General features: G+C 38.1%; 1 protein-coding gene across 2 annotated transcripts; it reads left to right on the top strand.

The window, feature by feature from the left end:
- Positions 1 to 30,938: 30,938 nt before the first annotated feature.
- LOC117703588 (fatty acid desaturase 2-like protein FADS2B) lies at positions 30,939 to 69,061 on the top strand. 2 transcript variants are annotated; one of them, XR_013108681.1, is made up of 13 exons: positions 30,939 to 31,550; positions 41,977 to 42,087; positions 48,530 to 48,727; positions 49,831 to 49,932; positions 55,991 to 56,116; positions 59,016 to 59,076; positions 61,615 to 61,691; positions 61,866 to 61,963; positions 63,409 to 63,505; positions 65,046 to 65,125; positions 66,299 to 66,424; positions 67,643 to 68,751; positions 68,790 to 69,060. XR_013108681.1 is itself a non-coding variant. In XM_034495320.2 (12 exons), the coding sequence occupies exons 1-12, from the start codon at positions 31,212 to 31,214 to the stop codon at positions 67,689 to 67,691; spliced, it is 1,464 nt and encodes a 487-aa protein (XP_034351211.1). In that variant the 5' UTR covers positions 30,939 to 31,211; the 3' UTR covers positions 67,692 to 69,061. The 2 variants fall into 2 exon arrangements, 1 of the variants encoding a protein (XP_034351211.1); XM_034495320.2 differs by having other exon boundaries at positions 67,643 to 69,061.
- Positions 69,062 to 72,089: the final 3,028 nt, after the last annotated feature.

The raw sequence follows: 72,089 nt of genomic DNA, 5'->3' as shown, positions 1-72,089 counted from the left end.
GGAAGCTGTCAGGAGCAGACAGGTCTCTAATCAAAATGAACATTGATTAGAAATGTTTGTAATGTCAATTCTATGGACTTCTGACGTTTTGAATACCAACTATCCATGTGAGGTAACCTGGACTGTTGTCTGTTAACTCCTCTCAGCTATTTCTAAATAAAATATGGGAAACACCCTAACAATAAACTCAAAGCCATGAATTTGCTATAGTCCCTTAACTCATAGGCTAACCGTCCCAAATCAGTTAAAAAAGTTAAAGAAGGACTGGGTCTAGGCCTTGTATTCCTAAATATGTTATACAGGCACAATGCCCATGAGAGTATCAATATTCATCTCACTTTTATATCAGTAAGAAGCTCATACCAATGAAAACCTTAAATTTGAAATCAAAGTAAATTTTGTACCATTTAAAAAATTATGCCTTCATCTTGATATTAATTATACAGATTTCTACCAATAGGTTATGGCTATGCAATAAGTCCTAGCTAATCCTCCCTGTTCCAACAAAACCACTACTTTTCCCTAGAAAGACAGACCAATATTAACCACCTTAGTCCCCAAGCCTAGGGAATAGGGGCGCTGACTCTTCTTTAACTTCTTCAAGCTGATTAAGGGTGTTGAGATATTAGAAAAGGGGTGGGAAGAAGAGTAAATTGATAAGCCTCTGACGCTGTGTCTTCACTGCATTCAGATGGAATTCCAGGACATCGAAGGTTTGGGCAGGTCTGCTCAGTATGCTTGATGAGTAGATACACCAAGGCTGTGTATTCTGCAATATACAATTCTCAGAACAAGTTTTAGTAACAAAAAAAATTTTTTTTCTTTGAGGGTTGACATTTTTTTAAAGATGTTGGTTCTAGCAACTTTTCTTTTTTTTTTCCCCTTTTTAAAAATTGGTTGTAATATTTACATTTCAAATTTTATCTCCTTATCCCATTCCCCCCACCACCCAGGAACCCCTTATCCCATCCCCCCTCCTTGTGCTTCTATGAGGGTGTGATTTTCCAGCTTCTATGATGCTGTTTCCATTAACATAAATTGCCTCCTAAATTTCTAAATCCTTCCCTTTATGTTATTAAATCTCCTATTTTTTTATTTTTTTCTTCTTTTTCTCCTTTTCCCCTTTTTTCCATCTTTTTTTAAAATTGGGTGTTATATTTACCTTTCAGATTTTATCCCCTTTCCCCACTTCCTCCCACCACCCAGAAACCTCCTTTCCCATCCCCCCTCCTCATGCTTCTATGAGGCAGTACCCGCACCTACCCCCCCCCACTACCCCCTCCTCACCCTCAGATTCCCCCACACACACTCTGTGTTCATTTTTTATGGGACCAAGAAACTCCTCTCCCACCTATGTCTGACAAGGCCATCCTCCCCTACATATACTGCTGGAGTCATGGGTCCTTCCCTATGTGCTCCCAGGCTGGTGGTTTAGACCCTGGTGGGCTCTGGTTGTTTTGTATTGTTGCTTTCCTCCTGGGGTCACAAACCCTTTCTGTTCTTTCAGTCTTCTCTCTAACTTCTCCACTGGGAAACCCTTGATCATATCAGTGGTTAACTGTGAGCATTGTCCTCTGAATGTGTTAGTCTTTGGCAGACCTCTAAGTAGACAGCTATATCATATTCTTGACAGCATGCACTTCCAGCCATCCACATCAGTGTCTAGCTTAGGTGACTGTACATGGGATGAATACCCAGGTGGAATGGTCTCCTGATGGCCCCTCCTTCAGTTTCTGTCCCATGTTTTGTTTCTATATTTGCTCCCTTGAGTACTTTTGTTATTCATTCTAAGTAGAACTGAGGCATGCCCTCTTGGTCTTCCTTCTTCATGAGCTTCATGTGGTCTGGGGGTTGAGTCTTCACTATTCCAAGCTTTTGGGCTAACATCTGCTTAACAGTGAATAAATACAATGTGTGTTCTTTTATGATTGGGTTAACTCGCTCAGGATGATAATTTCTAGATCCATCCATTTTATATTCTTACCCGCCTTTGTATCCAAATCTAACAAGCAATGTAAAAATTTTCTTGTTTCATTGAAAAATATGTACTAGAGATCTTTACATGGGAAAGACCTGCACAGCATCTCATTCTGCCATTGGCCACACCTCCATAGTAGTGAACTGGAATTCACGTATTCAACCCTCTATTTAAGAAAATGAAGTTGTATCTTGGGTATTGTGAGCTTCTGGGCTAATATCTAATGATTGGTGAGTGAATACCATGCATGTTCTTTTGTGATTGGGTTACCTCACTCAGAATGATATTTTCTAGTTCCATCCATTTGCCTAAGAATTTCTCGAATTCATTGTTTTTAATAGCTGTGTAATACTTCATTGTGTAAATGTACCACATTTTTTGTATCCATATCTCTGTTGAAGGACATCTGGGTTCTTTCCAGTTTCTGGCTATTATAAATAAGGTTGCTATGAACATAGTGGAGCATATGTCCTTGGGACAGCCAGACTGATTTCCAGAGTGGTTGCACAAGCTTGCAATCCCACCATCAATGGAGGAGTGTTCCTCTTTCTCCACATCCTCACCAGCATCTACTATCACCTGAGTTTTTGATCTTAGCCATTCTAACTAATGTGAGGCAGAATCTCAGGGTTGTTTTGATTTGCATTTCCCTGATGACTAATGATGCTAAACATTTCTTTAGGTGTTTCTCAGATATTCAAGTTTCCTCAGTTGAGAATTCTTTGTTTAGCTCTGTACCCCATTTCTTAATAGGGTTATTTGGTTGTCTGGAGTATAATTTCTTGAATTCTTTGTATATATTGGATATTAGCCCTCTATCAGATATGGGATTGGTAAAGATCTTTTCCCAATCTGTCAGTTGCTGTTTTGTCCTATTGACAGTGTCCTTTGCCTTACAGAAGCTTTGCAATTTTATGAGGATCCATTTGTCAATTCTTGATCTTATTGCATAACCCATTAGTGTTCTGTTTGAGAACTTTTTCCCTGTGCCCAAGGTTCTTCCCCACCTTCTCTTCTATTAGTTTCAGTGTACCTGGTTTTATGTGGAGGTCCTTTATCCACTTGGACTTGAGCTTTGTACAAGGAGGTAAGAATGGACCAATTTGCATTCTTCTACATGTTGTCCTCCAGTTGAACCAGCACCATTTGTTGAAAATGCTGTCCTTTTTCCACTGGACAGTTTTATCTCCTTTGTCTGGAAGACCAAGTGTGGGTGCTTTGTTCCTTCTTAGAAGGAGGAACAAAATACTCATGGGAGCAAATATGGAAACAATGTGTGAGACAGAAACTGAATGAGGGGCCGTCTGGAGACTAATCCACCTGGGTATCTGTTGCGGTAAATCTTTTGCCCATAGGGAGTCCATAGAATAAAGACACAAGTCAATAAATATCAAATGAATGCTGCATGCCTAGATTGGGCAGATTTACCATTAAACTACACTATTTCCCCGGCTATGAGAGCTCTTAACAACTTGCGGTTTCCTTGGTCAAGGCCTTCTTCGTCTTCTCTCTCTCCACCAACTGCCCTCTGGCTTCGACCAACTGCCAACTCCGCGCTCTCTCCTCTGGCTCTCCTCGTCTTCTCCTTTTTCCTGCCTCTGGCTCCTCCCACTCCTCTTCTACTGCCCAATCACTGGCTGTAGCCTTTATTTAACAAATTTGATTGGACAGAAGGTTTACAAGATTCACTCCTCCTTTGCAGCCCCTCCCAGGAGTGGAGTTACCATGACAACAAGAGGCTAGGGCTATCCACCACAGGTATCCATCCCATGTGCAGTCAGCAAAGGTAGATGCTGTTGTGGATGTCAGGAAGTGCATGCTGACAGGAGCCTGATATAGCTGTCTCCTTAGAAGTCTTCCAGAGTTTGACATATTCAGAGGTGGATGCTTACAGTTAACCATTGAACTGATCATGGGGTTGCCAATGGAGGAGTTAGAGAGAAGGAGCTGAAGGAGCTGAAAGGGTTTGCAGCCACATGACAAGAGCAACAACCAACCAGAGCTCCCAGGGTCTAAATCACCAGCCTGGGAGCACATAGGGAGGGACCCATGGCTCCAGCTGTATATGTAGGAGAGACTGGCCTTGTTGGGCATAGGTGGGAGAGGAGATCCTTGGTCCCATGAAGGGTGGATGCTGAGTGTGGGGGAATTCAAGGGTAGAGAGGTGGGAGTTGGGGGAGTGGGGGCACATCCTCATAGAAGCAGAAGGAGAGGGGATGGGATAGGGGGTTTCTGGGCAGGGGGGAAGTGGGGTAAGGGGATATCTGAAATGTAAAGAAAATATCCAATAAAAATAAATTTAATTTAATTTAATTTAATTTAATTTAATTTAAAAAAATGAAGTTGTTTCCATGTCTTTGCTAATCCATGGGCATCCTCGTTAATAACTGAAGTGTGATATCTCTAGATGGATCTTAAGTTCTGGCAGCTGTCTTTACATTTAAGGAAATCAGTCTTTTGTCTAGGACAGGAGTTGCAACATTTTCCCCACTTTGACTTTAGTCATGGCATATGTGAGTTTTAAGCTGCTTTGCTTAGTTTTACCATCTAGAAGATCTTATTTTGAATGGCTTGAGCTCTTGGTCTTTAGGAAGAATGAATATACCAACCCTTTCTTTCTGGTGTATGTATGCATATGTAACTGTTACAAAGCCTGGAATCATTCAAAATTATGAAAACCTTCACTCATGCATACAGACAATATTTTGGTTTTATATTTTATAAATTCTTTATTCTACCTTCTGGAGTTTATCATTTTGTATCATAATGACATATGGAATTAGCTTCTAAAAACTGGGATATGAATACACATCCGCTTATGTATTCTGGTGGTGCCCCAAAGTCATGCAGTAACCTCAAAATAAAATTTATCAGAATTCCAAAATACATACCTAACCATTTTAACATCATTTTGGTTTCCCTGTTATAGAGTTGTTGGAAGGCTGTTTGGGTAAAGGCTCAGTGTTCTGTGCACTAGCTTAAGTAATAGAAGTCTATATGTTGGGTTTTGTAAAAAATCAGTAAAAAGAAAATAAATGGAGGAGGAGGAGGAAGAAGACGAAGACGAAGACGAAGACGAAGACGAAGACGAAGACGAAGACGAAGAAGAAGAAGAAGAAGAAGAAGAAGAAGAAGAAGAAGAAGAAACTGAACAAGCACATCACAGAGATGCCTACACATCCTTATTTGCTGCAGGACTTTCCACAGTCAATATCTTATATATTCAGTCTAGGTGTACATTAACAGATGAATGGGTAAAGAAAATATGCTTCTTTATTTAGGTATTAAAAATAACAAAAATATGCCATTTCAGGAAAATGGGTACAATTAGAGACCATGTTGTTAATTTAAAAAAGAAAGAAAGAAAAGAAAAAGAAAGGAAAGAAAAAATATTGTATGTTGTCACTCAAAAGTGGAATCTGACATATTTTAAAGATGTGCACACATAGGAAAAAACATCTGGGGCTCAAAAAAGAGCAGGGGAAGGGTGAATGAGGAGCAGAAGGCTGAGTAATATTGAAATACACAAGAAAGTTTTAATGAAATCCATCCTGTTTACAATGAATGTATCCTAATGAAAGGAGTGGTAGAAAGTAAGGGTTTGGTTGCTCCCAGGAACTTTCTTCTCTGTGAAGCACTGACAAACAACAGAGTACTTCAGAGGCACATTTTCTACAGAAGACCTAGAATTCAGTTCTAGCCTGAATCCTTCATAGTTGGGAAATGTGGACAAGCAACTAAATTGGCCTGGGTCTTAGTTATGTCAATTTCAGAGGAAGAATATGAGGTCTTCCTTGTTTTCATGATCTTTGGGTTAGTTATGTTACTTACAATCTTCAATAGTCCAACCATATGTGAATCTAATCTAATGATCTATTGTTTTGATTTCTCAAACTAGTGGAAAAGAAAAGAAAATAGTAAGAATTTACTGTGCATGATACAATATGAAGGCATACCTCTCACAACACAACACTGAGAGGTAGATGGGATTTTTTTTTCTCATTTTTGTGGATGAAGAATGTCAGACACAAAGCTTCCAAAGACCACACAAAAGAAACATGACAAAGCAAGAAGTGAGAGAAATTAATCACCATGAGTTATAACTGAAGTGACTTACAAATTTTACAAAAGCACAGAGTGATATGAGTATATTGCTGGAGTCCCTCCCAGGTCCTTGAAAGAGAAAATTACAAAGGAATGGCTTTTAAGTAAGTCTTTTCTGAAGGAAGGACTCTTGAGATGTGTTTTTGTTTGAAGACGTTGATAATGAGAAAATAGTAAATCTTGGAAAATTGGGAAAGAGGAACATTTAGAAAAGTGAAGAATACATGAGAGGCTCAAAGCAAGAACAAATCTGAGTTGCTTGATTCATTGAAAGACAGCTCATAAGATATGAAGCTTCTCTGTTTTACTGCCAATGGTGTTAAGGAAACTGACTTCTGTTTGAAGACACGATAATTATAAAGACTTTAAAAGAACATCTGATATAATCTCACAGCTCACAATGTTCTCTGAATGTCCCATTAATACTCTAAAGACAGCACAGAGGCTGGACAAGACCCAAATTCTGTGTCAGCCACATCACTCCATTTCCTATGTACTGGTTTACATCACAGATTTTCTTAATAATCAACACAAACCGAAATCCTGACATTGAGAAATGTTGAAAAGTACTGAACCTACATTGCACCATTTGATATTAAAGGACATTGAAGATTTGGGGGAATAAATGGCTTTCTCAGAGCCATGGTTGGATGTAAACAGAATCACTGTAAGAACGTATGAGATGCTGTCATGTTCTGTGACTCTCTTTCGTGTATTTACCATTCTTTTAAAAATTTGCTCATTAAAAATGGTTAACTAAAGTAAAAACAAAAAAACTAAATTTTAGGATTTAATCACATGAACTTGGCATTTAAAGCCCTTTGCAATCCATTGCTCACATTATAATTTTCATTTTATCACCAAATGTTAGAATTCACACTGTGATCCAGAAAAAATGTATTTGCTTCTCATTCCTGCTAGAAGCTCTGTCTTCTCACTAATGGATACCTTTGCTCACTCTTAAAACGCTCATTTAAAATGGTCAAAAGACTATTATCATCCATGTATATTTTCTTCTAACCTCAAGGGAGGAAGACAGATGCCCATAAGTCTTGTTCCACATTAAAAAGAAAATAAATGTGCCTCTACAGAAGCTGGATCAGGGAAAGTGTGTGATTCCCATCTGTATTTCTAACCATTTCAGCTTCTGCAGGAAATTCTATTTCTTGGTATCTGAAGAAAAGGATTATAGAATAATATCTGTGCTTGGGATGCAAAGGCTAGGAAGTATCCTGACCTTTCCTCTCCATTCTCACCACCTCCTACATTCTTCAAGTCATATTGCCTCTCACCTTTAACCATTGCACAAGCCTCCTGATTGTTCTCTGATACATCTAGAGTCTTGTGCAATGTATCAGCTTTTATCCCTTATAGAAATACTCTTCTTCAAACACCCTAAGGCTTGCCTATCAAATAAAATTATAGCAATAGAAAACAATCTCAAAGAATGTTAAGATTTAATCACTTAAACTTGGCATTCAAAGCCTTTGGTGATCCGTTGCTCACATTAGAATTCTCTTTTCATCAATAAATGTCATAATTCATACCATGTTCCAGAAAACTGCATTTGCTTATCATTCCTACTGGAAGCTCTACCCTCTTACTGATGTGTGCCTTTGCTTATCTTTTCCTTCTTCTGCTCATGTGTTTTCTCTTGACCGTTCCTATTGGGAAGTTCTCTGCCCTTGATGATCCAACTTAGTGTCTTCTTTATATAGCTCTTCCTTCATTCTGTCAAGCAAGTGCGAAGGCTTCCAAATTTAAATCCACACTGGGTTAATTAAACTCTTTGGTATATTCTGTTTTTTAATTGGATATTTTATTTACATTTCAGATTTTATCCCCTTACCCCATCCCCCCACCCAGAAACCCCCTATCCCATCACCCCTCCTCCTGCTTCTATAAGGATGTGGCCCCACCTACCCTCCCACTCCCACCTCCCCACCCTCTAATTTCCCCCCACTCAGTGTCCAGCCTTCATGGGACCAAGGATCTCCTCTCCTACCTATGCCAAACAAGGCCATCCTCCCCTACATATATAGCTAGAGCCATGGGTCCCTCCCCATGTGCTCCCAAGCTACTGGTTTACACCCTGGGAGCTCTGGTTGGTTGGTATTGTTGCTCTCCTCATGGGGCCACAAACCCTTTCAGCTCCTTCAGTCTTCTCTCTAACCCCATGATCAGTTCAATGGTTAGCTGTGAGCATCTGCCTCTGTATGTGTCAGGCTCTGGCAGACCTCTTCATAGCAGCCTTATTTATACATTTTTTTTTTTAAAAAAATGTTAATCATAGGCTTTATAAGTTTGGTATTGTTCAATCAGAGGTGTAACCCACTACCCAACCTAGATATAACAACTATCTTTGACTGGTGGAGATATATGAACATCTGCCTCCCTGTTTCCCCCCTTTCTCTCTTTCATCACCTAGCTTCTCCTCTCCTTCTTCTTCTCCTCTTCTTACTCCTTTTCTTCCTCTCAGTACTCCTCCCACCTTAGCTCCTTCTACACATCACCATTCCTGTTAAAATGAAACTTTTCTCTCAAAATACAATTAGAGCATAATTATGCCATCTACTTCTTAATGACTATTTTATTCCCCCCTTCTAAGTGAGATTCAAGCATCCTTGCTTGTGCCTTCCTCCATACATAACTTCTTTGGGTCTGTGGTATGTATCATGGGTACCCTGTAGTTTGTGACTAATATCCACTTATAAGTTAAGTACATACCATGGATGTCCTTTGGGAACATAGCTACCTTACTCAGGATGATATTCCCAAGCTCCAGCTATTTGCCTGCCAAATTCATGATGTCTTTGTTTTTAATAGCTGAATAGTATCCCATTGTATAGATGTACCATATTTGGTTTTATGTCTCCATACACATAGCAGATGTGCACCTTGGTCTTCATGTTGGTCCAGAACAACTGTGTTGAGGACTAGCCCAAAAGCTGCTGCCTATCTGTGGAGTATGTTTGTCTAGTGAGGCTGCCATGTCTGGCCTCAGTGGGAGAAGATATGCCTAGCCCCACAGAGACTTGATATACCAGGGTTGGGGGATATCTGGAGCCCCTGCCCTCTCAGAGCAGAAGAGGAAGGAGGATTGGGGGAGGATTGTGAAAGGGGATGACTGAGAGGGGGGACAGTGAGTGAGATATAAAGTGAAAAAAAAAAGATTGAGTGATATGCTAAAATTCTTTAATAAAGGTGGAAGAGTTTTTTGTTTTGTTTTTTGTTTTTTGTTTTTAAACAAGTATTTCTGTCTTCTCCACAGCCCCGCAGAGACTTGATGAGCCAGGGTGAGGGGTGACCAGGAGGGTGTGCAGTGAGAGAGATGTAAAGTGAATAAAAAGTGAATAAATAACAATAAAATTAAAAAGAAATACTATACCATAAAAAAAAAAAAAAAAAAACAGAAAGAGCAGCAGTCATAAAGCCAACCAGATTAAGGTTCCAATTGTTCTGAGTCATTCCTGTGAAACAAGATTACAGACCCTTTGTAGAGTTTACAAGGTTTCTGCTGAAACTTGGGACACTGTAGTTATGCAGTAAACTGTAAGGGAACAAGACAGGAGTGTTGGTACACATCTATTATCCCGGCACCAAGGAGGCAAAGGTGGGTGAATCTCTAGATTTGAGGCTCCCCTGGTCTACAGACCCAGCGGGCTCTAGGACAGTGGAGACTACACAGAAAAAAAGTGTAACAAACAAACAAAGAAAAAGTAAACAATTATACAAATAAAAAGCTAACTTTAGAGCCTACTATGTATTGCTGAATACCTTGCAAAGACAGAAAACTCATAGCCAACGCCTCTCAAAAAACAGAATTTGAGGAGCTGGGGAGAGAACTCTATTTGTAAATTGCTTGCTGCACAAGCATGACAATCTAAGTTCAGATCCCCAGAACCTACATAAAAAAGCTAGACACAGAAAGGCATACTTGCAACCTTAGTCTTGGAAGGCAGAGACAGGAGATGCCTAGGAGGCCTAGCACCAAGCCCATCTAGCCGTATTGATAAGCTTCAAGTTCAGGGAAAGACCCTGTCTCAAAAAATAAAATGGAGAACAACTGAGGAAAACACCTTGATGTTAACATCTGGCCTCCACAAATGCCTACATAAACTCACAGAAATGTACACACACACACACACACACACACACACACACACACCATCCCCACACATGCATGAGCACACAATTGTATTTGAGTCTTTATCTAGTCACTTGAAGGATTTATTAAACATTTTCCCCTCTGTTAGAATTCATTTTTTGTAGACTCTGCAATTATTACCAGATCTAAAGATCTCATATAAAGGGCAAGAACGTGTAAATATCCTTTCGAGAAGAGGGGGAGACAAGCACATTTGGAATGACAGACTTAAGGAGAGTGCTAATTAAGAAATAAACTGAATAATAAAAGAGGAGTCTGGAAGGAGAAGTGGCATTACTCTGGAGAGAAAGATGAGAGGGAGCCTGAGGGTTTGTAATAGTTTTGCACTCTTTCACCCAGGACCTTTGTCAGAGGAAGAAGAGTAGTTGAGATCTTAATCAGCCTCTAACTTACATCCCACTGTAATCAAGTCCTAAGAGTTACTTAATATCAGTTTGAGAAATGCAGAAGCAAAGAAGGCATGGCCCTTGCCCTCTCACAACTTATATTCTAATTCTAATATGCAACAAAAATACAAATGAAGGGGGTGCATAATCTCACCATGCCCAGGAGCAGTAAGAACAGAAAAGTGTTCTAGTCTTATCAGGAAGGCTCAAGAATGACCTCACCTGTATCTCCTTGACCTTACCTGTATCTCCTTGACCTCATCTGTATCTCATTGACCTCACCTGTATCTCATTGACCTCACCTGTATCTCATTGACCTCACCTGTATCTCATTGACCTCATCCATAACTGCAATCTGCAAGTTGAATTCATAGAAGTCGGAAGTAGATGGTGGCTACTGGAGGCTGGACATAGAAGGTAAGAAGGGAGGATGCATCATACTGATCACTGGGGTATAAGCTGAAAACAAGAGTACATTCTAATCAATAACTGCACAGTGCAGTAGTTTGAGGTAACAAAAATAGTGTATGTTTTTACATTGCAAGAATTTTGAATGTTCTACTATGTTTGAGGACACAGAAATATTTAAACTGACTTAAACATTATATAATGTATACAAATATCAAATATCAGGTGGCTGTAAAGATGGCTCCTGCTCTTCCAGAAGACCTGAGTTCTGTTCCCAAAACCCATTTGAGAAAGCTCATAACTGCCTTGAAACTCTACCTTCAGATCTCATGCCTTCTGGCTTCACAGTCATACATACTTCACAGAGACACACAGAGACATATACACAGACACACAGAGACATACACACAGACATATACACACAGAGAGACATACACACACATGCAAAATAATAAAAATAAAAATGCATTTGTAAAAATTTAAAAACACTACATAATGCCTCATTAGAACATACAATTTGAGTTTTTTAATGAATGAATAAAACAATTTTATTTAAAATTTTAAATATGAGTGGCAAAATTCAAGACAATTCAAAATAATGTTCATTCAAAAATTAAAGCATTGCTTAAACTGAATTTGGAATATCGTACTGAGCAACTGAGCAAGGAGTTTCCTAGGAAGACTGATAAGATGGAGAGGAACACTTCAGGTGGACATGTCCACTGAAGAAAGACATGGTGAGCTCTCTGTTCACTGAAAGACAGACACCATACTATCTCCTTCTCATTTTCTCCCAGTATCTTCCAAGAATTCCTAGTCCATGCATTTAGCATATAACACTTTTCAAGAGATAACTGTACTTTATCTAATCCTGTATAATTTGTAGACTTCTCTTACAGGAAAAATTCAGAAGTAGACTTTGTCTACAGCTAAAACTAGAGGACAGATTTGCATGTCCCCAAAGTTTTAGTATATATTAAGAATTTCCTTTTTAATTAATTATTTTATTTACTTCCATTCCAGGTGTTGCCCCTCTCAGTCCCCACATCCACAGTTTTTCTCATTTCCCCTCCACTTTGCCTCTGAGAGGGTGCTCCCCCTCTTCCTGCTTCTAAGCATCCACAGGATTAGGCCCATCCTCTCCAAATGAGGCCATACAAGGCAGTCCTCTACTACATATGTATGTACCTGGGGTCTTGGACCAGCCCATGTATGCTCTTTGGTTGGTGGCTTAGTCTCAGGGATCCTGGTTAGTTGAGACTGTTGGTCTTCCTCTGGAGTTGCCAATCCCCTTCAGCTCCATCAAATCCTTCCCATAACCCTTCCCTAGGGGTCCCTAACCTCAGTCTAATGGTTTGCTGTATGTATATGCATCTGTCTCAGTCAGCTGCTGGTAGAGCTTCTCAGAGGAGAGTCATGCTAGGCTCCTGTCTATAAGCATAACATAGCATCTGTAATAGTGTCAGGCTTTGATGCCCACCCATGAGATGGATCCTAAGTTGGGCCAGTAACTGGTCAGACTTTCTTTCAGTCTTTCCTCCATTTTTGTCCCTGCATTTATTTTAGACAGGAATTCTGGGTCAGAAATTTTGACCATTGGTTGGTAACCCCATTCTTCCATTTGGGTCCCTGTTTATCTATTGGAGGTGGTCTCTTCAGGTTCCCTCTCCCCACTGTTGGGGCATTTTGGCTAAGGTCATCCCCTCACTGAATCCTGGGAGTCTCTCACATCCCAGGTGTCTGGGACTTTCTAGAGGGTTCCCCCCACCATACTCCCACCCTCACCCCCAGTAGCTACATATTTCCTTTCATTCTCCTGGTTCTCTGGGCTTCCCTCCCATTTTTCTCCCATATTTAATTCTGTTCCCCTTTTCCCTCCCCCTCCCCTCTCTCAGCCAGTTCTCTCCCTTCCTCTGCCTCCCATGATTATTTTGTTCCAATAAAGTATTTCTTAGCACAATATCCTCAACTATTCTATAAAAATTATTTTTATTAGAATTATAGAAACAGTATACATATTAGGGTATCCACCTAATTATCATCACTCACTGTGGAATCTGAATAATTTTAACACTCAGTTTTTGTCTCTGTGGTTTTGCAAGTCTTGACACCAAATGACAGACTAAATTGACTGGTTTGGGCTTCTAATCCCATAGTCTATGAGCTCTCTACAACAGGGGGAAAAAAGTTATAAAGATCCAGGAAGCAACTGTGTTCATGTGCTCAGAAATGTGAACAAGAACACAAGCTTCTCACATCAATGCCTCATGCACCACAGTTCAACGGCCGCTATTCTGAATAGGGAACTATCCAGTCTCCAGTCTTTAAACACAGACCCAAACTTGGAGTTCATCTAGCACCTGACAATGGTGCAATTAGCTTTGTGGTCAGAGTTTCAGTTTCTGGTTTATCTTGGATTAGTTTTGTTCCCCACCCATTAGAGAACAGGCAGAACAAGTCAGAATAGTATACTATAATTTAGGGTAATAAAAATAGACTTCTTTTTCTGCCACACTCATGGCATGGACCTTGTGATTCCATACTTACAGAAGAGACTTTTAGTTATGCTGTAAAGAGATGGGAGCTAAAACTTCTCACCTTAAACAAAATAACACTTTTTCTAATTAACTGGAAGGAGATAGGAAATCTTAAGAGCAGAACAAACCGGTACTCTGGGCTGTGCTATACATACATGTGTCAGTAAGTATTCATTGAATGACAAACACCTTGATTTTGCCAGAATATAAAGTTAATGCAACAAACTATTTAGAGACACAAGAGGAGTGAAATATGGGGTGTGGAGATTGATGAAACCCTTCAAGCCCGACAGCAGAATTACCTAAGAACCTTCTGGAAAGTGCAAGACTCTTAAACCCCAACACAACTAATTGAATCAGAATTCCCAGAAGCTTCAGCACTGAGTGTAACACGTACAAACATTCTCAGTTAACAGTGATGCTGATATAGTCCATCCAAATAAACTCAGTTGGTCCTCAAAGCAAAAACTTATTAGTTAATGTAATAAGCTCGAACATGACAGTCACTTATGATCCTATATGAAATTTAAAACGTTCAAAAGTCAAGTCAATTGGCAACTTTCCTTCAGGCAACTCCATGCTCAAGAAACTACAACTGCATTCACTGGATAAAACAATTATTAAGTGTGTTATGTAACAGGAAACACTATGTAAATGGCCTTTTTCTAATGAACTCTGTAGATCTCCATCACCTCCATACTAAAGAGCTCCATCTATGAAAATTTCCAGAATTTGTAAACTTTTGTCCCCTGACATCCTCTCACTTTTTACACTTGCAATAAAAAGTGTCCTTGGCTTGTGGATCAAAACCACAGATAGCAACTACTACCAACAATTCTTGGATTCACATAATTTCCAATCAAAATATTGATCACTTCCAAAATAAACTTCATTTGCAGTGAAGAGGGATTATTCTGGAGTAATCCCTGTCACCACTAAGAAAGAGCTAGCATTGCAAGGTCATAACTTCTCCAATGGGACCATAGCCTTGAAGAGAAGTTGCAGCAATACCATTAGAAAATGATGATAGAGAGACAATTTGATACATTTAACCTGTGATTCTCTGAAGTGCTTCAGAGCATGGTGCTTCATCACCCATTCCAACTGCTCAGAAATTTTTTTCTGCTGTCTGATTTCATTCTATTCAGACAACTCAATCTCACTATTTATGTACATTTATTGGGCATTGAACTGGGCCATAAAGAAACAGAATTTATTGAGAAAGTCTACCATATGAGGATAGATTGATAATTTAATATGATAGTTATGCGATAACTACCAAGGAAAGATAAGAAGATTGTAAAAACTTACAGAATTCTCTACTGGATCTAAATGGATTTTTAAAAGTTTTATATTTGATACAGTGAAGAAAATGTCATATAATATGTATTACAAAATAAAAGTCAAGAGGATAGACAGATGGCTCAGTGACTATTAAGAGCATTTGGCTACTTTTCCAAAAGACCCAGGTTCAATTCCCAGCACTCACCTAGGAATTCACAACTGTCTCTAACTTCAGTTCCAGGGGATTCAATTCCCTCATATGGCCTGCATAGGAACTGTACACACATGGCACATGTGTTTAAAACAGGCAAAAACATTTTTACACATAAAATAAAAAATAAATAAACCTACAAAAAAGTAAACTCAAGTAATGCAAAGCATAAAGGAGTTTCATTGTCAAGAGGTAAAGAAATGACTGGATAGAGAAGAAAGGGGAGTAGTTTTTCTAGTCCTACCACTCTCGGCTGTGTAAACATAGGCAAGTCCCTAAAATATTCTCTCCTCAGCTCATGGAATTATTGTAACGATTAACATTCCTGATGCATTTGAAGTATTTAGAGTCATTCTGGCACATCTGAAGCACTAGAAAATGATATGTTTATGCTACTTTGTTCAGTATCATTATCATCACTATTTCAAATACATGTACAGTACCTAAATGTATTTAGACAATCTTACTTTTGAAAGGACAGCCTGTTCTTTTTCCTGTTATGCTAAGGTGACCATGATTTGGATTTAGCCCAGAGTACATAGTGTGTGTTTAGAGATCACATGCTCCAGGTGACTGATGAGATTATGGTGGATCTCACAGGATTAATAAAGAAAATTACTTTATGATATCACTTCCTATGAAGCTGCATCCCACAGAGCAGCAGGCCCAGGTGAAAATCAAAAGGTAGCTATTCACTTTGTTCTGCAAAACATTCTTGGTAAGTTGACTGATCATTCACTCGGGTGCTACCATGGAGACAGTTAACCAGAATTTAACCATTCTCCTCCAGAGCAATGGTCCAAAGCATGAGCCAGTCTTGAAAAATAGCACTTTCTACTCCTTCCTCCCTAACTTTATAAGTGATGACAGTAATGAATGGTTATGATCTCTGCCTCTGATTAGGGGCATCCCCACTATGACATCAAAGCCAGACAGAGATACACATACAAGGTAATATGAACAACACAAGCACAAGACATGTATGGCAGACATTCAGCAAGTACATGTTTAGCCAGCTTATGTTTATTTGCTGCACTGAACCAAATGGTTTCATACATGTACCAAGAAGCTGACTACTCAAAACACTTTTTCCCTCATTAAAAAAAACAAAGCACACACACACACACACACACACACACACACACACACACACAACCAATATGTCAACATAGAATCCAGAATGATTAATTTGATTGAATAACCTGCCATTTCTATGGCCAGTCCTTTTAATCTTTCTATCTCCTTTTGCCTCAACTATCACATAAGTTTTAAAACTGTTCACTTCATTCAAATTTCACTCAGAGACCTTTCTGCAGAGTATTGACTATAAATAATACTTGAATATTTTCTAATCAAATATTGCCCTTTAAGCATGCAACCTCTCAAAAATGAGTTCAAGGTTAAATGCAGTCCAATGTTCATTAAAGTACCAGCATTATTTTTCATCTTGGCTTCTCTCATTCTTTCCATGCCACTGCCCACTCTTCTTCAAAGACTGCTTCCAGTTCTTCTGACCAAGCCTTTCTCTCTCTCTCTCTCTCTCTCTCTCTCTCTCTCTCTCTTTAGCCTCAGTATCTCTGGCTCTAGGCACAGATGTGTCTCTTCCTTTGAAAAAATAATAGAAAGATTATGTAAATTTCAATTCCATGATGAAGCTTTATTACTTGCTATTACTTATCTGGTACCGACAGAAAACATCATTCTCATTATTAGTATTGTAGTAAAAGTTCATTTCTCTTCACATCTTGTTGGAAGCATCATTATTATCCCAAGTACTCTGCTCTTTCACCCACTGCCTTGTGTTGTTTTATTTGCCAGAGTCTATGTACCAGATTAGACCCTGGACTCATGATTGTCTACCCAACCTTGTCTCCCTGGTTTTTGCTCCATTTCAGTATCTGTTTCTGCTGTCTAAGAAGTTCCTTAGATAATAAGACTTCTAAGCATCAGTATTTACATCACATCTCCCTTGGCTACTACAACTTCTCTATGTAAATAAATACGAATATAAAACAAGCAGTTGGTTCAGCTCCAAGTTGTTTGTGTATGATCTATTAGATTTCCTGAAAAAGAAAAGGTTTTCACAATAAGAATTTTTAACTTAATGTGCTATTAAGGAAAGTAGATAGACCCACAAGACACAACAAAAGAAGTGAATTCTAAAAAATATTTATTCATCATCTACTCTATGTAAAACTATGGGCTAGCAATGAAAAGGAAAGGTCTTAACTAGAAGCAAGGAACCTAGGGGGGTGGGGCACAAATCTGCATTCTTGAAGACCCATGTTTGCTTTCCATGTTAAAAGGATGTGTGGGTTTAGACAAGTGTCTTCACTTCTTTGAAATTGTTACCTCATCTATTAAATGCCAGGAGCACCTGCTTCAAAAAGCCACTGTGGGTTGAGAAGATTAAATGTACTTAAACGAATTTTTCAAACTCCAAAACAATTGACACGATGATAAAGAAGTAATGAGGATGGTCATGAGTTTGAGATGAGGCAAGCACTGTTATAAACATTTCAAATACAGTGTCTCAATCAACCTCACCAATACATGCTACATTCTGTCACCATGTCCAGTGTGTAAATAAAGATCAGTGATGGGCAAAGTTTTACCATGGATGAAAATTTGAACTTGATTCTGGATACATATTTTTTTTTCTTTTTTTCTTTTTGTTTTTGTTTTGGTTTGGTTTTTTCTTTATTTTTTTATTTTTTATTAGATATTTTATTTATTTACAATACAGATGGCATCCCCTTCCCCCATTTCCCCTCCCTAGACCCCCATCCCACCCCCTCCTCCTTTTTGCTTTTATACCATTTTAATTACATGCATGTATTAAGGTCAGTTCTAGTTTGAGGGTCTAGCAATACAATAGATGCAAATAGTCAAGGAACAAGCAAGGCATTAAACCCAATTACGTGAATACTCCCATGATGACTGTTTCTAAGGGCTTATCAGGATGATCAAAGTATCTGAGCCTACTTCTCCATCCTAGCCCAAAGTCATTTTCATGTCTGAAGCCTACTTCTTTGTTCTAGCCTGAAATTTATATTCCTGTCTGAAATTACTTCTTTGTTTGCCTAATGTCTGATTTCTGCCTGAAGCTGACTTCCTCATTCTTGGCCAATGTCATATTCCTGCCAAGCAGCCCATTTCCTTGTCCTTGGCCCATGTCAGACTCTTGCCAAGCAGCCCAAGATAAAGATGGGGCAGGATCTGGATTTCAAACAGGTGTTAGCACATGTGTTAAGTCTCTTTTAATTGTCAAGTTAAAAATACTTTTGTTTTTTCTACAGTAGTTAATGTAAGTTGCATTGATTGTACACCTTCTAATTGTGTTTGTGTTTTGAAATCCGGCATCTCAGTTATAGAGGTCTATCAACCAGCTTTTGTTTTAGTGCCCTGAGTATCACAGAACCTTGGTATTCTAAAAATAGCTTGCAAGTACTGGAAGAAATGAGTCAGGCTTTAAGCAGAAGCAAGAGTGTAGTGGGCTTGATTATTGCTGGTATAACAGCTTTAATCACATTAATTGTTAACACCACTGCTTCTGCAATTGCTGTGACACAAGAAGTTAAGACAGCTACTTTTGTTAATCATTTAGCAAAAAATGTGACTAAATGTGTTGAATATACAAGAGGATTTAGATAGGCATTTGGAAGAACAAATTGATGTTCTTAATCCTATTCAAATTATTGAAAGGAGGCTCAAAATTTAAGGGTAAGGAGCCATCTCGAGTGTCATACCAAATACCATTGGATTCATGTTAGTTCTAAAATTTACAGTGGTAGTCGTTATAATTAGGAAGAAGTTTAAAGACTCTTGCAGTGTATTTCGCATAATTCTAACACCTCTCTGGATGTTTTAAGGATACATCGGGAGCTTATGAATTTCAAGAATGCTGCTCTACTGAGCATTGATTTGGTAGATACTGCAGAAAAAATTACCTATGGCCTGAGGTCAGTATTTCTATTTTGGTCATGCTTCAAGAATGGCACATATAGCTTGATCATGCTAGCCTTTTTTGTTCTGGGAATACTTTTATTTCTGTCCATTGTGTTAAAGCTTTTCTTTAACAACATCAACATGTTGACAGCCAAAATACGTGGTTTGAACCTGAAAATGGACTCCCAGACAGAGTTATTAAATTAACAGGCTAGCAAGCCAAGGACGGGTAAGATTCTGCACAGAGCCTTACCAACCTAAGACAGAAGTACATTGCTTTGGATAATGCATATTCCACAATGACCACAACAAAAATATAAGCTGGAGGAACCTACACTTTCTTGCCCTGTCACAAAAGGGCAAAGTAGATAAGACATGCTTTCCATGCTGAGTAAAAGAAGCCTTTTGAGGATTTGGCTCATGCCAGTCCCTCTCCTAATTTCTCAGAAAGATGGAAAAATAGTTTAGTATTGGCTTGCTATCTGAAATTTTCAGCGTTAATGATTTTTTGGGGGGAGGGGGCGTGATTTATTGGGCCTCATGTACAAGCTCAGCACAACCAATGGCAGCCTATACAATTTCTACATCACATGTGATACATTGATTCTCAACTATGGATGTCTGTATTTAAATGAACAACTGAAAAAATCTAGAAACAGTTTAAGTGCTGTGATTTGGCTGGATGGGGGAAGGCAGAAGTTCCTACTGAAATCTAGTGAGTAGGAACCAAAAGAAATAATCTGTTCAAAAGATAAATCATTCTCAAGCTGAGAAACCCTGATATACGGAATATCAATTATAACAAACAATGGCAATCATCTCACTAACCGCAACTATAAAAACAAACATCATAATCTATGCGAACTCTCCTCTCTGGTCCAAAACCACTGGGAAAGAAATCCCAGGGACTAATGTTGAATGTGAAGGGGGAGGGGAGCTTGAATCTAATCAGAAGGATGTTTTCAAACATTGCCTTTTATTTAAAACAGTTTAAGACTCAGAAATAAAACATCACCATGCACTTGTCCCCGAGCTTTTCCATATAGTAATTCAATGTAATCACAGTAGATGCTTAAAAATCAAAAAATAGTATTAACTCAGGTGCTGATGAAATTTGGATTTCATCTGTGTTGACATGCACTATCTTTCTCTGCAATGTACTTGCTTTTAATATACAATTCAATGCAATTTATCTTATGATAGCTGTAGCTGCTTGTATTCTAATGCTAATTGGATCCCCCCAAAACTGTTTGTACAAGAGGGTCTGCACATAGCTTCTGGGAACCTGCTCCCAGTTAATTCTGATTGGTAAATAAAGATGCTAGCAGCCAATAGCTGGGGAAGAGAGACAAGCAGGATTTAGGGTTCCTGGGGTTTAGTGTTCCCAAGCTTGAGATCACAAGGAAGAGGACAGAAGCTGCCATGCCTGATAAGGTTTGCAGGAGAGAGGACAATAACACCAGGTAAAAGGCCAGTAGAAAAAAAAAAAAAAGGCTGCTCAATTGGGTCAAGAGCAGCCAAGATGAAACATAGAAATTAGTAAATAGTAAATCAGAATTATCAGTAGGAGGTAGATTCTAACACCATGGAGGTTAGGCAGTGGCCCAGTTATCGTGCTGCTTAAGGCATATTAAAATACAAGGCTGTGTGCGTGTCTTTCATTTGGGAACATAAATGGTCTAAGGTGGGAAGGAACTCCACACTGGGATTTATTAAAATATTATTACTATAGATATCCAATTAATCACCATAATGACGAAGCAGAGTAGCTTCTGATCACAAACTCTTATTAATCCTTACTAATTATGCCCTTCCTCAACCTTCATCAGTGACCACTGATGTGTTTGTAATGCTATAATAGTGTCATTTCAGTAATGTTATATAAATTGAATTACAGAGTAGAAAGACTTTTGAAAGTTTTTTCGTTTTGATTTGATTTAATTTTTTCAGCACAATGTACTTAGGAGTAATCCAAAACTGAACATAGTGGTGAGTGCCTTAAAAACGTCATTTAGGTTTCTTGCTGGATATGTTGACATTTATTACTTCTTAACAATAACTAGTGTCCTTTATATGCATATCCTGCATTTACTTAATCACTTTCTTCTTGGAAGACTTCTGGGTGGTTTCCAATTTAGGACTGTTATAAATAAACTTCTTATACACTTTTGTGTAAAGTTTTTCTGTGAATATAATTTTAATTTTTTTCTGGGATAAATACGCAGGATTGCAATTGTTGGGTCATTCTTGTGGTGAGTGCATATTTACATTTGTAAAAATGAGACTCTACAATTTATGTGGGTATCAACTATACATGACAGTGATGTTTAAAATGGAGTGCTCTAGTGAGCTAGAAAGAGTCAGTGCTTAAGAATAAAACCTTTCTCCCCTGAGTTGCTTTTTGCCAAGACATTGTACTACCACAACAAAAATGAAACCAGGACAAATACTCTCCACTTCATTTCTGAGAAAGTCTTTCACCAAACTTAATGTGCTAGACCTACAGAAGCATTGGGATTTAGGTGAGTGCTGGGGATTTATACTCAAGCTCACCTGTTTATTTATGCACCAATGTGCACTAAGCTATCTCCCTGGTCTTCTCTTCTTGGTTCCTTAAATCATCTTGAACAATGTGTTGTAGGAAAAGCTACTCAGAGGTAACATCCTAGACAACAAATAATGAAATCTTGATGATTTATTCCATTCACTCTGGTCTGGGAAACTTGCAAAGTATCACTAGACACAAACCCACCAGTATCTCATGAACATGAAAGGAATGTAGGAGAAGTATGGTAATAAGACATAAAATTCTAGAAAGCAGAATAGTGGCAAGTGGGTCAAGACACTTAGAAGTTTTGTAACTATTAAGCTTTACTGGAAGGATGAAAGACAGTGTAATTTCTGAAAAATATACATGTCAATAACAGTAACAGGTAAGCTCTCTGACTTAACCTCCCACTCAAGGCATGGTTCCTACAGGAACAATATGAACAGGTATTTACTTAAAATTATTTTATTGCTCATTATGAAGAATGGAAACAAATTATCCATGTATATGAGAATATGAGTCTGTGGTGTGTGTGTGTGTGTGTGTGTGTGCACTCATGAAGTTGAAACAAACACCCTCTGCATGCCAGGCCTTCACTCCACCACAAATCCCCAACATTATGTTATAGATAGTAACTCTGCTCAAAATAAGATTTAAAAAAAATACTGGAAGTTAAAATAACTCAATAAATACAAACCTCCTACTCTTAAACCAAATGAATCATCATAGTGGATTCTTTTTGTCACACACAAATACTTGCCTAGAATTTACCAAAAGAGCAGCTTATTGGGCCAGTTTAACTTTCACTCGCTAGCTTCTACACATGAACACACAAAAACAGAAACACTCTTGAACACGAGTTAAGGGGAACTGGGATTAATATATTGACAAATACGTGTTCTCATGCATTTGAAGAAACACAAAGATAGAGGAAACTTTATTATCTTCTCCAAGGCTCACAAAAAGATAAAGAATAAAAATAAGGAGAAAGAAGAAGGGAGAAAGAGGGAAAAGGTGAGACTAAGGAGGAGTAAGGAGCAAGGAGAGAAGGCAGATTAAGACACCAGTTGTGGAGTTGGGCTTTGTCTCAATCACACTGCAGTCATATTTACTTACAAACTTGACCTTATATGCTCACAGTGCATGAGAGGGGATTCTGTGTAAATACTTTCAAATGTGACCCTGTGTTACAGAGGACAAACAATATCACACAAAGTCTATTAAACCTGAAATTCTGAATCAGGAGTTTCCTAAAATAAGGAAGAGTGTAGATGGGGGATAATGACAGCTTTAAACATTTTTAAATGGTTAATCACAGTTGTGGGTGTTCATAGGGTTAAGTCTCCATTGGTGCTCTCCTGAGTCAGATATGGCAGTGGCTGTGACCATAGCAGGAAAGGATATTGTTGCCTCATTTGATTCCTGCCTTTGCAGTAGCAAGGCTCACCAGTCCACTCAAAGGCTCAGAGGGACCAGCTAAAGTGGTCCATCCTGAATGTCAGCCTCAAAACAATGAGGTTGTTTTCACCCTAGGCACTAACAGCTAATTGCAGTGTTTTTCAAACAAATTTTGTCGGAATGATAAAGTAGTGTCTCTGAAAAATTGCCCAGGGAAAATGGGTGTGCCCTTTGCACAGTGGCTTATTCACAGACTCAGGGTGTGTCCTGGTGAAAGGAAGGCATGTGGAAAGTAGATTGGCCAGTTATAATGACAGTTGCACTCACACATACATGTCAGACCTCAGAGTACTAAAGGCACAGTTCTGAAAAGGGAAGACCATAAGTCGACAGAAAATTGAACACTCTTATACTGGGTCCAACTTTCTTCATGGTTCTCTGGCTAAGAAGAATAGTTATATTTTTCTCTGTGTGACATGGTGCACCCTACTGAAATAATTCTCACTGAAAACCAGGAAATTGTTCTTTCATTATCATATTACTATTGCCATGTAATGGCCATATTTGTTCATCTATCACCTCTTGTGGGCTTCACAATAACCCCTTGGGAATGGCATTATGGATATCCTACACCATCAAACAAGGAGAAAACTGAGCTTCTGAAACTGTACATGGTAGCTTTTCAAAGAGAAGTAGCATAACAGAGCTGGAAGGTCTTTTCCTGTTATGTTCAGTTTGGGTCTTGTACCCACAGGCAGCATTTGCTGGTGTCTGAATCTCTGATAGGATATGATGGCATTCATTTTCACCCCCAAAGAATGATAATCTCATTCGTAAAGCACTGCTACAAGACTGTCACAAGTGTCACCTCTTTGGTTGGCTTAGGACAGTGCAGAACTAGGGAACAGTCCTACTGACGTGATCTAGATTTAAACAACAAAAGTAAAATGGAAGGAGGAGCAAGACTCATGGGGGAAAGGCAAAAGTCCAGAAAGGGTAAATAAAACTAAGAGGGTAATGGAGCCATGATTAGAACCAAAATGCATTTCATATATGTTTTTAAAATGTCACAATGAGGGGACTAGGGAGAAAGATGGCTCGGCTAGTAAAGTGCTTGCCACACAGCCACGCAGACCTGAGTTTAAGCCACAGAACCTACCAAAAGAAAGTCGGCTGTGGCAATACACACTTGTAATTACAGCTCTGGCCTGGGACAAAGAGCTACCTACCCCTTGCTAGCCAGCAATCCTTAAGTAAAGGGTAAGCTCCAAGTCAGTATGGTCCTGCCTTAAAAAGAAAGGTGAGCTGTACCTGAGGAATATTTGATTTTGTCCTTTGTTCTCCACTGGCCAATACACACAGAAATGTCATGCTATAGCCTGTTATCTTTTACAACTAAGATGTGCTGAAGAAGAAAGAAAAGAGAGCAAGGAGAGAGAAGCTGAAAAGGAAATTCAGAGTGATGCTGTCGAGGCTCAGAAAACCAACCCTGTGTTGATGAAAAAAAAAAAAAAAAAAAAACAACCAGAACCATCAGCCTGCCTCCAGTCAATGACTTATACTTGATGCTTTTTCCATCAATTTATTCACTAAATTCGTGCATATTTTTCTTTTGTTCTGCCCATTTGACTGTCTCTCCTCTCATAGCCTGTAGGAAAATCAAATGACTATAAAGACTCACTACCTGACAGGAGCAATTGTTCTTTGAAACAGCTGAAGACTTGGAGGAAGGGGAGGATTCATCTGTAGCAGGTAGGAATGCAAATTAACACAGCCACTGTAGAAAGGAGCATAGATGTCCCTTAAAGAAAGAGGAAGAAATAGAGCTACCTTATGATCTAGGAATTTGTACAAAGGAAGGAATATCAGTAGACAAAGGGACAGCTGTACTCCCGTGCTCATTGGAACTCTATTCACAATAGCACAGCAGTGGAAGCAAACAAAATGTACATTGAGATTAGTGCATAAGGCAAGTGTGGTTCACTGTGTGCATGTGCACATACACGTGCAGATGTTCTCATGCATGCACGCGCGCGCGCGCGCGCACACACACACACACACACACACACACACCACAGCAGAATTATTCAGCCATGAAAGTGAAGTGTTGCTGCAATGATGAAGCTGGAGGATGTTTTGTGAAACACAGAAGAGAGGCACACACAGGTGCTTACCAGAGGCTGGAAGGAATGAGGAACATTAAACAGAAAGGGTGTGTAATGGGTAAACACATACAGGTAGATTAGAATAATCACTATAGAGTAACTACAGTGGACTAAAGCTTACTATATACTTCAGAATAGTCAGTAGGGAGAACTTTAACTTTCTCACCAAACAAAGTAAGAATATGCAATAAGAGTCACAGCAGCTCCTGTGATCTAAACATTGTATACTAAACATTGTATACTATAGGCTCTACAATAGCTACATCACTTTAATTTTTTTTACCATTTATTTAATTAGATTTCTTCTCCAGCAATTACATACACATATATAATGCATCTTGTTTACTATTACCCCTCCCCCCAACACACACACACACACCATGTCCTCTCCCTTCCATCCCCGTTTCTGAACATCTTCTCCCTACACGTCCCATTTCCATTTTGGTGTCTTTTGTTTTGGAGGGCTTGTTGAGTTTAGCCAGCGCTATCTCTTTGTCTATGGGTTTGGAACTATCCAGTGAAGCCTGGCAGTTTCACCAGTGGCTACACAACTGAAAACAATGACTCTCTTCCCCTGAGTCCATCAGTATCCAATACTTCAGCAGAATGCCCTTCACTATTCCCTTCTGGCTGTTAGCAGCACAGGTGTTTTTAACTATTTTATTATTCTAAGCATATCTTGCCTGTGTGTATGTTTGGAGGTCAGAAAAGGGCATCTCCTGGAACTGGACTCATAGACAATTGTAAACCACCAGGTGGGTGCTCAGAATCTGACCTGGGTCCTCTGCAAAAGTGACAAGGGCTTTAAACTACTGAGTGAACCCTCTAACCCCCGGTCCTGGTTTTCTTTTCTTTTTTTTTTTCAGATCTAGTGCCATCAACCACCGTTGTCAGTTCATGATTTCACTGATATGAGATAACCAGAAAACAACATTTTTTTTTTTTTTTGCCCTTCTCCACCTCTCCTAGGTACCGTATTCTTCTGATTCTCCTTTTCACAATGTGTCCTGGGCCTTAAGGAAGGGGCTATATATGTTCTGGATAGGAATGAGCAATCAACGTTTCCTTATTCTCAGGACCTTGTGTAGTCATGAGTCTCTGTATTCACCATCCTCTGCAGAAAGAAGCTTCTCTGATTAACACTGAGAAAAGCCTTTGTCTGTGGCCACAATCAAAAAATATTTGAAAGCCAATGTCATACATACCATGTAAATTTAGCTAAATAATAGTAGTAAATTCTATCCTATGATTTTCTTTTGAAGTGTGTGTGAGATGTGGGATCTCCCAAGACAGCTGTCCAGCTAGACTAATCAAATAGGTGAAACCTGGCTTCAACAAGAGACCTACCTTGCTAAATAAAGTGAAAGCAATTGAGAAAAGCACGTAGAACCAATCTCTGACATTCACAAGCACACACACATATACACAGACCCCTGCATATGTGTGTACCTTCACACACATCAACAGGCACATGCATATATACACATGCAAAAGAAGAATAATACCAATAACCAACATTTCTAGCCTTACCCTAATCACATCATATGAATTCACATATTTAACTGTCAAAATGAAAAAAAAACATGAAACATTATTACTAGTAGTTTCATCTGTTTCTTTTTTTAAAGATTTTCTTTTGAAGTGTGTGTGTGTGTGTGTACGTGTGTGCGTGTGTGTACGTGTGTGTGTGTGTGTATGTGTGTGTGTGTGTACACTTGAGTACATTTGCCTAAGGAAAATAGAGGCATTGGATCTCCTGAAGCTGAAGCTATAGGCAGTTGAGCCACTCAAGGTGGCTTCTAGGAGCCCAGATTGGAGTCCTCTGCAAGTACAGTAGATGCTCTTAAGCTCAGAAAAATGTCTCCAATCCCATCATCTATCTATGTTCGAAAGTGAGGATCACATCCTCACCAGTATCTGCTGTCTCCTGCATTTTTGATCTTAGCCATTTTGATTGGTGAGGGGTGGAATCTCAGGGTCATTTTGATTTGCATTTCCCTGATGACTAAGGATGTTGAACATTTCCTTAAGTGCATCTTAGCCTAGGGGGATGCTGGAGCAGTGGGGTGGGATTGAGTGGGTGGGTGTGGGAGCACCCTCATAGAGGCAAAGGGTAGAGGGGAGAAGGCAGATAGGATGGGGGGATGTGAAGAGGTGACTGGGAAGGGGGATATTATTTGAGATGTAAACAAATGGAATGATTAATAAAAATTTAATTAAAAAAAGGGAAAAAAGGAAATAAAGTGAGAAAATCAAGGTAGATATGGTGATTCACCTGACATCCCACTAATTAGTGTCAGATGCATTAAAATCTTGAGTTCATGACCAGTTGGGGCTTCATAGTGACTTCCACACCATCTTGGGATACAGAGCCAGCCAGACTCTATCTCAGAATTAATTAATTAATTAATTAATTAAATTGAGGCACAATGAAGTTAAACAATTTTTCCCGATTTGTGTCATTAGGAGTTCTTGATTTCTATGAGGATAGAAATCCTATATATGTTGCTCTATAAAGAAGTTGAAAGTTCAGGAATGAAGTTTTATTTCAATTTGTTTTGTTTTATTAAAAATAGCTTTCTGTAAAAAGAAATGAGAATGTGGCTCATGTCTCAACTCTAAGATGGCAACTAGAAAACAGTTGAGTTCTCAGATAATCTTCAAAAAGTTAGAGAATTTTCTTAAGGGCAGGAAAATACTTTCTGATGACTCTGAAGAGTTCTGGGCTGAAGAATGAGGTTGTGGTTCACTTAGTAGAGTGATTATGTCACATGTACAAGGCCCCGGGCTCAATCCCTATCCCTGCATATACTAAGAGACTGCAGCATATGCAGACTTGTAACTTTAGCTCTCAGGAGGTGGAAACATGATCAGAATTTAAAGGCCATCCTTGGCTACATAGGGAGTCTAAGGCCAACCAGAATGACCCTGTCACCAAATAAACAAAAAATAAAAATAAAAACAAAGACTACTGAGCAGAGAGGGGCATGGGTATTGTGAAAGTTGAACCCAAATAGCTCAGAGATACTATCTGAGCCCTTTTCTGTACCTGGCATTGCTCAGCCTTGTCCTGTTGAGTGATGGTGTCAGAGTCAGTTGATTTCAAGATTAGCGCAATGCTAATCACAGAAGCTGCTCAATACATGCTCACTCGCTGCATGGATTTGAAAATAAACAACTGACTCACCTTCCCCTGACAACAGATGTTAGCTTTAAAAAAATCTCTTTATAGGATTAATATCTCATGATCTTATCCTAATAAGAAACCTTGGGTTATATATATTTTTATAATCATAATCAGCTTGAGGATTACCTTTACAATGAAGCTTTTACTTAATTGTTCCCCAGTGAAGGGTTAGAATATTATGAGAATGTCAAGAACAGTAATAAGGAGCCAGCTCTCTGTACCTCTGGAACAGGACCCTCCAATTTTCAGATGGCTTCCAGCAGCTCAAGTATCCCCCATACATATACTGACAGACCTACATTCACTCTGAAAATGACCATTTATTTGGAGACAATTGTACTGAGGACTGTTGCTACAAAACCTCTAATACCAGTTCCTTTTGAGTTTCCCAGACAGGTGATAAGGGTATGAAGGATGGATATGATGTTTATACAGGTCTTGAGGTACCTTCCTCAGTGGTGTATCTGCCTGGCATGATATGGTAAAGACAACACTTTCTCCAGCTTATAAAATACGCCAGCCTATTCCCCTGAAGCTAACCAGCCTCAAGTAAAGTGCCAGGCTGACGGCTGTTTCCATATGTCCCTATTACTAAAATTCGTGACTTTTCCTGAATTTATACATATGATCTACAGGTTGTCCACACCGGCACTTTTGTTGGGTTTGGGAAGCCTCATGGAAACGATGAGTTCATGTAATACCACAGCATGAAGGTTGTTTAATAAAGTCATTAGAAATGTGCTTCTCGGAATAAGGAGAGGAGGAGAAGAAGGAGAGGAGAAGCTAGGTGATGAGAGAGAGAAAGAGGGGGGAGACAGAGAGGCAGATGTTCACATATCTCCACCAGTCAAAGATAGTTGATATATCTAGGTTTGGTAGTGGGTTACACCTCTGATTGAGCATTACCAAACTTATAAAGCCTATGATTAACATTTTTTTAAAAAATGTATAAATGCAAAAAAGAAAAGGGGGGCATGGGATAGGAGTTTTCTGGGGGGGGGAATGGGGAAAGGGGATGGCATCTGAAGTGTAAATAAAATATCCAATAAAAAATGAAAAAAAAAAAGAAATGTGCTTCTCCTTTCATTTATCGTTGTAAAACTAATATGCTAAGACATAATTTAAGGATGTCCATGTCTAATAAATGATACAGATGAAACATGTTGCTATCTAATATTCAAGCCTATACCATGCCTTATTTTTCTTTGTTCCTTTAAATTTTTCATTTCAAAATCATAAGAAGTGCATCCATTAATTTGTTGAAATTTGGGAAGTGCCACAAGCCTCCAAAGATAGCAAAGCCAACAACTTAACCTACTTCCTTCCTGTCTATCATATGTTATTCAGTAAATACAACGTGGATTTTTTAGTAGAAATTACTTTAAAGTGCAATTTGTCTAATAATTTTTCCTTTGTATTAATAATATTGCAGACATGACTGCCTGCCAATAAAAATTCTGTGAATTTTGATTTTAAAATGCTTATATCCAGAGACTTGATGCCCCAGAAATGGGAAATGCCTAGGAAGGGCAACCTCTCAGAGGCAAAGGGGAGGGAGTGAGAGAGGCCTGGGAGGGGGACAACATTTGGGATATAAACAAACAAAATAATTAATAAATAAAAATAAAATACTTACAACCTATTCAATATTCAAAACAGATGCATTTTTCTTTCTTAGAGCTGAGCACTGAGACCAATTTTAGCAGCTGCAAATATCTGTAGAATAAATCCCTTTTTATGACAATTTTGAATTGTGTTGAAGGATCAGTTCAGTCTCACAAACGTGTGTTCTTGCTATTATTTTGTGCAACCGATTTGCTCAAAATTTAGAGTCTTCCCATCACTTTGGAATCTCTTCTGCTTTGCATCCGAACAATCTCATTTAGTTGCTGCAAATCTAGAATCCAGATGTGGGCAGAGAAAAAAAGACCTGGAGTTAGAGGTAGACATATCTGGGTTCCTCCGAGTTACTTCTCATTCACCCACGGGGTGGCTATGATAGGATGATTCGCTTCCTGGACTGTCAGTCCTTTGTTTTCTAAGCTGGAAAATGGGGCACTAAGAAGCCTCCCCGGAAAGAGGGATGACAGGATTAAGAGATAAAACATGTGACAAGGACTCTAAATCAGCATGTGTCACCCATGTGACCTTTAGAAGTGTTGGCAGATTCAGAAAGATTTTAACTGAGGTGTAATGCTGGGGGAGTCATTTACATCGCGTACTTAGGCTTTTTCCCCCCTTTTGAAAAGGACACGTAAAAAAAAAAAAAAAACCTTTTTAAACGTATTTGAAAGCTCTTGCGTGAAATGACAGGTGTTCAGAGAACATTGCTCTAGTCCAAGCAACAGACTCCAGTAATCCAGGAAATTCTGAAAGCTTTTGTTCACATGTTTAATTTACAAATCTAAAGGTTGTCATTTGGAGGCGTCTCAGAGAGCAGGTAAACCCAACCCACCATGAAGTCACTGGAAAAATCAGAGAGCAGATCTTAGCCCCTCCTCCCATGCCTGGGGAGGGGGATGGGATGGGTGAAGCATAGAGGGAGGGAGGTGTCACTAATCCATCCAGATTGTGATTGGCTCGGGCTCTGTACTCTAGGACATTTAATGCTGAAGGAAGATGCTGCTAAGACAAATGCCAGCAAGGAGAAGGGTGAAGAAAGAAATGTAGTCTAGTTTTCCTCAGTGCAGAAGATTAATTACAGACCAAAACAGGGCCAGGCTGGGCAGGTGTTTGCTCTCAGGTTCTGAAGAGCCAATTTAGCCAAAGGCTGTGTGGACACCAGGACTGCAGTGGAATGAAATAGGAGGGAAGGAGTCATTTTATGGCCCAATTAGAGAACTAGAAAATTTAGGAGTCAGCCTAGATAATCTCAGGGATTCGGGAACAATGAAGTTGGAGGAAAAACTTGAGCACAATGAGAGCCTTGTTGGAAAAAGTCGACCGTGTCTTCATGACACGCATCAGGCAAACAGGAAGCCGATAGCTAATGGGAATCCGAGAGCAAATGGCAAAGCGGAGGTCTATGAAAAGCAGGAGGCAAATGGCAAGGGCGACAGACACAGGAAATGTCTCAACCTGTACACTTGGCAGGAGATCCAGAGACACAATCAGGAAGCCGACCAGTGGCTGGTGATTGATCGCAAGGTTTACAATGTGACTGACTGGGCGCGCAAGCATCCAGGTGGGCATCGGGTTCTCAACCACTATGCTGGGGAAGATGCAACGGTAAGGACATCCCAGTGGTAGCTCGTGTTCTTCTCTCTCTCTCTCTCTCTCTCTCTCTCTCTCTCTCTCTCTCTCTCTCTCTCTCTCTCTCTCTCTCTCTCTCTCTCCCTGCCTCCCTCCCTTCCTTTCTCTCTCTCCCTCTCCCTTTCCCCCCTCTTTCTCTCTTTCTCCCTCTTCCTACCCTACCCCTTTCTTTTCTCTCTTCTCCCGTCCTCCCTTTTCTTTTTCCCTCCTTTTTTTTCCCCCCCTTTCCTCAATGCTGCTGAGTACCTGAGATCTTAGCTTTCGTCCCCAAAACACTGAAGTACATGAAGTACATGCCGGGCTCCACTACCACTATCTCCTCCCAGACAAATTTTTCAGGATTCCTATCTAGCAAGAAACTGGAAGCAAATGAGGCTCCAAGGTCTAATTGTCCAATATGGGATACACTGAAATGTCAATGGTGAATATTGTGGTTTTGCATTGTGGATTTTGTCTTTTTTGTTTGTTTAGTGTTTTATTTATCCTCCTTAAAGTAAAATAACTGTCCTATAAACAGCAAGTTATAAATAGGTAAGTAATACCCAGGGAAGGCATGTTGTTAATTCAAACAGGAATTTACAGAAAGCAATTCATTTCATGGACATCAAATATTCGTTAATAATAGTGAAAGCCAAGAACTTTCAGGACTTGGAAAGTTCACAGTTTTCTTCTTCATAGTGTAGCTCAAGCTGTTTGACAAGGGTGACGCAATTCTCACAGACGCATTCAAAGGCACCACCTTAGTTACTCTTGCCAGGGGTGTGCATGTTATTCCCACATTACAGCTGAGGTACCTGATGCTCAAAGGGATAAGCCGTGTGCACAGCAGGATTGGCAGTGATAATGCTGGGCTTCAAGTTGCTTTGTTTTGACTATAAAGTCCTGTAATATCTGGTTCCTTTCAAAAAAATAAAATAAAATAAAACTTAGAGCCAGAAAATAGCTCAGTAGGTGCCACCAAGCTTGACAATCTGAGTTCAACCTCCAGGAACTACCAGGTAGAAGATGAGAAGCAACTCCTTGCAAGTTGGCCTCTGACATCCACCTGCATTAGTGTACACACACACACACAGAGAGAGAGAGAGAGACACACAATACATAAGTAATGCAAATAAAAATTATTTTAAAGTTCACTAAATGTTGGTAAGGAGGTCTGCCAGATTCTTTGAGTGCATTCAAGGATCCTTTGATCTGAATATGGTGATGCACACCTTTAACCTCAGCACTCAGGAGGCAGAGGCAAGAAATTCTCTGTGAGTTCAAGGTCACTCAGGTCTAAACAGAGTCCTAGGCCAGCCAAAGCTACATAGTATGATCCTATTTTTCTTTGTTTGTGGTTTTTTTTTTTTTTTTTTTTTTTTTTTTTTTTTTTTTTTTTTTTTTTTTTTTCTGAGACAGGGTTTTTCTGTATAGCCCTGGCTGTCCTGGAACTCACTCTGTAGACCAGGCTGGCCTCGAACTCAGAAATCCACCTGCTTCTGCCTCCCAGGTGCTGGGATTAAAGGCATGTGCCACTGCTTCCTGGTGATCCTGTTTTTCTAATTCCCCTTTAAATATTCTGAGCATGGTGTGTACTTTCACTCACTCTGCAAGTTTTATTTTCTAACACAGTACAGATAAACAAAAAGTTAGAGACCCTAAACAAACTTAAGTCAGAAAAATCAGTATATGGTAAAACAGGAATTTAAGCTGGGGATTGATATTTTTTTTACCTTATTTCACACATGAGCAAAGAAGTTCTCCAACAGGTTTCTTCTCATAGGACTACAGACATCTGTATGCAGATGGCATGTTCTAGAAATAGAATTCAGTAGATGCTTGATGGATTTTAAAGTTTAGACTTGATGTCATCAACATCTTTCTCATAATTCAGTTTTCCTCTGATTTTTCAGCCCTCTCATCATCTAGCTCTTGATCTTCTGACATCTTCCTGGTTTGATGCTTCTTTCAATCAGATGAATGTCTTTCCAGTCAGGCCTGGTCATATCTATACTACTTCAGTTCTGATATAGTTGTACACACACACACACACACACACACACACACACACACCATAGCTGTCTTCAGACACATCACAAGAGGTCATCAGATTCTATTTCAGATGGTTGTAAACAACCATATGGTTGGTGGAAACTGAATTCAGGAACTCTGGAAGAGCAGTCACTGCTCTTAGCACTGAGCAATCTCTCCAGCCCCTGCTATGGTTTTTAAACAGTGTTCAATCTTTCCTTAGTAGCAAAACAGGAGGTCTCATAGGTGTCAGAAAGCACACTCAGAACAAAGCAATTTATGAGAATAAGAAGAGAACAATTAACAAATGTCAAATGACAAAAAAAGACAACAGCATAAAAATAAAATAGTCACAGTTCCCTAGCTAGTCTAGCTGCTTGTTCCTACAGCACACAGGAAATAGAAGGCTTTATTTGGTTTTTCTGAAGCAAGATCTCCAGTGTGCCAAGCTAGCCTTGAACTCTTGACCTCCACCTCCAGAATGCTGGCATTATAGGTATACATTGCCACACTTGGCCTGGATCACGGTCTTCTAGCTTAAATCACAGAATTGGCTCAACTATGTGTTGGCCAGGACTTGAGCTTTCAATCACATTGAAAGATTGCTGCCTGTCTCACTCAGTTTGTAGTAACCCAGGTGATAGATGTGAAGTTTGCTAATGATTTTTAATACCACATATGTCAGGAAGTGGTCATTTCCAGCCTAGTCATTGAGGAGGAAATGTTTAATATTATAGAAACCACCAGCCATGATGAGGCCACCCTGTTAATATTGGGACATATCAAGAAAGAAAATCATATGTTTGGTCAACCACATATTTTAGAAACATAAATCTTAAAAGCATTCAAATAGAAGGTTCTCTAAAGAAAGGTGGCTCAAGAGTGGTAGGAGACAGACATAGGAAGCAAGGAAATTCTAATTTTTCCTGGCTACTCAGAGGATGGAGAACATGTACACTGGGATTTGTTGTGTGAATTTAGGGAAGCTATCGAAATGCCCAGAGTTTCAATTGTATTATCTACACAAGAATGGCATTGCCCACCTGCCTGAACTGTGGGAAATGGAATGAAAGCATGCATAGTACAAAGTATAATTGAAGACATTAAAGTTCAGCAAATTGTAGCATCCATATCCTCAGAAGTGTGATTATTGCTCTCAGAAAGTTCATTATCAGCATAGAACTTCTGATTATAGTTTGTACCATTTAATTGGTGTTGGGATCAGAACACCAAGCCCAAAGGCCCAAGGCCAAGTGCTCACTTTACAGCTTAGGAGGTATTAGCACAAGTTTTTCTGACTGGCAACTGAAAACCACAGGATAATCTCTACATGATAGATGCTAGATTCATGACTGCACTTGCCCAGATAGGGTACCTTTCTCTTAGTTACACAGAAACTATTTTCTAGGCTTCCTAAAAGGTGGGTAGCAGTACCTAAGTCAGGTATGCAGTATCTCAAGGTCAACTCGAGTGAGTGACTCAGAGATCAGTCACTCACTTCTTAAAAGCTTTGTTTAAAACTATAGGTTTCACAGGGGAATAGCCTCAGTGGACATCTGGGATCCACATTTATTAGGGAGGTCTGTCCTGAGGAGACTGTTTAAGCTCTTGGAGTCTTCATTTGTTATTTATGGAGATAATGATACTTTAATCTTGCTTTTTTATTATAAAAATCAGTGGAGGTCAAAGAAAATGCCCCTTATGGTGCTCAGCTGAGATTAAATACTCAGCAATGACAGTTTAGTAGCTCATCACCACTTCATTCTCCTGAGATGGATTTTAATGCTCTCTGCAGTAGTTTAATAAACCTATAAAACAAAATCAACACATCAGCTCCTGCTACTGCATGCATGTCTTATTTGGTTGCTTACAAGCTATATAATTGCCAGCTAATGCAAGAGTGCCAATAAAGAGAGCTTAGGGCCCAGGACTGTTCATGTATGTGAGTTTACTGAGGAAAAGTCATTAAGTAGTAAATTCAATGTTATTGTAAAGATTGTCATTTAATTTTACAAAGATAGATGATTTTGCAGTCTCTACAATGAAGACTGGCTAAGCATTGTGATGATGAGACACACATATAAATAAATACTTGTTCTTACATTTTATACTAGACATTGGTGTGTTCCAAGGATTTAAGTCCAATCATGATGGTAGATACACAGAGGCTGCAATGTCTGAAATCATGAAAGCAAGTGCAGGTCAATCTCTCAACATCACATCCTAGAAGAAACAATAACAGGGCTGAAAGCTATGGCTTAGTCAGTAAAGTGCTTGCCATTCAAGCATGAGGACTTGAATTAGGATCCTAAGCACATACTTAAAATGCTGGGCACTGCAGCATGTATATGGCCCTAGTGCTGCAGATCTTTAAATTAAATGGTAATCTTTACTATCAGTGCAAACACAGGTAGATTCCTGAGCATTGCCTCTGGCCAGCCAGCCTAGCAGAATTAATGCGCACCAAGGCAGGGAGTAGCACTGTCCAGGGATAAAGACTATCTCTCAGAATAAGGGAGAGAGTGACTGAAGAAGATGCCTGACTACAACCTCCAGTCTCCATATACATGTGCACACACACACTCACATGAGCACATACACGCACAAACATAACACATTAAGTCGAGTCTTTCCTTACATTGAATGTGGAAAAGACAAGGAAGAGATGATGGACACAAAATGAGTTTTCCTCAACTCTTTGGGGGGCTCCTAAGGAGAAAATGCACCATGTACAACTGCAAAAGGAAGAGACCATGTGGATTGGAATAAGCTTTGCTGCCACAGGCTGTAAAGAGAAGAAAGTGTGAGAAAACAGGGTGTACATATGTGACTAGTCATGACTAAGTATCCAAGCATCATGGACATCCACTTCCTCTGCTTAGCATAATACTGTGCAAGTGCACACGTGATCAATGTCTGAGAAAGAACAGACGAAAGACATTCCAGGTTCTAGGAGACTGAAAACAGACCATGGCAGCTAAGAGGAAGGGACACATGAGGCCGCACCCTTCCTGAGTATCCATAGGAAGTTAATAGTCCTAGGGGTAGAGAAAAATCTTTTCTTTAGTAGTGTAGCCATGGTTAAGGAATCCATGCTCCTGTAAATAATCTCTCACTCAGGATCATATAAGCAATGAAATGATGAAATTCATTAGGTCATCAAATGAAAGAGAGAGGGGGAGAAAAGGAATAAAGAAAGAAAAAGTGAAAGAGAGAGAGACAGGAGTGAAGAGGAATAGCATCTTCTGGAGTGGGATAAGAACAGGGTATAACTGTAATTAAAATTATATCTTGATAATAACATATAGAAATTTTATGCATATAAAAATACCATAATAAAACTATACACAATTACCGTCTGCTAGTAAAAAACCTTAATTACAGAAACATAAAGAAGAAAGAATGGAACATAAAAAGATAAATGTTGCCACTCTGAGAAGTCAGTCTGGCAATTAACTATGAAAGTAAGAAAAGGCAGTCAAAAGGAAGGGAACCAAGATGGAGTCCCAGGAACATGCTGAACATTCAAATGGAGCATGAACAACAAAACTGAAAAGAGAAGATGAGTGGGAGTAACACTGTGGAGACATGATTTAATGTTTGATGGGTAACCGGATAAGCAAGGAGGATGCAAGTCTTAATTGATGTGGGCACTTCAGTAAGCCACCCAGGTGCCCATTATTAGAACATCAGAAGAAGGCTTGTGAGGTAGGAGAATGAAAGGCTGGAAGGAAAGGGAGCAGGGGAGAGAAAAAGGGCTGGAGACAGAGAGAAAAGGCTAGAGTTCAGCTGAGAGCACAAAATAAAGGCCTTCCAGTGAGGATAGGGACTCTTGTGGGGACACAACCACCTACCTGAAAGCTTTTGCAGGCACCCTCCCAAGCTGCTGCTCTCTCCCAAGGCAAGCACAAAGATACATTCTCCCTATAATTCAGTTTATTTAAAACTCACCCTCCATTTGCATCTCAGGAATTCTGTGCTAGTCACAACCTAGAAGCATACAAGTTCTGAAAAAAAAAAATGAAAAGAAGGGAAATTACTCAGAGGGATGTAAAAATAATGGTCTTATGTATCCCAGGCTACCTGGAACTCACTATAGAGCCAGCAATAACTACTTGGCTCCACTTTCCAATATTGACTTTTCTTATAAATTTGTGAGCTCCTGTGTGGGAAAAGCCACATTCCACATGCCTTCTTTTGTGATATTGATCCTACTGAGGTCTCATGACTTTATGTTTACCTATTAATCAACATCTTTTGGGATATTTCAACACTTATCAGACTAACTGCTAGGTCACAGGTTTGAGACCTAGCACTATGTGATGATGATGATGATGATGATGATGATGATGATGATGATACCTTGCTATCTGATTTCAAAGACTAGGCTCTGAGTCACTAGGTTAGGTTCTATGTAGATTGTATAGTACCTGAGTAAATTAATGATACAAGGTATCCTGTGACTTCCACATATGTCCCATCATGCACACACAGAGACATATATACATATTAATAACAACAATAATAATAAATATTTTGTTAAAATGAAGTAGTTTTCCCAACACGCAGCAGCCTAACCCTCTGATGCCCTGTACCGTCCATCATGGAGGTTAAGAAAGAAATTGTCTCTGGGTGGTTGCAGTCCCCGAGACACCAGGTTTGGCAAATGGAGTATTTGCTCCATTTCAAGCCTCCATTTCCTCTTGGCCTGATGGCTTTGAGCAGGGTACAATCTAGACAACAGTATCTGAACTATAAAATCAGAGTTTTGTCTGAGATCTTCTAATTTTGCATACTTTTACTGTTCTCTTTCAGTGGGGAATTCTATTGCTTTTATAATGAAGCAGTAAACCACCACAGCCTCTTGTAAGGAATAGCTATGGATTAGCAGTTTTCAACATACTTGTAAATGTAAAAATAGTCTTCAATATTCATGTCTTGTTGATATGATTTTGGAAATAATCGGTTTCAAGAGGCACTGCAATATTATGCAATTTATGGTGACCTTAAAGAGCAGAGATGATTGAAGAGGAGTCAGAAAGAGTATAGGGAAAACGGGAGCAGTTTATTATTCATGCTTCAGTCATCCTGACTCCTCATGCAGAACTGCTCTGCCCACCTGTTTTTCCATCTTTCCCTTACTCATCAGGGGTGTATTCACTCCACATATTTTAGGCACAGTGGTAGATGTTAGGTCTACATTAATTGATAACTACCACACAGTCTTAGTTTCCAAAACTCACTAAAAAAGAAGTAAGGTTCATTACAATCCAAAAAAGCTTCCTAGTTAATGAGATGGCTCAATAGGTAAAGACAATTTGCTGCCAGCATGAGTGCTGAGCCATGATGGCCCGAGTTTGAGTCCTGTGATGAACCACGTGGTACAAGGAGAGCACTGATTCCCACAAGCTGTCCTCTGACATCTATGCATGTGCCCCAATACTCAATAAATAAACAAATGTGTGTGTGTGTGTGTGTGTGTGTGTGTGTGTGTGTGTGTGTGTGTTATGAGCTTGCAGGGTTAGTCATGAATAAGTTTCCTGCATATTCAAGGGGTAGCAGATATCTAATATTGGTATCAAATTCTAAGAAAGATCTTTGTATAGAGAAAAATGGAAAAGGGAACTAAAGGATAGAGTATAAAATCTGTAACCATTCAGTTCTAGAAAGGTGTAGAATTTTATTCAATACAATGTTCCAGTAGAGAATTTCAGGAAGGGTCAACCTAAGGAGGAAAATTGAAATCAGAGGCAAAGTGCTTCATGAGACTAAAGCCTACAGTAGGGAATCCATCACCATTTGTCCAAAGGATACAGGTTGTTTTAATCATTATCTCAAGATGATCTAGCAGCATATCTCCCAGAAAAAGTATTATGCTATTGAAGGCTGTGGTTGATCTTTAGGGTATCATTGCTCTATTTAGCCCCAAGATCAAACACTAGCTCTGCTGCTCCATGTAGTATGTAGAAAAAAAGATCTCTACCTCATATTCCTAAAAATGTGATGTCTCTCTGTACAATAGAAGCAATAAGTCAAGACAGCAATAAGCTGGTAGCTACGAGGCACTATGTATTTGTACGTAGAGTGAATTCTGTAAATACTGGCATTCCCAGGCTTCTTCCTTCTCTTTACTCCACACCCTTCAGCAAGAGCATGCTTGCCCAAGAATGTGGGTAACAGAACCTGTTTTTGCTAGCTTCGAAGCAAGGATTTCACAATTTAGTATATGGATTCTATTAGAAAAGCATTGAGTACTTTAAGATTAAATGAATGCCTTTGTTGTACTTCCTTAATATTACGATGAAAAGAGCTCCACAAATCAGCATGCTTACTGTTTGGCAAAACTCAGTGGCTCCTCAGTGTCAGTCCCCAGAGCACAGAGTTCAGATCATTCCTCAGGCTCAAAAGTGACAAAGAACCCAGAAGAGTAGGTTATCAACACAATTTGAAATCATGCTAGATTACATTATTGTAATGTCTGCTACATATTCTGAAATTGATGATATTCATTTGTACTCTGACACTTGATCCACCAGTATGCTTTCCCAATTCTATCCTGCCAAGAAACAGCAGATGGATGATTTAATCAGTATAGATCATCATGAGATACATAAATCACTCCCTTAACCAATGAATAATTATTTGCCCTGTTAGGAGAGCTAAGCTTTAGTATCACAGAATATAAAAAATGCAAAACATCTTTGAAAAAATATAGCCCATTGTTGTTCTAAGGTATTGGGAGAAATGTGTGTAGTAGAATGAACATAAATCTCAGGAGGATTCTAGCATTCCATCAATGGACCTTTTAGTGAAGTCAATCTGCAAACTTGATATTGCATACTTCCAATCACTATATTCATTATATATGCACCTTCTCGAATGAAGGCTTATACAAATTTCCATGGCACTGAAAATCCAGGGTTCAATATATTCACTTGTATAATCAGAGCCTACTGATGGTTAGAATATGTAAATAAAGCCTGAATTTCTACATTAAAGAGAAGGGGTGAGTTCTTATCACTGGAGGAACATGAAAAGACGGTTAACAAGTACTGTCTGATGAAGCCTGAGAAAATGGTCCCGTGCTTACTAGTACCTGTTGCTTTTGTACAACTCAGTTCCCAGCACCCATGTCCATCAGTTTATAACAGCCTGTAACTCCAGCTCCAGGAGGCCTCGTGCTCCCTTCACCATTGCAGGTTCTCACACTCATATGCACATGCCCATACATATCCATCAACATAATTAGTGATAAAATAAATCTTTCTTTTAAAGTACTGTATAGTTAGTATATATCAATCAGCATCCTAATTCATTCATCCAAACTTTATACTGACTGACTTCTGAGTTGAGTGGCAATTGTCACTCCGATTTAGAGAATATAGAATGCATGTAAGGCAAGAACACAAAAGGCTCACAGTTGCATAGCCAGTAAACAGCAAAACCAGATCTGAAGTGTAGGCAAAGTAGCTCCAGAATCCTCCTTTTATAACCAGTACTGTACAAAAACCACTGCTCCACGTTTGTACCCCATCCTTAAATATATATTCAAGGTCAAACTTTTGTGATATTCCTTCAGTTTTAATCACTCCAATCTCAATGTCATAACATCAAAAAGCTAATCATCTCCATCTCATTAAATGCTCCCCTCAAAGAACTACAAAAACACTTGGGAGGAAAAAGTCTTTTACTTGCAAACGTACTCAGGATATAAGAACTTCACTGTCCTGTAGTGATGTGGAATTACTACTTAGCAACATTATTTTTATGGAGTGATGAGAGTTCTTCTGTGATGAATACAGATGAAAGTGTACTGCTTTAGGCAGCCCAGGACTCAAGGACTGTACTCTCCAGATCATTCATGTCTTTATTCTAAGATATCGGTATCAAATTCAATCTAGTGTTCTCCGGAATAACTAATTGAAGAGGCCTCATTCTTCTGAGCCTTAGTCAAGAGCAGAAAGGGAACCCTCAATAGAAAATGTAATTTTCGTAGAGAGTCTTGTTTACTGCATGCCTTAGATATTTTAAAAAACTTTCACATGAAACTTGATGCTGGACTTAAAAAAAAAAAAAACTCACCATGGCTAATTAACTCAAGGAACTCTTTCAATGTTTAATAAAAAGGAACAATAATGTAATCAATGTTCTAGGAATTGCCTATTCCTAGATAAACAATGCCTGCCCTAGACAAGTAACCAGCCTTATCCTCTTGTAGAAAGGTCTCAAAGATAAAGTTGATGCCTCACCTTGAAGCATCAACATAGTATTATAAGCAAATGCTCTGTGGTCTGTGCTATTGCCAGTTTGGGCCCATGATGGGCAAGGAAGAACCATAGCTGAGAATAAACACATCTTTTACAAGCTTCTAACAAGTATCTATGCTTTACAGGATGCCTTCAGGGCCATGCACCTGGATCTGAGCATTGTGGAGATGTATCTTAAGCCACTACTCATTGGAGAACTTTCTCCAGAAGAACCCAGCCAGGAGAAAAACAAAAATGTAAGTACAGCTTCAGGATCTAAAGACATAGAAGAATTGGGGATAAGGCTGTTTCCCAAGAACACTGTTTTCTTTGAGAATATTAGTTCATAGTAAAGTACAGTAGGTCCTTATTGTCTTCAAGTTGTCCACCCTAAAACTTTTTCCCAAGTAGAGGCCGAAAATACAGTAATATGAGCAGTATATGCAGCAATGTGAACTTAGGAGAGGAGTTATGACTACCAGAATGGTTGCTAAGTAACTAAACAGAATGTAATATATCCATGATGGATACAACAGATGAAGGGGCAACTCAGGTTAAAGAAAGGGTGGAGCAGGGTGGCAGGATATCCCATCATTATGCTCAGAACAATGCACAAATTATAAATCCTGAAATTTTTTAACCTTTATTTAAGTTTTATTTTAAGGTTAACTAAAAGTAAGTGAAACCATATGAAGTGCATGAGACATTATTCTTTTGTCTTTTACTCCATTTATTGAGGATGGCTTCTTTTACAAAAACGTCTTCTGATTATAGTTTTCCCTCCCTCTTACTCCCATTCCTTCCCTATATTCTCTCTCATCATGATATGATTCCTTTCTGTCTCTGTAAGACTTCTCACAGATAGTAATAAAATACAGCAAAGTAAATATAATGAAACAGAATGAAAACCATCACATGGAATTGGACAAGACAAATTAACAGAAAGAAAAGAGCCCAAGAGAAGAAACATAAATCAGAGACCCACTCATTCCCACACTCAGAAGTCCCATAAGAAAACAAAATTTCTATTTATAATGTACATGCAGAGGGCCTGTGCAGACCTGTACAGACTATGTGCATCATGCTTCTTCAGTCTCTGTGAGCTTATATGAGCTCTACTTACATTGATTTACAGGGCCTTGTTTTCTTGATATCCTCAATCTCCTCTGGCTCTCAATCACTTTCTGACTTCTCTTCCTCATACTTTCCTGAGCTCTAAAGTGAGGAATTTAGTGTAAACATCCCATTTAGGGCTAAGTGTTCCAAGGCCTTTCTCACTCTCTGTGTAATAGCCAGCTATAGGTCTTTATATTTGTTCCTATCTCAAGGAGGAAGAAGCTTCTCTAATGACGGCTGAACAAGGCACTGATCTGAGTATAGCAGAATATCATTAGGAGTTGTTTTATCACTATATTTTTATATTTCTGTTTGTTTTAGATCACTGTTATTTGGTTTTACCCTAGGTCTCTGGTCGTCATTGCCTCTGGTTCTTGGCCACACTCAAACAATATTGAGTGTGGGTTTCATCTTGTGAAGGAGGCCTTAAGTCAGATCAGAAATTGCTTGATTACTCACAATGCTTGTGCCACCACCACTCTAGCAGGTTTTGCAGGCAGGACAGTATTATAGACCAAAAGGTTTTTTGACTAGCGTGATGTTCACATTTCTTTCTTGGTAGAGTTTAGATTACCTTTCTGTACCAAAGACACTAAAATGTAGGGATGGGGGATCTAAAATAGGCACCAGCTCAGTCTCTCCGTGTTCACTGAAGTATGGAGGTGTTGTCTTCAGCAATGAGACCTTGCTGTCAGTTTGGAGGGAGCAACCTATTGTCTTGGCAAGATCCTGGGTTATTTTGGGATTTCATTGAACCCTTTAACCTAGTAACCCAATCCTGGTACTAGAAATTTTATTTGATGACAAGAGATGGTCACTTGGAACTATTTTTTCACCCATTATTTGACAACTTCATTTAGATCATTTTTATATATTGATTTTTTAGGAAGTTTCTACTATATTGAGTTTCCATACTACCCCTCAAATGCCCCTTAATTTTAGCTGTATCACTCTCCACATTCCCTCCCACAAATCCCTTCCTCTCCTCTCTTGATTCCCATGTTCTAGCTCCATGCCCATTAATCCATAATGATCTATTCTATTTCACTTTCCTGACAATATCTACATATTCTTTCTAAACTTTTACTCTATACCTACCATCTGTGGTTCTGTAGATTGTTGCTTGGTTATCACTGACCAATATCTTCATGTAAGTAGATAGCATATTTATCTTTCTGGGTTTTGGTTACCTCACTCAGGATGATTTTTTTCTCTAGTTCCATCTATTTGCTTGCAAATTTTATGATAATATTTTTAACAGCAGTATAATGCTTCATTGTGTAAATGTACCACACTTTCTTTATCAATTCTTCTGTTAAAGGGCATCTAGAATGTTTGCAACTTCTGATTATTATGAATAGGACAGCAATGAACACAGTTAACCAAGTGTCTCTGTAGTAGATTGATATATATATCCTTTGGGTATATGCCTAAAAATGGCATAGCTGGATCATGAAGCAGATCAACTCCCATCTTCCTGAGGAAATGGCACACTGATTTTCATAATGAGTGTGCAAGTTTGCACTCCCACCAATGATGGAGGAGTGTCCTCTCACTCCATATCCTTGCCAGCATGAGCTGTCAGATTCTGCATATTTCAAAACTCATATTTTTCTTAGGAAGATATTTTTATTTTTTATAATTTTATACATACATATAATGAAATATGATCATATTTTATCCTCAGAACAAATCAATGGAATTTATAGTGCTTCATCCAATATAAGCTCTATGTCTCTAAGCATTTAATTCATGCCAGACAACTTTGACATGGCTTTATTTTTGTGGCTGCGTTTAATTATGTGTTTAGAGCCTTGCTAAGCTAAGTTCCATGGAAACAAATACTGCTTCATTTATTTTTTTGTCCTCGAATCTGCCTACATAGGATCAGACATGTGGCAAAAACTCAGCAATTAGCAGTTAGATGAAAGATGCAAATAAATCTTAACCATTGCCCTTTTATGTTTAGGGAAATTAATTCATGAAGATAAATTGCTTTCTATACACAACTACTTTATCAAAGAAATGTGACTTGAACTCACTTCTCTCTAGCCCCATTTTGTTAACTATTCCCCAGGATAGGTATTATTCTTTCTTTAATAGTTTGGCTGTTTTATATACAGTCTTCTAATGTTTCTACATGACTAATACTTTGCTGGGATGTATTTGCATAAAATATAAAGGGGTTTTATTTAATAACAGATGGTTCACTTGTTTGAAATTTATTTTTGTAGAAACTTAAATGTGTCTGATATGCAATAAGAAATCATTTATACAAAGTACTGAGTCATATAGTGCTATGGAGTAGATAACGAGCTTTATTCACTTGTTAAAACTGAGTAGATAACTCAGAAAACAAGACCACTTTAAGTAAATAAATTTGTTGTGTTCATATCTGGGAGTAATACTTGGTTTCATTTTGCACACATGCATTTGTACACAGCTGTGTGCCTGGTGGTACTACTTTATCTAGAAGACTGGACTCTGACAGTTGATGACCTGAGTCTCACCCTAACACTGATCATCTCAAATCCATTTAGGCCAACTCTCAGACTTTGCTGTAGCCCAGTATTTTCATGTACAATTGTGACACCACCACCACATCTTTGAATTTTGGGACTGTAATTGAAAAAAAAAAAAAAACACATTTTCTGAAAGTGTTTAAAACACAGTAAATGCTCTGCAATAAAGATATTAACATTATTATAAACATAGTGGTGGTGGAGCCAGAACTTGCAAACCTCCACACATGTCCTCACCACTTTCAGCTGGCAATCCTATGTTTAAAAGTAATAGCAAAGGTTAATTGTTATTCTTAAAGAGAGAGTTTCCAAAAGACAAAGGATATTCAAATGACTTCCGAGAGTTGAAAGATTATCATTATCTAAACCATTGTTCTTCTATGAATTTTTAAGTTGACTATAATTGATATTGTTATAATTACTGGAGCTACTACTATAAAAAGCTGGTAAACTGAGTATCAGGAGGGCTTAAGATGCTGGGCTTAAGTCCAGCATCTGTCACTGGCTTGTTAATTATTTTGAGGCAGTTGCTCTTCGGAATTTCAGTGGCCTTCTACTCTGTCCAATTGTAATAAAACAGAAAAGGCCGGGAGAAATCCTAGAGACAAATTAATATCAGGAGCTAATTAAAACTGTCTATGGCCACCAGAATTCCAAATTGGATGGAAGCTGCATATGGGCTTATGAGCATGATAAGGTCCATCAATTACAGGTACAGCCACACACACTAAATAATGTGATAGCCGTTAGCAAGTAGGAAATATATTTAAATAAATATAGCCTACGTAAGGCTCCATAAGCTACTTCTGTAATTTCACAGCTTGGTGATTGTATAACCCAGAACCTAGGTTCTGTGATACTTCTTATTCATCTATCCATCTCCCCAATGAAAAGGCTTTTCATACCTAGATATAAAACACTCGCCAGTGAAACGAATCCATAATGTATGTCACTGAAAGTAGCACACAGTACCTCCCTTTTACCCAAGATTCACTTTCTATTATTTCAATGATCTATCATGAATCAAAGTCCAGAAACGTTCTCTAAAATTTCTAGAAAAAAAGAATGCATATGTCATCAATTATTCTGAGAAGTATGTAAAGAATCATCTCTTTATTTGGTTTATTCAAACTGTGTGATCATCTACCCATTTACCTTTGCAGTCCTCTTGGTTATGAGATGGGACTATCTTTTATCTCAAATATACATTGATAATTTCTGAATATTTTCTCTATGAATAAAGGAATCAACTGTGTAGTCATCTACACATTTCAGAATCCTTCAAAAACTCCTTCTGTCTTCTTCCAACTTTCTTCTTCCCCACATTTCATATCTTCCTCTTTCTCCTTATGTAAGAGAGAAGGAATTTTGAATATGAAGCTTCTTGATATGACAGCACATTCTGTATGAATCAATGCATTCATCTTTAAATTTTAATAGGCGATAACCATGGAGGTTTGAACACTGGAGCACAAAAGAAAACTAAGGCCAATCTTGAACCTTCCTAAGAAGAACTAGGATTAAGATCTCACTTGCAAAATTCCACATCCTAAACCTTACACTTATCAGAAGCATAAACCTGTTGACTGGAAAGTTGTTCATGAAAATAAAGATATATGATGCAAATGATATATTCAGCAAACATCCTCTCTTTTAATGTTAACTCTTTGCTTCAAAGTGAATTTCATTAAATTTTCCAAAAATAAACATAAATGTTAACAAGTTTATTTCTATTCCTCTGACTATCCAATAATAAAGCTATGGTTTTAGGCACTAGCTACTCATACATAAGTAAATAATATGGTTGTTGAAGCCGGGTGGTGGTGGCGCAAACCTTTAATCCCAGCACTTGGGAGGCAGAGGCAGGCGGATTTCTGAGTTCAAGGCCAGCCTGGTCTACAGAGTGAGTTCCAGGACAGCCAGGGCTATACAGAGAAACCCTATCTCAAAAAACCAAATATATATATATATATGTTGAAATGTCTTGGATGAACTTCATGGTGTCTCAGCAGTTAAGGGAGTTTGCTGAACAACCTGAACATCCAAACATCATGAGTTTGATCCTTAAAACCAGCATAAATGTGTGCAAAAAAAGAAAAAAACAGTTCTGCAATGGTTGTCTTCTGACCTCCACAAGCATAGGACATATGTGCCCACCCCCACATGTACTGTAATAATAAATACATATTTTTAAGTTACACCTATGAATTTTGAGATGAGACTTCTGGTGTTTGGAATATCCTTTATAAATCTCTCATTTCTATTTCCACATTCCATTTCTACATCTCTAAAACCCTGCTACCACTCACATTTTCAACTGTTCTGATTTTCAAGCTATTATAGTCATTAACCCAAAGGATGTTTCTGCTCAACCTCCAGTACAATATGGCAAGCTTACACACTAATACTCATGTCTTACTCCTGCACATACACATAAAACCCATCTACCAAAACCATGCTAACTAGCAAACACACTGAAGCTGATAGATAGTCTTGTTCTGGGGGGAATCCACTAAGAAGGTCTCTGAACGTTTATCCCTCAAGCTAATTTACTCAGAACACATTGTTCTGGTTTTACCTCTGTCTTTAAATGATTCACTTGTATGCAGTAAATCACTGATGATTACAAAATCACTTGCACACTGTAGCAGCAACTATGGTAATTCATATTCTAATGAACAGTACCTTCTTTCAAACTTTAAACAGAGTTCAACTCAGTCATCAATTGAAATAATAATGATGGTTTCAAAAGCAACTACTGGACTTGCACATATCACAACTGCCCTCACTTTGCCATTCCCAAGCTCAGAAAACAATTGTTTTTACCTTCTCTTCCTAGCATCTTTCACATTGAGACTCATTCTTTCTTGCCCATAAAACATATCATCCCCACCTTTTCAACATTTCATTTAAGTTTCATGGTCACTGGTTTTAAATTTTAATCAAGTGTTTTCATATTGATAAAGTAATTTATTAATAATTTGATAAGTGGCACTTGCATTCATTTATCTTCCCAGTCCCCTGGATGAACTAATTCCAACCTTGAATATTCACTTCACAGCCACAGTTGGTGGAAGATTTCCGTGAATTGCGCAAGACATTGGAGGCCATGAATATGTTCAGTGCCAACCTGTGGTTCTTCTTTCTCCACCTTGCCCAGATCTTGATTTTGGAAGTCTTAGCATGGCTAATACTATGTCATTTTGGCACTGGCTGGATTGTTACAATACTCATTTCCTTTCTCCTTACAGTCTCTCAGGTAAGCAGCTGTCCCTGGCTATGAGAATGGCCTTCGAGAGAAGCTTGAAATTTTTTATCCTTTTGTTTTTTATTTGAAAACTTCACATATGCATTCAACATATCTTGATCACATTCACTCCTCATTGTCCCCTCCTAGTCCACTCAGGATACCACTCATTGCATCCTTCTGCCAACTTCATGTCTTTCTTTTTAAATGAAGTCCAATTAGCACTACCCATATGCCCATGGGGTGTGGAATAAGTCATTGGAACACTTGAAAATTACCAATGGCACACCAACAAATTAAAATTATTCTCCTTTTCCCAGATCCCAGTAGCCTTTCAGCTAGGGTGGTGATGTAATTTTTAACTGGCTTAGTCTTGTACTGGTTGTAACCACAGCTGCTGTGTATTCATGTGTGTAACATGTATTTCATATCTAGAGGACAGCAGTTTATAGCTCTCTTCTTCATTCTCCATTTCCTACATTCTTTCTGTCCTCTCTATAAACACCAATAGCAAGAGGAAACATGTGCTCCTGAAATGGGAAGGAAAAATCACTCTCATTGGAACAACTCAGGAAGGGTTTCCAAAAATACAAAAGTAATGTTTCCAGATCCCAGAATTTTTACATCAACATATTTCTTAAAAAGTCAAACTTCTTTACTCTTTAGGGAGTAATTTTAGGAAACAAATATCCATTTGATGCTTAATATTAACTTGACACTTTACAATAAATAAATTACATGACAGTCTTATGAGTTTGGCATTATACCCAGGGGGAATCAGACAGATTGCTGAGAGTCAAAACTACTGCATAACTTAACCAGAGTTGTCAGCTCTTAAGTATTGAAGATTCCAAACTTATTAGACAGTAATGTCTATTCATGGTCTTTCTACTCCAACACAGAAAACATCAAAGAGTGACAATGAAAAAGTTTAAGGCAGGAAGAACCACTTGCATATATAGATGGAGGTTATAGCAATGGTGATGTGTGAAGTAAATTGAAACTAAACGGGTGAGATCAAAGGAGGTCTCCCAATATTCTCTGTAAGGCTTGGAAGTCTACTTGTGGGCTTAATATTCCTTTTTGTAATTTCTCTAACCTTATTTTTTTCTTAGGCTCAAAGTTCATTTTTACAACATGACATAGGACACCTTTCCATATTTAAGAAGTCCAAGTGGAACCATCTGATGCACAAGTTTGTAATGTGCCACCTCAAGGTAAAGGATGTGGGGAAGTGTGATGAAGATTGTTGAATATAACTTGCTAATGCAGGGGTTGTTCTATCTTGCTTATGTACCTGCAGCAAAACATGTTATAACATGTATTTATAAGGTAAGTTATATAATAATAATATTTAGTAACATCATAACAATAAAATACATAGCAAAATCAATTTTAAAGTTTAAGAGGAAAATGTTTAGGTTTTTTATTGTTGTTGTTATCACTCTGATCAACTATTTGGTTCAGTTCACATTGCCCTAAGAAATGTACATAAATCCTTCAAATCTAGATATGCACTCTAAAACCATGAATAGAAATCTTCTTAGAATGGGTGTGAAGATTTTCCTTGGGAGAAATCAGCAGACCTAATTAATCATGAAAGGCTGAGACTGAAAATGTCAGAAGACAAATAACAAATAAGATAAAAGAATGGTTGAGGAAGGCTAGGTGATTCTGTTGAAAGGGAGGACTGTAAAACTCATACTTCTGCAAAAAGCAAGAATTGATCATAGACACTGACATTATTTTCTGAAAAGGGGATTGTTATCTTATGCAGCACCAAGTGAGTTCCTAGTCATAATTCTTTACTAAGATGTGCCTGAATGAGTGAAGGAACAAAGGAACCAAGGTGATAGTATGGCAGTATTAAGGGATTTTGGCCCTGACAGTGGTCAGTATGCCATCCCAAGACCATCATGTCTGTCTCTGACCTTTAGTATCCTGTAACATTAGGCGATAAGCTACATCTGTCTTCTTTAACTATGTACATTTTTTTCTTACCATGTACGCTGCCTCAGAGGGTGAGAAAATATCCTCCCATCAAGACATCTTAAACAAATCCTTCCATTGAAGCTAGAGCCTCCTTGTAAAAGCTAGAACCCACTTAGATTGCTTTCTCTTTCTTAATATTCTGTCTCTTTGTATTACTTCTCAAAGAAAACTACTTGGCTTCCCAGACTAAAAATAGGCAACTAATGAATGGAGTAAAGGAATGCTAGAGCCAAAACATTGGAAAGCAATGAGCAGCAGCCATGGGCAGCAAGTGATAATGAATGGCAGGCAGGAACTTGATGATGAAAGTTGCCAGGTGCCAAGTGCAGAGCTATCTCTCTTGAGGCTCTTGTAAGGCTCATGTAAGACTCATGAGATGAATATTACCTTACATCTGTTTTCAGATAAAATGATTCTTCAAAGGGGTTGACTATTTAAGTCTAGAAAGTGGTTAATTGGAGAAACAAAACCCACAGTATTGAATAATGCAGGCAAGAGTAGGGCTTCTCAGTTTGAACTATCATTTGGAGGACACCGAGAATCTTTGGTAAAACTAGGCAAGCATAGACTATTAAACATGATTTGATTTATTTTCTTTTCAGTGGGGTTATGGTGTCAGGAGAGGCAAAGCTCTCTGGAAGCTTCTTGGCTGATTCTAACCTAGAGCCAGTACCAAGAACTACTGTTCCAACAAACCTTCTTGCACTGAGCCTCAACCTCCTGTAAACTGGGTCACTTTGAACAAGTTATTTGATGTGTTTGAACTTTAGTTTCTTCATTGAAAAGAAAATGAAGATGGATGGATAAAAGCTTCAACCTGTAGGATTATTGTCACTTATATATGATACTTACGTGTCATGTGTAACACAAAGCCCAGAAACAGTCAGGTCTGCTGCTGCTAATATTAGGAACAACATTTTCACAACCAAAACAAGGATCCAGATTCAATAAGAAAAATGTTTGTTCATGATAGTACTGATAGGTAGACTATAAGTCAAACTATGATTGGTTTACAAAAACCATGTGTTTGTTCTTAGCCACTGTTTCTATCATTCAGCATATGGAACTACAGAGGTAGACTTTGAGTTCCTATTAGAAACATGTCTTTCCATAAAAAACAAACAAGTAATTGTCATACTGTATGAAAAGATTTATTTAATCAGAAAATTTCTAGATATATTTTCTTCCTCACCTGTAGCCACCATTGCTAAGGAGATGAGTTTTCTAAATTCACTTTAAAATATCGCAGAATAAAAATAAAGGCATTTTCCCCTATCACTACAAGTGTCAGGTAGTGAAGTGTACGTGTCTCTTCCCCTGTTCTCAGGAGACAGAGGAATTAAAAGTCATTTGTCCTCAAGGTAATTGGCACCAATTACCAAGGTTTGGTAGCAATTAATTCCAGTGAGTTACACCCTTGCTGGCTGCTTTTAAAGTCAATGTTTTCCCACTAACCCAAATTTACACATAAGTCTTTCTATACTATATTTCTAAAAGATATTTTTTATGATTTGAAATGTATATCTTTGGTGACTCCTGACTTGAATGAGAAAATGGGAAAGAGTTCTAAAAGTAGAGCCAGAATGCTTTGCCTTTTTGCTAACAAAGCCAGTGAGTGATTCATGAGCACAGTAAATGTAGGCTTCATCATGTACAGAAGAGAAAACTACTTGTGGGGTGGTAAAGTGGGTGGAAAGGAGATGACAAAGAAAATTATAAGCAGCAACATACCCACCTCTTATAATCATTACAATTCTAAATTTCAAAACTAGGCTTAACATCAGTTTCCCTTACAACTCATAAAAGCATGGGTAGCATTGGGGTTATTATTCAGCATCTCTCAAGTGTGTGTGTGTGTGTGTGTGTGTGTGTGTGTGTGTGTGTGTGTGTGTGTGTGTGTGTGAATGCTGAGTGTGTCTGCATGCACATGCGTGTGTATATGCATGTGTGTACGTATGTGTGCCTATGTGTATACACATATGTATGTGTGTGTACATATATGTGTTCTAGCATAAACAGTATACAGACATTCAAATATACTGTCTAAAAAATGAACCATGAAATATCTACATATATTTTGCATTCTCATGTATTACAGATCAAGTAGTTTTAATCTAAAGATCCAAATACCAAATATGAGATATTTCAAAATCTAAATATTTTTTTAACACCAAGATGATGCCAGGAATAGAAAATTCTATACCATGAAACTTTCTTTCACACCTCTCAAAATTATTTAGAATGCCAAATAAATCGATCTCCAGGATCAGGTGTATGTGAGACAAATGAGTTTTATGTTTAGACTTAATGCTCATCTTCATATCTCATTTTATACATACAAATATTTCAAAGAGGTTTTAAAATGAAATTAAAGATACTATTGGTCCTAACATTTGAGATGAACATGTAACTTTTTTCAAGATCTTTCCATATGAACATTCCTAAATAATAAGAATACAGTATGATGATAGTGATAATGGAGCAGGAAAATTGGCATTACGACCTGTCCTGACTATAACCTATGACTATATCCTAAAATATTTGGTGGGAGGGAAGAGGAGATATCAGGCAGTTACTTCCTGTAATATTGCAGAACTACATCCATTTCCTAGTTAAGGAAATTTTCAAATTCACATACCTGGTAGATGGCCAAGCAAGAATTTAAATTTCAATTGATTTCAGTCCAAAGACTAGATTTATTTTCTGCACTGAACTAAGGGCATAATTTGGGAATAAGGAATGGCCTAAAGAGGACCCACATAGAACTGTCTCAGGGTAGCCACATGATGGTGAAAATCCTCCCATACTCAAAAAGAACTCTCCTTCATCTCTGGTAAGAGTGTTTTCTGGACACAGGGATTCAGGTAGAACTGGTTGTTAAGATCACACCCATCATTTTGTTAGCCACCATTCTAACCTCTAGGGCTTTGTGGTATTAAGATCTGTTCCCTGATCTACTATGCATTAAAACCTGTCTCCCGTGTTACCAGTTACCACAGGTAGTCATTGCCTAAAAATGTGCAGTCAGTTGGTAGAAGAGGCCAAAATATCAGCTGTGGGAAGAGATAATTTAAAAAGAGAATCACTTATTATCATGTTGAGTTTGGCTGTCATCTGTTCCCATTAGATTGTATATAGCTAGTGTGGGAACCTTCTCACATCACATCTTACAGAATCTGATATGCATCAAAATAAATTTTAAAAAATGAGTGAATAAGAGAGTGGATATGCAAGCCAAAAAGTATAACTTGACAGGAGTAGGAAACAGTGTAATGGGACACAAGCCTGAGTAACCATAAGCTATCCTAGAGGGAAATATCTGGAAAGTGACTACTGAGGCAGTCAGGAAACAGATATGAATTAGAGCAAGAAACCCCACTGTAAAAGTGTTATGGAGAGAAATGGAACACCTCATTCCACTCTTTATGTTTGTGAGTGGTAGATAATCACTATGTCTCATAGTAGAGCTTCCAGAAAGATTATGGAAAGGAGAGACTAATGATAACAAGCTTTTCACATCATTCTCATCCTCTTTGAGGTGTATAGACCATCATGCCCAGTAGAAATAATATGTAAGCTGCATTAAAATGACATCACAAACAGCCAGGGCTACACACAGAAACCCTGTTCAAACAAAACAAAACAAAACAAAACAAAAAGACATCATAAGACCAAGGAGTCTACTGCTAGATAGTGTTCTTTAAGCATAACAATAAAAATGAATTCACAGACTCCCAATAAGAAGGTTACCTAAACAAGACCAGCATAATGATTAACACCAGTGGATATGACAACATTGACATGGGAAATTCTACAAGGCCCTACCCCTAGATAAAGAGTTATATGTGATCAAGGGCTATCAGGAGAGAGAGAGAGAGAGAGAGAGCGAGAGAGAGAGCGAGAGAGAGAGAGAGAGAGTCAGTTTCCTACAGGAACAAGCTCCCTCATAGGTTATTCAGACCCAATAGTCAGCACTCAACACACATACATATGAATAGTGCTAAATGGACTCAGTAGGTTGTGTGTATATGCATATGAGTATTTACATGTATAACTGTCCATATATATACATGTGTATATATGTAACAATAATTTTAAAAGAGGTCATGGATTTGGGAGAGTAGGGGACACAAGAGTAGTTGGGGAGTTAATATTGTATAGATAGATACAGCATTGATTATGAAATTCCCAAAATACAAAAAAAATGATATCATTCATTTTAAATTTTATATAGTCATACTTAAGCTGCCTACTTAGAGCTATAATATGATAATCAAAATATTATGACTCAAATCTGTGACCAACATGAAAATTAGTGAAATATTTTAACTTTATTTTTATACTGATTCTTCAAAGTAAATCTTGAAGCTTAATTTATCTAGATATATACTGTTAGTACCTTCTATATTGGACATTAATTATTAAGAGATGGTAAATATGCAATAGAATATTACTGCTATTCGTTTTTTATAAGCAATTAAAACAATTGAGAAAAAATTGGGTTTCTCAAAGAACCAATATTTTAGCGCCAGCATATATTTTCTTGAGCTATTCAGTGAACTAAATGTCACTATGTTAAGTTGGAATTGAGCTTCAAAGAGAATGAGTGGTTCACCAAACCTATGCATCAGCATTTAAAAGCTAATATATGAAAGCAGATTGAGAGGCCTCCAAATCTTTTGCTTTATTAAAACTCGCAAACTTAGAGTAAGAGAGAAAACATCAGTAACAGCTTAATCAAAGATGATTCTAGCTTGGCACCAGCTAAAATGTTTTTTATTCTCATTTATTGTTATAGGAGAACATTGAGCTGGGACATACAATAATCTGAGCAGAGTTCTCTAGAAAGAACACTTCAGATTCATGAGTCTTTGAAATATTCATTGAAGTCTCATACATAGGGCCAATTTTCCTCCAGAACTAATTAAAATCTTGGCTGTGAGGCTCCTTTATATGTCAAGTAGGACTCATTGCCCTATCTACCTTCAGAATCATTTCTTAGATTAGACTCTTACAAAAGAAGGCTAGGTAACCATTCCAGATGAGTAGATTATGCTTCCATTCTCATGAGTTCTTTTTAGCTTGCAGTGTGTTCTTGAATTAGAAAAGTATTTTTCCCAAGCTCCGATCGCCTTTTTCCTATAAGTCATCATATGGCCCAGCAGCAGCAGCAACTAGAGAAGCTAAATCTCTTATTTTCATTTTGAAGATACAGAACATTCCAACAATGAGGGATACTTGAAGGAAAAATGTATTAGCTAATGAATTTTCTCTTCCCCTCAGGGCCTGTCAACTGGTTGGTGGAATTATCGACACTTCCAGCATCATGTAAAACCAAATATCTATCCCAAAGATCCAGACATTGATGTGGGCCCGCTTTTTCTGCTTGGAGATACTCAGCCTATCAAGGTGCATTTAACTACTATCAAATTTAAGAAAATATCCCTGGAAGTGGCCCCTTATCATTGAGAGATAATCACAAAGGTTCTCAGAGCCTCTCTCCCTTTTAATGTCCAGATATAGACCTGAAGTTTGTTGTTGTTGTTGTTGTTGTTGTTTTGTATCTTTTATTTCCATTTCAGATGTTATCCCCGTTCCCCATTTTGCCCCCCCACCCAGGAATCCCCTATTCCATCCCCTCTCCTCCTGCTTCTATGAAGATGTGCCCCACCCACCATCTCCCACCTCCCCACCCTCGAATTCCCCCCTACTGGGGCATCCAGCCTTCACAGGACCAAGGATCTCCTCTCCCATCTATGCCCAACAAGGCCATCCTCCCCTACATATACAGCTGGAGCCAAGGGTCCCTCCCTATGTGCTCCCAGGCTGGTGGTTTAGACCCTGGGAGCTCTGGTTGGTTGGTATTGAGGGAGGCAGAGGCAGGAGGATCACAAGTTCGAGACCTGAAGTTTTAAGTATAAAAGAATTATAAGAGCGATGACCCTCTGACATTAAAGGTCACCCAGTGCACAGACTCCCAGAGCAAAAGACATAGTAACCTGTGTCGCCCTGCTTGAGCAGCCCCAATGACAGGTTCGCTTCTATTGCTTATCACTACCTCTAAGGCAACATAAACCATTTTGAATCAGTAGAATCAGGTAATGAGGACCAACATTAGTTTTCAAAGCAAGGTGTAGAGATGCTCACTGAGAGAAAGTAACTCATTGCATTTGGTTAAGAGTAGGCTGCAAACATCTAAATGCTGGTTAATGCAACTCATTCTAGTCTAGTTAAAAGAAATGATGTTATCTTAGTTCATGTTCATTTTGGTGTGTTTGATTTATATGAACCACATTGCCCAATGATACCTATAACCTCATGCACAATTTGAACATTCAAACAAAACTAGAGGATAGAAGTGATATGCTGAGTTTTTCAGTCATTGATTTTTCTTTAAAGTCTCAACTTGAGTCTGTCACATAAAAAAACTATATTACTAAATTTTTATAGGAAATAGAGTGTTACTTAGACAAAAGAAGCATATTGATTAAAGCAAAAGTCTATCCCTCCTCTAGAATAATAGCTCCTGAGAATCACATATTTTCAAACAGGTCTCTGTCTTCTAGAAGAACTTTAGGAAGTTAGAAAATGTGATTCCATCCTTGTTTGTTGTCTAGACCTGTCTTACACAGAACCCAAAGATTATGTAACTTTTAGAAATTTTTCTTTTCTCAACTTTAAGGGATTTATTTTCTGCCCCAAGTAGAAAACAAAGGTTCTTGCTAATATGTGTGTTAAAAATGTACCTATTACCACAAACTGATTGCTTTTGACAATAGCTCTGCAAAATCTTTGATTCCCTTGATGCTAGTGGACTTGTGATAGTGATATGTTGGTGTCTTTGGTGTCCCATTTGAAGCAGAGGAGGTTTGTCCATGAAGCAGTCTTACTCCCTCTAAATCACCTTCTAGAGAGCTGTGCTTTGTATACATGCTGCCATATCACAAATTTAGAAGCTACCTCTATAACTTCTAAAAGCTGCTTGTGGGCCCATTTACAGATACTATAGTTTAAAGCATGACTTATAGTTATTCCACCTCTGAAACTCAGTGCTGTAATTGCAGAGTGGCATTTCTTATGAGTTATGAGCTTTTCTTTTCATATTTCTTTCCTAAAAGTTTTTCTGACCCTTTTTACAAACATAATGTTCTTAACCTACATTGAATGGATCCTCTGTACCTTTTGTCTGTGTCAGAAAGATTTACTGTTCTTTAGGGTATTGCTCAATTAGTCTATCTACGATTACCAAGTCCCAGGCATCTTCTACCTCATCTCTTTTTCTTGTTTCTCACTAGTTAGGGTTTTGGAGACTTGAGAGCAATTGCAAATAGATACTATTTCATCACCATAATTTTGCATTTTATGGTAACAAAAGGAGATGTTAACAGCGTTATCTAGATAAATGAATATATCTGTACATAAAAGAGGGAAGCACAACTGAATAAAATGAGTCTAACACATACTCTGGTGTTGTAGGTGAGTCAGAGGGAGAACAGAGTGTGTGAATTATCATTCTCTCAATCTTTCAATGAATGTCAGCTACATACTAGAAAAATACAATCACCGATGCTATACCTCCTGACAAAGCAATTGCTACCATTGTGTCCTGAGCACAGATCAAGTTGACTAAGGAGAAGCCCAGCAAGTGAATCAAATTCTAGTTTTTTAATGGAATCTTATAGTTACACATCATGAATAACTATATATGATATTTATAAAAAATATCATATAAACTATCATGATGTCTTAGAAATAGTAAAGTAAAATTGAAATCCATGATGGAAATATAAAAGAAAAAAGATAGACAGACATGAGGGAGCATGTATGTCCCTTTTATCAAAAAAAAAAAAAAAAACACTTAATAAGCATCCATTAGATGAAGGAGGAGAGATAGTCCCTGATACTCAAGCCAAAGTCTAAGTACTACAGTTTTAAGAAGTGCTTAAAGGCTCCAAAGAAATACAGATTTTGAAATTAACATTGCACATGAAGAGAATACATTTCAACATTTTAAAAAACCACACAAGGAAAAATAAATTTATATTTTATTAGATAATTTTTAAAATAATAATAAACTCCATATAGTAAAAATAAAATAATCCATCTGGGCAAGAATTACCCACAGTTAAAGCACACTATTTACTCCCAAACCTGTTCTGGTTCTTCTAGTGTCTCAAGTTTGATTGGCAGATTCCTAAAATCAGACCTCTCCTTCCTTCTTCCCTCTCCCCGACAACACACACACACACACACACACACACACACACACACTGCAGAATAATGGCTCTTTTATTCTCTGTCCTTTCAGTATGGCAAGAAGAAAATAAAATACATTGACTACGAGAAGCAGCACCTGTACTTCTACATGGGTGAGTTTCGTGCAGCCACTCTTCCTGTAATCAGTAGTCAAGCTGAAGGCATGACTAGAACTGTCTCACAGAAACCAACCCATATCTGATTTGTTAGTGAGAAAATAAACAGATCTTATTTCACACTTGCTGGTGGGAATCTATGACAATGAAAAAGGCAAAGTAAATAGGCATTTGTAACAGATGTCCATCATACTAGGTATTGGGCAAAAAAGGAAAAATATACTTAAAAGAGAGTCAGAAGGCAGACTTCTAATCATATTGTCAAACATTCTTGTCTTAGAAAATCTTTACAATATTGAGATAAAAGAACTATAACATTTTTGTAGAGAGAAGAAGGATGGGAAAACATTTGCAGTGTGATACCAAAGAAAATAGACCCAAAAATCAAGAGCATTGAGAAAGTTTGTACATGGAAGAAAGTTTGTAGCTGCTATTATCAGCAAACATCTCTAACATATGCATACATATCAGATGCTTAGGTGATAGGTAAGAGGATAGATATGGTAGATTGATAGATAGATATTAGATGATAGGTATTTTGGTATAGATAGATGATTGATAGATGATAGACAGATACGTCTATACATACCCATATAAATAGGAGACAGATTAAGTTAAAAAGAGATAGATAGATAGATAGATAGATAGATAGATAGATAGATAGATAGATGGATGTAGGCAGAACAGTATATTGCCAAGCTACTAAGCAAAACCATTTAGTTCAGTAATTCTGACACCATTATTTATTTATCATCATCATCAAGCAAAATCAAACTCCCGGTGACTTCTGAACAAGTGTTCAAGTAACTCCAAAGTCTACTCATTTGAAACAGACTTGCACTTTTGGTAAACAAACCAACATCAGGGAAGGAAACAAATACCTCTTGTATACCATAGGTTGTCAACTGAAGATGTTTTTTTTAATGAGGAAACATTTGAACAAGGTCTAGAGAAATTTTTGTCTCTCAGTATGGAAGGAGATGATGGTGACCTTAAAAATCCTATAATGCATAAGAGTAGCCCATCATAATAACTAATTACCTAGCCATATAATTTAGTACTTATGAGACTGAAAAGCCAACATAGACAGCAAGTGGTCACTTGTAACACACCTGTTGAAGATGGCCACTGAATGAATTATTTGTCAGGTGGAGCTACCCATCCCAGCTCTCTCCTCCACACTGGATTCAGCTTCTATACCCTGTACCCAGCATTAGACCTTTTTTGTGACACAATTCAAAGGACAGCTGACACCAGCTTAAATCATATGTAGTTTCACATGAACACTCAAAAATGTTTTTATTACTGAACTTGACTAAGTAATGTGCCTTAATATCATGTCTCTGTAGTAATATAGTATCCCCTTAGCTTATGCGAAATGAGTATTGGTTATAAGTTCACTCCAGGCTGCCTATGTCATAAATCGTCAACAGTTTCTTGATGCCCTTTCCTTGGAATGTTGGCTGAAAACCTCTTGGGTACAAATAAGTCAGGCTCAAGTTGTTACAGAAAAACATGGCCATTTCTTTGTCAAACATGGCTAGGAAATTTTATTCGGACTAATGCAAAATGAGAGAGAAACTGCAGTACCAATTGAGCTTAACTCAGTTGAAACAAATGATGAGAGGGAGTCTTTCAAAATTCTAAAGACATATATTTAAAAGTATTGAATAGGAGAGAGAGAAAGGAGTATAACAAAGTGAAAGTATCTATGTTTGCAGACATGTGTTTATTGGTATTAGACTCTGGTACCACCAGGAAGCATGGGTCTTCTTCTTGTTCTTATTCTCCTTGTTCTTATTCTTGTTCTTGTTATTGTTCTTCTTCTCATCTTCCTCCCCCTCCTCCACCTCCTCTTCCTCTTCTTTTTCTTCTTTATAATATTTCAAAAAGAAGGCTCTCTGGTCTTTGAGTTATAGCAGATAAATCTCAAAGGAAGGGAGTAATAATTTTCAGTCATATGTAGTCTAAGGTAATTCTCTAAAAAACGTGATGGAGGCTGGTGTGCTCTTGCTTTGAGCTGCTACAGTGGATATAGGTGAAATCGTTTGTCCTGACAATTAGCAATTCTCACTGGTCAAGCTTGAGATCTAGTTGAGAACTAAGCTCAAAGGAACAAAACTAAAGTTTGGCCAGGGGAAAGGTATTTGATCAAAGAATAAGGGTCCCTCTGAAATTGTTTCTGTTCTTGGAGGTCTGTGAAATAATTAGATGGGTAGCTTGGAAATAAGTATACTGATATAATTCTTGTCATACTAATGTGTCAAAACAGAACCTACTGTGAGAAATTTAATATTCATTTTCTACTTCAGAAAACATGAACCTGGAACTGTTGGCCAAATTCTTTCTCTAGCCTCTGAGGTGTTAAAGCCCAAGATGTCATTCTGGATGTCCTCCTTGCATCCTTTCTCAAGGCCAGCACTCTGGAGAGGGCATGCAGAGGCATCAAACATCCACTAGCTTGCACTGGGGTCCACATTGCTTGCTGGCATGCACTGGGGTCCACCTTGCTCATTTGTCTTTTATCTTTTTCAGTTGCACTCCCTCTGCTCATGCCTGTCTACTTTAATTTGCAATCCATGCAAGTGATGTACCTTCGAAAGTATTGGACGGTGAGTCACTCATCCCATTTTCTAAACGTAAACCAGATAGAAAATGAGTTGAAAGTGCTTAGTGTTCTCCGGTGTAGCTTCCGTGAGTAACAGGACATCAGATTGAGACAGTGTTCAAAAAATAGAATCTGAAAGTGTGTTCAAGGCTCCTCACTGAAATGCTTATCTCTGCAGGATATTGTGTGGGTCAGCAGCTTTTACATTCGTTATTTCATCACATTTGGTCCCTTCTATGGAATTTTCGGAACGGTGTTGCTCATATATTTGGTCAAGTAAGAATATTCTCTTATTTCTATAGCCACTTTTACCAGAGCTACTTGTAATTAGCAAAATATCATGGCAATGTGGTCGATTCCCATGAAAGGCAATAGTTCAGGTAACTCCATCTAAGAACTTGTCCAGGTTCAGTTTTCCCCATGTTCTTAGCCATGTCAGTTGTTCTTTGAGGCCAGAATAAGTTAAACTGCTTAGACACCATAAACTTTTCCAAGAATCATGATAGGATAAGACAAAATTTAAGCTCTGTCATGACTAAAATTTTTTCACCAAACCAAAGTGGCTTCAAAGCACTATTTTGTATAAATAACCCTTCCCAAACTTCTTATTTGTTTATATTTCATTCAGTTGCATTGCTATACTTAACCCCTATTAGTTGTAAGGATAAACTGTGGATCAGATAATCGGTTGAGGATTGACAGTCATCGTTTTGTTTGATGTAATCCCCACACGGCCTTACAATGTAGATGGTATCATCTTCTTTCTTTTTGCTCAAGGAACTGAAGCTTGAGAGATTAAATTGCTTGCCTGAGGTGACAGAGCAAGCACAGGCGAAGACTGTTGCCAATATACAACTTGAACCCAGCTCTATCTGATGACAAACTGTCAAATACTTTACAAATGTCCTTAAAGACCCTGGGTTTTTTCCCTTATGCTGGGGAAATAAATATATCCTTTGTACCAGGCAAGCACTCAGCCCCCAATATCTTTTATGCTTGCACCAAAATTAGAGTAGATTATTTGCAGGCAATGCTCCTTTGAGTTAGGAAATGGAACAAAGCATATCATCAAAAGCTTGTATGCCAACACTAGTTAGAAATGGCACTCGGTGCTCACAGCCAACCATCAGACTGAGCTCAGGGACCCTGGTGGGGGAGCTGGAGGAAGATCTGGAGGAGTGGAGGGGGATTGCAACTACATAAGAACAATGTTGGCTGGATGGACCACCCAGTGCTCCCAGGGACTAGACTACCAACCAAAGAGTGTACAGGGAGGGATCTATGACTCCAGATACATATGTAGCCTAGGAAGGCTTTGTCTGACATAAATGGGAAGGTAGGTTCTTGGTCCTATGGAGGTTTGATGCCCAGTGTAGGGGAATGCTGGAGCTGTGGGATGGGAGTGGGTGAGTAGGCAGGGGTGAATCCTCATAGAGGCAAAGGGGAAAGTAGAGAGGGCAGGTGGGATGGGGAGGTTGTGGAAGAGTAACCAGAAAGGGGGAAAGGAGGACATCATTTGAGATGTAAATGAATGGAATTATTAATAAAAAATAATTTTAAAAGATTTTTTTTTAAAAAGACATGACACTCGAAAAGAAAATAGACAACTACTAGACTCTCGGAGTCTCTTTCATTTCCTCCAGGGTTTGGCCAGTTCAGACAGTGATTGCACCTAAAACATACTAAATGAGTTGCCACTCCCTCTTTTTATTCCTCCACAGGTTTATTGAGAGCCCCTGGATTGCTTATGTTACCCAGATGAGCCACATACCAATGAAAATGAGCAGGGAAGAGAACCACGACTGGCTCAGCACTCAGGTGATGATGGCATTCCAGAGGGACAGTCCTTCCAACCAGACTGGCCTACAACTGCTAACCTCAAATAATAATAATAACTCACCTTCATAAAACAATTTCCTGAGGACAGGCACCATGAGATGTTTTGCATGCAACTAAACAAGGTGGATGCAATGATTATTCTCACTTTACAACATGATAAAATAAAACCTACTTGTGAGAAGGTTTGGTATCTTGTATATGGTTACACAATAAATAAGTGATAGCACCAAGCATTAAACCTAAGCAGTTTGGTTATGAAGTCTAGTCTGCAAAGTAAAATTAGTTCTCTAAAATCCAGAAGCCAAATATGAGCTACTGGTTGGTTGTATATATAAAAGTTTACTGGGCCATGGTCATGTTTGTTTATTCATATATTATCCATGGCCACTTTGATGCTATAACAAAATTTAATGTTGATGACAAAATTAAAAGATTTACTATTGAAACTATAACCCACTCCTTTATTGAATACAAAGTGATTATGCCAGAAACTATATACATACAAATAATAAAAAAAGCTTTAGTGAATTATATTTATATATTTCTTTATATATGGACACATATATTTAACAACAGTAATCAAAGGGAAAGGCTATCATTTTGAGAATAGAGCAGGGCATGAAAGGTTGAAGGAGGGCACTTGGGGAGGACTGAAGGAAGGAAAGGGGAGGGGGAAAGTGATGTAATTCTACGTATTTAAAAACAATAGCCTGAAGAAAAGGTTTATTATCTGGGAATTTATAGAAAGTGTGTTTTGGCTTTCTATTCTAATCACTAAATATAACAAAGTCTTTGAAGTGAATCTAAGACTTAAAATTATAGGATGAGTTGCACCCTAGCAATCAGAGGGCCCTCACCTTTTAGAGTCAAGAAGAAGAGTTCTCAGGTGTTTGGCCTGTGAGCTATTTCCATATATTTCAGTTTTCACTCATCATTTCTTTAGTCATTGGATTCCATGCTTTCCACATACTCATTGGATATACATTTCTCTTTATGTGAATTGTTTCTCAATACCCTTGACCTTTTTATGTGAGTATTAATATTTTTTAGATAACATCTTGTAAAGTAGGGCTTTTAAAACATTGCCCATAATATATGTTATAAACATTTTCCTATTTGGTTCTTAACCCTGTAATTTTACTGAAGAAAGATATCATTAATACTTTATTATGTCATGTCACTCAGAAGCCCTTAGTTTCTACACTAACCATACACTTTCCAGAACAATCCTAAAAACCCATCTGCATCAATCAAACTCCTTATTCATGACAGTCTTCTGTGTCTGAGGAATGATTGTGGAATTTTCTCCTTCACCCTTGACATCAATTCCTTTATATGTACTTCTTAGCAAAAATATATTAGTATATTTTCTTGAAGGCTGGAACTGTGTCTATGTAAATTTAGCTACCAAAAAATAAAAAGTAAACAATAATAAGCATGTGTTTATAGATTTACATAAAATAGCATTTTCTTTGACACTTAGGCTCACTTACAGCTAATGCAAGCTTTTTCTTTACAGATTGTGGCCACCTGTAATATTGAACAGTCCTTTTTCAATGACTGGTTCACTGGACATTTGAACTTCCAAATTGAACACCAGTGAGTGATGCAAATGCTCTATTTTAGAACAATAGCTGACCCTTAATACCATCCAATATCACACAACCATTCAATTAAGAGTCTCAGAGAGTTAAAAAGTTTAACCGGGGTTCTTTAAAGACTGATGCCCATCGGTGCCAATGGTTGGGATAGTGGGTGAGAAGGAGCATCTAACTGTTGTGGAAAGTGAAGTAGAATCATAGAAATGGACCAGTTACTTAGTTACCATATATTCTGAGTTTTAAGAATAGGTGATGTCTATGGTGAGGTTCAGGAGGTATTTGGAGTGTGAGTTCATGTGCCCATGCATATTTTGTTTGTTAAGGAAACCTAAGAAAAAATTAGAGTACTTGAATAACCAAGTTTTGTTGAAATTTAAGTGCAATTTAACGTAACTATCAGGTTAGGTCCAAAGTCATAAAATAACCAGTAAGAAAACTTACTGGTCAATGAAATGGAAAATACAATAAAAAATAAAAATAAAAAATGGCAACATTTGGACATCTGATCTCCCCAGAATGCTTACAAGATGCTTTTCATGTTTCCTTCTGAGAACATCTAGGAGTCAGAGAACAAAAGAGCTCTTATGGTCTTAATGCTGTTTTTTCAATCTTTATTCTTTGTCATTGCTTGAACACCCTAGCAAAAGAAGAATCATGAGTTATATATTATTAAGGACAATATTCAGGTCAAAAAAAAAATTACTGGACTGCTACGTGCCAAACCTTGGATAAAAGAGTTCTTCCCTTAAAATCCAATCTGAGGACTCCAATTTAAGTGTCACAGCTAGACCTGAGTAAATACTTAGCTGTTTGCAGTATGTTTTAGATGGGAAGAACAGAAGAGAGGCAAGAATGAAGGAAACATGACCCGCTGTCTTAAGTAATTCATTATGTTAGCTAATCCATATTTTCATTTAACCTGACCAAAAATATGCATATTAAGTGGCTAGTATTCTCTTAGAATTTCCCAAACACTTGCCATCCACATGGCTTATAGAGATATTAAAAGAGAAGAGGTCTGGGGTAAGAGATTTGGCTTACTAGAAGGCTTATACAAGGTCAAGTCAGGGTGTACATTTCTGGTACTATTTTATTTAGAAATCAAAAAAAAAAAAACTCCTTCTGGATTTCTCTTTAGGTTTAAGTCTCACATCTGCTGTTTGTTTTTTAGCCTCTTTCCCACAATGCCACGCCATAATTACCACAAAGTGGCACCTCTGGTGAAGTCACTGTGTGCCAAGCATGGATTGCAGTATATAAATAAACCCATATTGAAGGCATTTGGAGATATTGTCAGGTAATAACACAACTTACCTTTGCTCATAGCTCTCATTTCCCTTTCTTCTCAGTTTCTAAACTTTCCAGCAGCTTGTGAATATTTCATCTAACAACCATTTGTTAAGAAACTCAAGTATCAACAATAATAAAGGCACACAAATATTTACCATTTACCTACTTGACTTTATGATATTTCTTAGTAGAAATACTCTGGTGTCCTCCATAGTTAAAATTTCCTGAAATCATAGCTATGTAAGATTTGTCTTTCTATTTATTCCCCATAGACCTCTGGACATGCTTTAGAATTTAACATGGTAGGAAAGACCATCAAATCTTTTAATCCATTGTGGAAATCATCAATATGTAGAGGGTTGTAAAGCAAGAATCAGTCAGGGTAATTAGCCATGTGTAGTTAATCTAACAACAAATATATATGCATGCACATGCATTTTCCTGCAGGACATGGTACTGGACAAATTTTAAACCACTGGTCTGAGATTAATAATGTTCTTTAAAAAAAAAAAAAGTCTGGGGATTATGGTGAAGGCCACCATGGCTATACCTGATCTCATATGGCTCCTTCAGACTCTCCACATTCTTCTTAATGTAAAGATCTGGTCTACCTTCACTTGCTGAAAATCCCCTGAACCTGAGCATCTTACCCCTTTGCCACTTTTTCTCATCCTTCAAAATGACCACACCCCATTTCACCTTCTCAATCCTCAATCATTCTCTAAGGTTCAGTGCAATTTTTCCCTTATGTCAGCATTCACTCATCTCAAGACTAAATCTATCCTTATCACAGTCCTTATCACAACCTTGATTAAACAGCTTGCTGAGTAAACAATTATTTAATGCTTATCTTTGAAGTAATTTCTATCTCTTTTGATGTTACATTCCTAAATCCTAAGAATACATCTTCAACATTATAAAATAAGGTAGGCAGTCTTCTGAATTTTGAAGATGAAGATCATTTTGAAGGATGAGAAAAAGTATATGGTATAGAAGAGAATAAAATGAAAATTAAACTCAAGCCTTCTTCCTGAAAGAAAGGCAAATTTATCTGCTAAAAACAATTCAATGCATTTGATTCCCTTCCCTGGTTCACATACAGTGACATTTAACAAATATAACTAGAAACTATATTGTCTTAAAATAAGCAGTAAATTTGGTAAATGTTTCGTGGAGAATCCCTTTGCAGAGTTTCACTTTCTGACAATTTTGTTTTCTTCTCCAGGTCCTTGAAGAAGTCTGCTGCCCTCTGGATGGATGCTTACTATGAATGATGCAGAGACTTGCAATTATTAGTATCTCTGAAGAGGGTGGTGGCTGTGCATGTGCTTTTCTCTGATTAACTGAGGATTATCTGGCAAAAGCAGCATAGATGATTGTCCCAGGAATGTGAATCCCAAGAAGACATATTAACCTCTCCCTGAAGGTCTTCTCTGTAACTGAGAGGAAGAAGAAACAGAAAGGTGACTTCTGTCAGAATAACAAATGGAAGACAGTAGCTCACTGTTTCTACTTTTTCATTAGTATCTTGGACTTAGTTGCAATAGGCCTCAGTGAAATTGTTTCTGTGTGAGGTATAATATGATGTGGACAGAAGTAGAAGTGAGAAAAGTAAAGATCTCTGACATAGCCCATTGGAAGTCAGTGTAGTTGTTCTTAGAAGAGAATTGTTTATTTAAGACATTCCTGCTGAAGTATAAATTTTTGCTTAATTCCTTTCAAATAGGTGAACTTCAAATTTTGATTATAATTAACATTAAAATACCTTCAAATGCTTGTCTTCACTTTGCACTTGCAGTATTGTAAATAAAACATGTGTGTTATTAATGTACATATGCATGTGTTTCTATACATAGAAACTAGAATTTCTATACTCTCCTAAAAGAGTTCCCCAAATCCAATTCCAATAGCAACTTATGAAGATCTGCTAAATGATGTTTCTGTTTGACTGAAGAATAGTGTCCCTTGAGTACAGAATTGGGTTTCCTACTCCTTACATAGCAGAGCAAAAGTCCCCAGATATTCTTACTGAATTCTACCTGAATGAAGAAAAGAGTTCCTTTTTCTATAATGAAAAACATGGGCTATATCAAGTCTTCTTTTCAGGTTTAGTAGCAAATTTAGCTGGTCTTAGCCATTTTCTCTTTCATGAGTAAATTTCTCAGTTGATCTCTGTGGGGAGCCAACAGAAGATGGCTATCATCCGTGCAGCCATCTTGAGCCAGATACCCTGACAAGAGACTTGATTACAACAGCCTACAACAGCTGAACACACTCTGATAACATCTTGTTTTATATACCCAAGATCTTCCCTTGGGTGTGTGAGACTTAAAGGTGTGATTTAGAGCTGAGACTTAAGGGCGTGACTTAAGGTGTGATTTAGAGATAAGACCTAAGGGTGTGACTTAAGGGTGTGACTTAGATGTGTGGCTTAGAAGTGAGACATATAAAAGGCTAGAGGCAGACAGAAGAAATGATTATTAAGTATTAGACACTTAGAGTAGGCACTTGAGACTGAGACAGGCAACTAGGATTAGACACTTGTACTTGGTTGAGACTTGAGACTAGAACTTGGAACTTGGAACTTGGAGGCACTAGGGACTAGGAACTAGGGACTAGGAACTCAAGACTTGGGACTTGGACTAGGAAGAGAGACTGAAGAATAAACGTGATTGAAGCACACTCTGTCTGGTCTCCATTCCTCCCGTGCATCCTCCCTCTCTCTCTTGCTGAACCCTGACCCGCTGACTGGAGCAGCTTGGGGCAGTGCTGGCTCTAACAATTTAGCCCCCAAGGCTTTTGGCAGTGCAGGTTCCAACATTGACCAAGTGGTCCGTGACATTTTGGCCCCCAAGTGTGGGGCAGAGCAGTCCACAACAGATCTCTATTTCTATTATTTTTGTTTGGTCTTGGTTCCATTCCATATTTTTAGAAATGTATCCTCATTTTACAGATTCTCTAATTCATCTCTTAGGATCTTCTGGCTGTGGGTTACTTAAAAAACACATACAAATGAATGAACACTTTCAGTATCACATTAATTTCTTTTTTAAGCTATTTTCCTGAAGGGCATAATAAAACATGACCTTACTTTCAAGGAGACGATGTGTAAGAGCAAGGCTTTCTTCCTCAGCATCCAGCAAAACAATGTTGTTGATTTATCCGTTGTCTGAAGTCTTCAGTAAACATTCATTCATTCTCCCAAAGCTCTTAAAAAATACTATAGGTTTGTTTGCACTCTAATTGAATTTCTGATAAAGAACAAAACATTTAATCACTCACTGTTCCAAAGGTTTCACAAACACACAAACCAAAGTTAAGAAAATAAGAACAAACTCTCTGGAGAAGAAATGCTAAAATGATCACAATGTCCAATGGGAGAGTTGGGTAGAGGTTGAGAAGGATGCAGAGCTTTGTCCACTCAGTGATTAATTTTACTGTGAGTAGAGACACAGATGATTTCTCCTATCTGGACTCAGACTTGTATGTGGGTGAAGTTGCAATCTGATGGCTTTCTGTAGTTGTGCCTGATCCAGTTCCTAGAGAGTCTCAAACTCTGCTTTTTACGGGGAGGAAGGTACAGAACTAAGAAATATCAAAGAGTTTTGCTGCACAAATCTAATTACCTCAAAGGAATTCCTAGTCAGTATTAAAATATGACTATTTTTGAAATTCTTCAGACAGTTTTTTACTATGAAATATTAGGAAATGTAGAGACTATATTGTAAGATTAGTTGAATAAATAAGTAGATATAGCCATCTAGTCCTGAGCTTTTCTTTCCTAGGTAGTTTGGATTACTACTCTACTCTGAGCCCTTTACTCTTTATTAATCTGATTCCCTTCTTTATGATTCATCTTGATAACTTGTGTTGCATAATTGTAACAAACTTCCTATGCCCACCCTTGCTCTGAATAAAGACTGAGAAACTTACATACTTATTCATTATAACTTTAAGCCTTAGATTACTCTTGTCCCCAACTAGTTCTTACAACTTAAATTAAGCCAAATATATTAACCTACGTTCTGTCACATGACTTGTTATTTACCTCTCCTTTAGTCCTGGACTGCTTCTGCCAAGTCTGACTGGTGAATTTTCCCCCATGCCTGATTCTTTTTCTAGAGTTCCTCTCTCTCCCAAAAATCCTGCCTTGTTGTAGAAATTTTTAATTCTGATCCGGGGTTTCTACCCCACCTCGATCATTCAGTTCCCAGATAAAAGATACATACAACCTCATATTTACAATAAGCCTTAAGTAGCACAAGACCTGAGTAGATATCTACCGTCTATGGTATTAGAATATACTTTCCTATAGATAATCCAAATCATTACTCACTATATTTCACCTGGGCTGCTCTTAACTCCAATTGTCCAGCCATCAGGGATGTGTTTTTATGACTCACCTAACCCATGGCAGCTTCTCCTTTTCCTTTACCTACTTACTTCTCCTGGTTCTCCTCTGACACCAAACCCCAGTATTGTAAACCCCACATGTGTCTCTTCTGCCCAGATATTAAAGTTGGCATTTTTATTTACCAATCAAAAATAACTTGGGCGCAAGGTCACATAGCATCACTTGAGTCTACATGTAGCCTCATCTCTGAGACAACCAGGTCTTGAGGGCCCAACATTACCATTAAATACAAGCAGCATCAGGCCAACTGATGCTTTTCTATCCTCCTTTGCTATAGGTCATCAGCTTTTTATTAAACCAGTAAGAAAGTGAGAGAAGGAATGTTTACAAAATATGATGTAGCCGTATAAATAACAATACCAACAACTAGTCTGTGATCAACTTTTTGCATAGAAATCAGCAGAAAAAGACTGAGAATCACAACTGACAATAAATAGTAACCATGCCTTTAGTATCAAACAAGAGTCAGGGTCTCTGCAACATGAAATTACTTGAAGAAGTGTTTTCTTCCCATCATTAACAAGAAGTCTCAGGTCACCCCAGTTTTGTTTACAAATGTTACTAATACAAATATAAAAGCAAAGATTTTTTTGAAAGAAGAAACAAATAGCAGGTGGGGTGATATGTGTCTGTAATGGGAGTGGTAGATTTAGTGGTACCTGCAGGCCATCAGAATAGGGTGGCAGACACAGTGGTACATACCTGCAGTCCCACTAAATAAGGTGACACACATAGTGACATGTACCTGTAGGACCAGCTTCTTCTTGGAGAGGGGTTCCTGAGAGAGGGTACGTTTGAGAGTGGTGAAAAAAACAACTCGGAGTCAGTCATGGGGTACAGCTGATGAACTTTTATCCCTCTCCTCAAAAAAAGTTAGTACCCTGTCCAAAATTAAATTTCATCTTTAGGTTTTGGATAGTCTGAGCTTGAACATTTCAACATGGCTCAAAACCACCTGATTGAAACCATCAACACAGCTGCAAAATGTCCAAACAGAGGGAAAAAACAGTAAATAATCTTTCTTCTCATCCCAACTGTTTTCTAAAGTTTCTGGTAATTGCTTCCCAGAACCCAACTCTGCAAACCAAAACAAAAAATTCTCAGTAAATGGACTTTCTAATCCTATGCTTTGGATCTTTTGCTTAGCCCAATTAAGGAAGATGACACAGAGTGTTCTGAATCTACTTCTGCTTGAGACAAACCTAATCAATAACCAGCACCAAGAGAGTTGTTGTTCAATATATGGTTTTGTGTTTAA

This window comes from Arvicanthis niloticus, chromosome 2 (genome assembly GCF_011762505.2).
Source record: "Arvicanthis niloticus isolate mArvNil1 chromosome 2, mArvNil1.pat.X, whole genome shotgun sequence".
Lineage (NCBI taxonomy): Eukaryota > Metazoa > Chordata > Mammalia > Rodentia > Muridae > Arvicanthis > Arvicanthis niloticus.
This window is presented reverse-complemented; position numbering and strand designations above follow the sequence as displayed.

What these genes read in the sequence shown, in the direction of transcription:
- LOC117703588 (XM_034495320.2), top strand. Translation starts at nt 31,212, where the DNA reads ATGAAGTTGGAGGAAAAACTTGAGCACAATGAGAGCCTTGTTGGAAAA. An exon ending in TTGCTCATATATTTGGTCAA is followed by an intron (nt 61,964 to 63,408) that starts GTAAGAATATTC and finishes ATTCCTCCACAG; the next exon opens with GTTTATTGAGAGCCCCTGGA. An exon ending in AACTTCCAAATTGAACACCA is followed by an intron (nt 65,126 to 66,298) that starts GTGAGTGATGCA and finishes TTTGTTTTTTAG; the next exon opens with CCTCTTTCCCACAATGCCAC.